Raw genomic sequence first — 68,181 nt, forward strand, 5'->3', positions numbered from 1 at the left:
AAAAGTTCATTTGTGGAATTTCTTTCCTTAATGCGTTTGAGCCAATCAGTTGTGTTTTGACAAGGTAGGGGGGTATACAGAAGATTGCCCTATTTGGTAAAAGACCAAGTCCACATTATGGCAAGAACAGCTCAAAAAGCAAAGAGAAATGACAGTCCATAATTACTTTAAGACATGAAGGTCAGTCAATACGAAATATTTGAAGAACTTTGAAAGTTTCTTCAAGTGCAGTCGCAAAAACCATCAAGCGCTATGATGAAACTGGCTCTCATGAGGATTGGCACAGGAATGTAAGACCCAGAGTTACCTTTGCTGCAGAGGGTAAGTTCATTAGACTTACCACCCTCAGAAATTGCAGCCCAAATAAATGCTTCACACAGTACAAGTCACAGACACATCTCAAAATCAACTGTTCAGAGGAGACTGTGTGAATCAGGCCTTCATAGTCGAATTGCTGCAAAGAAACCACTAATAAAGGACACCAATGAGAAGAGACTTGCCTGGGCCGAGAAACACGAGCAATGGACATTAGACCGGTGGAAATGTGTTGTTTGGTCTGGAGTCCAAATTGGCGATTTTTGGTTCCAATCGCCATGTCTTTGTGAGTCTTTGTGTGGGTGAACAAATGATCTCCGCCTGTGTATTTCCCACCATAAGGCATGGAGGAGGTGTAAGGGTGCTTTGCTGGTAACACTGTCTGTGATTTATTTAGAATTCAAGGCACACTTAACCAACATGGCTACCACAGCATTCTGCAGTGATACGCCATCCCATCTGGTTTGGGCTTAGTGGGACTATCATTTGTTTTTCAACAGGACAATGACCCATCACACCTCCAGGCTGTGTAAGGGCTATTTTACCAAGAAGGAGGGTGATGGAGTGCTGCATCAGATGACCTGGCCTCCACAATCCCCCAACCTCAACCAAATTGAGATGGTTTGGGAGACTGAAGGAAAAGCTGCCAACAAGTGCTCTGCATATGTGGGAAGTCCTTCAAGACTGTTGGAAAAGAATTCCAGGTGAAGCTGGTTGATAGAATGCCAAAAGTGTGCAAAGCTGTCATCAAGTTAAAGGGTGGCTTTTTGAAGAATCTCAAATATGAAATAGATTTTGATTTCTTTAACACCTTTTTGGTTACTACATGATTCCATATGTCTTATTTCATAGTTTTGATGTCTTTACTATTATTCTACAATGTAGAAAATAGTAAAAATTATGAAAAACCCTTGAATGAGTAGGTGTGTCCAAACTTTAGACCGGTAGTGTATATTCTTGTCAGTATATATGTCCAGCATGTCTATGTAGTTTCATATCCTCTCCAAAAGTGTAGTAGTTTGTCCACACATACAGTTCTAATGCATTTATATATTCTACATTTTGGGTAGATTCACACAACCCAACAGTGTGTTTACCAGGACTATACACAGGATACATAGAGACGTGCCTGGGAGAAACAGGAAAGAGATAAGAGAAACACAAATTGGAGGACATCATAAATGCACTTACAATACACTACAATAGTACTATTTGTTGGGATAATACAAATAGGTACGGAGCCTTTTTTCAAGAATACATTTACTGTTTCAGCATAAATGCGTCACTTCAGCAAATGTCCTATTTCGGATGTCAGCAGCAGCATTATAAAGACAACATTAACTCAGTGGTTACATGTCAACTGATTGAAAATAGGCAATATAGATTTTTAATGTAATTATGCCATGTGATCGGCTCTTAGATAATTACCTGTGATGTGTTCATTATTGGAAGATTCATTAGCTGTGGGAAACAGTGAGACATAATAGAAAGGCAGACAGCAAATTATGATGGAAGTCAAACGTTACACCATACAGCACAAGCAAGACCTTGGCACCTTGCTGGTGTTAAAAACATTGAAAAAAATGACTAATTTATTAACTGATTTTCAATTATTAAAAAATAAAGACGTGAAACAAAGACAAAAAGGAGCCTTTAATGCTATGTTACATTATATTGCATGTATTTACTATACCACCCCTTAGTTGTTACATAGGCAAAGGGGAACCACAAGTGATAGGTCAGGAAATGTTACATCAAGATGAAAAAGACATACCTTTAAGGTGGAACTCTGTGGTGAGGATACCGCCACTGGGCTCTGCTTCAGAAGGGAGGCTTCTGGCAGTGCACGGGCCCTTAAAAAGATTAGAAGATAGTGTTTAATGACCTCTTTGCTGATCAGAGCTGTATACAACCAACTCCTGATAAATGTAATGGGTTAGGTGTGTTGTGAATGCACTAAACTGCAATTTGCAGATAAGTAAAAAGTATGCATTTTAATTGGACAGTGAGTGGAAGGCATTGCACTTCAACAGTTTTTAACAGAGTTTGCATTTATGGGTCATTGTATAAATAAAGGTGCCAACGTCAGCGTCAACATTTCAAAATGGTTGGAAATACATTTAAATATGATTTTTTTTGCAGCTTCACATGTGTTGTTACAGGAATAAGAGTCTAGATAAGCAAATGATGCCATAACTCCACCTAGCAACAACAAAATATTCAAAATGTCACATGAAACATGGACACCACATGTTTCTTTGCCTATTAGCCAGGTCTGTTTGTGCTTTAGTCAACTTCTCTATCATTTATAGCCATGCTAAACATTGCTTTAGAATGAAAATGATCAACAGCATTTATGTTTTAGTTAATATAACAATATAATACAATGGGTTCTGTCAACAAAATCATTGACAATAACCAATAATGAAATCATTAAAATCAGTAAACTCTTCAATATTGTGTGTGTGTGTGTGTGTGTGGACGTGTTTTAACTATTTTTGTAGGGACCAGAAGTCCCCACAAGAATAGTAAACTTACAAACATTTGACCAACTGGGGACATTGTTAGTCTCCATAAGGTCAAATGCTATTTATAGGGGGTTTAGGGTTAAGGTTAGAATTAGAATTACATTAAGGGTAGGGTTAGTTTTAGGGTTAGTGTTAGGTTTTTGGGTTAGGGTAAGTGTACTGGTTAGGGTTAGGTTTAGCGGTTAGAGAAAATAGGATTTTGAATGGGACTGAATTGTGTGTCCCCACAAGGTTAGCAGTTCAAGCCTGTCTCTGTGTGTGGTGTGAGTGAATCTGTATCTGAAAACTAACCATCAAATTCTTGCTTCCTCTGTCTTTTTCCAATACTCCTTGCCTCTCCTTGAAAGTGCATTGGAGCCCGAGGGGAGGAACCCTTAGTTCTCTCCCACAATGTACTTTGAGAGGGAGGTGAGGAATGGAGGGAACAAGGGAAGAATCTCAATTGCATTTCCTCACATAATCTCTCCTCACCTCCTTCTCAATACCCATTAGATAAGAAGTTGAGGGGAGGGACCTCTGACCTTCTCATCCAATGGATTTTGAGAAGGAGACGAGGAGCGAGGATGCGATGAATCATGCAATTCAGATTCTCAAGGACAGAGGATGCAAGTAGTTGACAGCTATTCATATTTTTAGACAGTGTCAGACTGACTGAGAGACTGAGCTACCAAAATAACCATGGCTTCCAGAAACAACCCCTAGCCACTCAACATCTGCTCTGTACAACTGTCTGGAAGAGGTTAACCGCTCGACTACCTCCTACTTTGAAAGGACTGGAAGTATTGGCTGTGCACCTGACCAATGACAGACAGTTCAAATTTAACCCCACCCACCCTATATCAAGTTGTTTTTTGGTTTTATATTGTTACGTTCCCCAGTTTCTGTGTTGTTGTGGGTTTGTATGTGTTTATGTGTGTATTTCAGGAAATGGCTTCATAAAGTCCTAAGCAGCTGATTGGTCGGCCCCATTGATGATCGGAGCTCTGACCCCGCCCTCTCATCAGGAGATACAGCTATTTTCAATTATCGACTCCTTCTGCAGCTTTAAAAGCCAGTGTTCCTTTGTTAAGAGGAGAGAGCTTCTTGGTATGTCCTGTGTTGTTCGGCTTTATGAATTTTTGTAAAGCATTTTGTAGCTGGTCCTGCTGATGTTTGTGTATGCCGTAGGACTGTGTTTTTGATTAGTGAAATTGTTCACTTTAAGTTTGTATTGTTCTGTTTAATTTGTTCCCGGGGGGGGGAGGGGAAGGCACCTTGGGAGTGCTTAGGCAAGAGGTCTGTGAGCATACATATACCCGTAATATGTACTATGTGTCACGTCCTGACCGGTATAAGGGTTATTTGTTATTGTAGTTTGGTCAGGACGTGGCAGAGGGTATTTTGTTTGTGGTTTGGGGTGGTGATTTATTTAGTAGGGTGTTGGTTTAGTTAGTTCTGGGTTTTTGGGGTTATGTTCTAGGTTTGTATTTCTGTGGTCTCTAGTCTTTTGTATTTCTATGTCTAGTTTATTGGGGTTGGACTCTCAATTGGAGGCAGGTGTTTTCTAGTTGCCTCTGATTGAGAGTCCTATATATGGGTATGTGTTTGTGGGAGATTGTTTCTTATCTTGCCTGTGTGAGCCTGACAAGACTTTTGTTGTTCGTGAGTTCTTTGTTTTTTTTGTTTTGGTGTTCTCTTTATTTAAAAATAAATACAAGATGAGCATCCACATTCCTGCTGCGTTTTGGTCCTCTATTCCCGACGACAACCGTTACACTATGTCTATGCACACTAGGTAAGACCTGGGCACACATACCCGTACTATGTCTATGCACACTATGTCACGTCCTGACCAGTAAAGGGGTTATTTGTTATATTAGTTTGGTCAGGGGGTATTTGTTTAGTGTTTCGGGGTTTGTAGGGCTATGTGTTTTGTAGAGGGGTGTTTGATTAAAGTGTTCTGGGGTTTTGGTTTATGTTCTATGTTAGTATATTTCTGTTCTAGTCTTTCTAGTTCTGTTTAGTTTATTGATTTGGCTTTCAATTGGCGGCAGCTGTTCCTCGTTGCCTCTGAAGGTCCTATGTATAGGGGTGTTTTGGTAATGGGAATTGTGGGTAGTTATTTCCTGTTTAGTGTATGTAGCACCTGACGGGACTGTTTAGTGTCATTCGTTCGTTTTTGTATACGTGTTTCTTTGTTTTTTCCTTTTATAAGATGAGTATACATTTTCCCGCTGCACCTTGGTCCATTACATACGACACTCGTTACACTAGGTAAGACCTGGGCGGACCATCCCCTGTATTTTGGTTAGTGCACCAGTTGGTGCTAGTTAGGTAAGTTGTGGGTGGGTACGTAAGGTAGGAGAGGGAGCGCTTTAACTTTTACTTTCTTTGCTTTGGTTCCGTCCAGCCCCTTTTCCCCCAAATTACTGTGTGAAGGTAATATATTCTGTCATCCTTACCGCACCTGCAGTCACATACCTCTTTCACTCCACGGGGAGTTGAGTGTAGCAGGGTGTTGCGTTCCCTCCAAGAGGCGTGCGCAACATATACAGAAAATTGAAAAATAAGCCATTATCTTACCTCAGGAATCTTGACTAATTTTGGCTCTTGACAAACTTATCTTGACCGCCTAACATGGACACCAATGTTCTGTCAATCCTCGATCCACATTAATTCCCTCACTTTGGCTGTTCAAAAAACGTGCAGTATCACACAAGCTCTATCACTTGACTGTCATTCATAAAAGCCTTTCCTGAATCAGCTGGTATTGCACAATGTCCCCACAACTAAACAGCTAGACATCAAACAACTATTATGCATGTGTAATATAGGTCGTCTAAAGGAGACCAAAATGCGGCGTGTGAAGTGCTCATATTTACTTTTAATGAAAACACTTTGCAAAATAAAACGACCAACAACAGTCCCGTCAGGTACAAATAACGAAACGGAAAACAACCACCCACAAAACCCCATGAAAAACAGGCTGCCTAAGTATGGCTTCCAATCAGAGACAACAAAACACCTGCCTCTGATTGGAAACCATACCCAGCCACAACATAGAAAATACAACAGAACGACAATCTAGAGAACCCACAGAAAACAAAACCCAAAATACATAGACAAAAACACCCCTGTCACGCCCTGACCAATCTGCGATGGAAAAATGACCTCATACCAAGGTCAGAACGTGATAGCGTGATTATTGAAGAACCCCCTTAATCACAGTATAGATTTTTTTTTATAAGTCATGTTGAAGTTACTCGTTCTGTTAGAAGCATTCAATTTTGCAATCGCATAATTATTTTGGATATGTGTGCCCATGAAAACTGACTCCAACAGCATTATCCAGGAATTTTACGGAATCAAGTTCAATGTGTAATTTAATTCTTAAATGATTATGACAACGACTAATAGTATCATAAATATAAGGAGAGAAAGTTCATGTTTTGTCACATGATATTTGCCAAATCTGTGAAGACGCCAAGCATGGTTTTGATTCAACTCATGAATTAAATTGAATGTATCTATGTTCCCCCTTTATCTTAATGTATTCAAATGAATTTGTTTAGCTAATTATTATTAATGACTTTGTAACAGCTCTAAACAGTTGTCCACAACAAGAAATGCTCACTGGTACCCTAGTTTATAGAAAGACCCTTATCCAGTTTCGACTTCCTGGAGACTACGTAAATGTAACGACTCCGTTAGTTTTGCTTATTTATCACAAATGTCCCATGTTACATATGTAGGATGGTAAAATGTCATACTTACTGGCTGACATGAGAGTTTTTCCCCATCACAAACCCCAACCTCGCAGTGAAGCCAAACAGTGGACACCTTCTCCTGGCGCTGGAAGCGGAATGAGTTGAACTTGAACATGGAGCGGCTGTCTTTGGCGTTCTCGAAAACGGTCACAGTTTTGTCATACGAGCAGCTGTGAATGAGAGACCTCAATTGATTGAATGTTTGATAAAATGTTTGGAAAATATAGGAACAGCTGTATCACCTGTACGAACGTTCAATGCAATTCAGTATGAATTTGTTTATTCCACAAAGTTGGGTTTTGATCAGCAAGCAGTGCGAATTAGGTTGGTTACCACTGAAATACCTGTTGATGATGAGATTCCACCTCTTCTTGTCTATTGAGTAAGGAGTGGGTGTCGCCCAGCAGTTGCTTATCACCACTTTGAATCTGGGGGAGCAAAGAATGTTGGACAATTATATTCAAGAGAGGGGGATCCGGGGGCACGTCCCCTGTTTTGTGTTATCATCCCCTTCTTTTTCTTAATTTCTATCCAGAGAAGTGATCTCTTTAAGGGTGAATGGATGTTGCATGATACAAATACAGTGCCTTCAGAAATTATTCACACCACATTTTGTTGTGTTACAGACTGAATTTAAAATGAATTACATCATTGGCCTACACACAATACCCCATAATGTCAACGTGGAATTATGTTTAGAACTTTTTACAAATCAATTAAATGTGAAAAGTGGAGATGAAGGAAACCACTCAGAGATATTACCATGAGGCCAATTGGCACGTTGTATAAAGGAATGGAGACAGGCGCAGGAATACGTAACAGGGGGTTTTAACCTCTCTTGGGTAGGGGGCCGTATTTTCACATCCGGATGAAAGCGTGCCCAAAGTAAACTGCCTGTTACTCAGGCCCAGATGCTAGGATATGCATATAATTGGTAGATGTGGATAGAAAACACTCTAAAGTTTCTAAAACTGTTAAAATTATGTCTGTGAGTATAATAGAACTGATATGGCAGGCAAAACCCCGAGGACAAACCATCCCCCCCCAAAACAATTCAGCCTACCACTGTTTTCAATGGCTGTCACTTTTATTATAAGGCGTTCTTTGGTATTTTTCTCCGGTAAAGACAATAACGATTCTCCGTCTTAAATTTTATCGTTTATTTACGTATTAGGGTAACTAAGGTTTGATTATAAACATTGTTTGACTTGTTTGGAAAAGTTTATTAGTAACGTTTGGGATTCATTTTGTATACATTTTGATGGAGGGAAACTGGGTGGATTATTGACTGAAGCGCGCCAGCTAAACTGAGTTTTTATGGATACAAAGGACATTATCGAACAAAAGGACCATTTGTGATGTATCTGGGACCTTTTGGAGTGCCATCAGAAGAAGATCATCAAAGGTAAGGCATTTATTATATCACTATTTCTGACTTTCGTGGCGCACCTGCCTGGTTGAAATATGTTTTTCATGCTTTTGTAAGCGGGGCGCTGTCCTCAGATAATCGCATGGTGTGCTTTCGCCATAAAGCCTTTTTGAAATCTGACACAGGGGCTGGATTGACAAGAAGTTAAGCTTTATTTTGATGTATTGCACTTCTGATTTTATGAAAGTTAAATATTTATAATTCTGTAGTTGGAATTTCGCACTCTGCAATTTTACCGGATGTTGGCCAGGTGGGACGCTACCGCCCATAAGAAGTTAATACTCCACCTGAAAATACAACATGCCATGAAAGCCACGGGGACGAAGCCCAAAACAAACACGTCTGCAAAAAAGGTATGTAACCCAAACAAAACAGCAAGGATAAACCACAAATACACGGGACGAGACCTGGAATAACAGGTACACAATACACGCAGCTTGGAAGCCGAGGGCCAACGGACGTGGTAACAATAACCGACAAAACAATGGTGAACAGAGGGCACATATACAACTACTAATCAGGGGGAATGGGAACCAGGTGTGCATAATGAAACAGTTCAGTGACGCCTAGAGGCCGGTGACGTAGACCTCCGGAGCTGGTGCACGGAATGAGCAGCAGTACCGGGGGAATCCTTGACACCAGTGGTGACTTTAAAACAGTTACAAAGTTTAATGAGTGTGATAGGATAAAACAACTACATTGTAGTTACTCCACAATACTAACCTAATTGATGGAGTGTAAAGGAGGAAGCCTGTACTGAATAAAAATATTCATAAACAAGCATCCTGTTTGCAACAAGCCACTAAAGTAATACTGCAAAAAATGTGTCAAAGAAATTAACTTTTTTTCCCCTGAATACAAAGTGTTGTTTGTGGAAAATCCAATACTATAAGGGCACAGGACGAGACCCAGATGCAGACACGGGAGGCAGATGGTACGAGTCTCTGATATTTATTAGTATCCAAGGGGCAGGCCAGATAATGGTCGTGGACAGGCAAAAGATCAAAACAAGGTCAGAGTCCAGGAGGTACAGAGTGGCAGGCAGGCTCTAGGTCAGGGCAGGCAGTATGGTCAGGCAGGCAGGTTCAGAGTCAAGGCAGGCTTGGGTCAAAACCAGGAGGACTAGCAAAAAACAGACAAAAGGAAAAAGCAGGAGCACGGAGTAACACGCTGGTTGACAAAACAAGACGAACTGGCACAGACAGAAAACACAAGTATAAATACCCAGGGGATAATGGGGAAGATGGGTGACACCTGGAGGGGGTAGAGACAAGCACAAGGATAGGTGAAACAGATCAGGGTGTGACAGTACCCCCCTCCCTGTCTAGGGGCGCCACTTGGTGTCCTACCTGGGCGCATACCTGGTTGACCGGGGTGCCGGCGGTGGAAGTTGGTGATGAGGGCTGGGTCCAGGATGTCTCTAGCGGGTACCCAGCACCTCTCCTCCAGGCCACAACCCTCCCAGTCAACCAGGTACTGGAAACCCCTGCCCCGCGGTCAAACACTCAGGAGGCATCTCACCGTGTACGTCGGATGGCCATCGATGACAAGGGGCATAGGGATGGACCTGGAAACAGAAGACAGAGGGCTGTGAGACACGGGCTTAATCCTAGACACATGGAACGTAGGGTAAATATGGAGGGTACAGGGTAACAAAAGACAAACAGCAGTGGAACGATGGACTCCAGAGATGGGGAAAGGGCCAATGAAATGGGGGGAAAGTTTGCGGGACTCCACCCGAAGGGGCAGGTCCCATGTGGATAGACATACCCTCTGTCCAATGCGATAGTGAGGAGCTGGAGTCCGGCGGCGGTCCGCTTGTCGACGATACATGGAGTTGGTCTTGAGAAGTGCCACCCGGGCTCATCTCCAGGTATGCCGACAGCGGCGGATGAACATCTGGGCCGAGGGTATGTTGACTACCTGCTCTTGTTCTGGGAAGAGCAGAGGCTGATACCCCATGGAGCACTCGAAAGGGGAAAGTCCCGTGGCCGAACAGGGAAGAGTGTTCCGGGTATATTCCACCCAGACCAGTTGTCGGCTCCAGGTAGTGGGGTTGGTCGAGATGAGGCATCTTAAGGTTGTTTCCAGGTCTTGGTTTACTCGCTCTGACTGGCCGTTGGATTTGGGATGGAATCCGGAGGACAGGCTGGCCGACGACCCAATAAGGGTGCAGAACGCCTTCCGGAACTGAGACGAGAACTGAGGACCCCGGGTTGGAGACCATGTCCACCGGGAATCCGTGGATCCTGAAGACGTGCTGCACCATGAGCTGGGCCATCTCTTTGGCAGAGAGTAGATTGGGGAGAGGGATGAAATGGGCGGCCTTGGAAAACCGATCCACTACCATCAGAATGATGGTGTTGCCATCAGATAGAGGGAGCCCAGCAACAAAGTGGGGGAGATATGGGACCAGGGACGATGAGGGACAGGTAGTGGCTGAAGTAGGCCGGAAGGGGCTTGCCGCTGAGTCTTATTCTGAGCACAAGCGGTGCACGCGGCGACGAAGGCAGAGGCGTCAGGAACCATTGTGAGCCACCAGAAACGTTGTCGGAGGAAGGCCAGGGTTCGACGGGAACCTGGATGACAGGTAAACCTGGAGGAATGAGCCCATTCCAGGACTGGACTGAATTGGGGACGAACAACCGGTTAGCCGGGCCCCCTCCAGGGGCAGGCTGGGAACGTTGTGCCTTGCAGACCAGGGTCTCAATACCCCAGCCCACAGCAACCGCAAGCACATGAGGAAGGGAGGATGGTCTCTGAGTCTAAGGATGTGGTAGCAGGACTGTACCGGTGAGAGAGGGTGTCAGGTTTAACATTCTTGGACCCTGGGCAATAGGAAATGGTGAAGTTGAACCTGGTGAATAACAGACCCCACCCGGCCTGTCTGGAGTTAAGGCGCTTGGCTGTGCGGAGATATTCCAAATTCTTGTGGTCGGTCCGAACCAAAAACGGATGTTCTGCTCCCTCCAGCCAGCGTCTCCACTCCTCCAGTCGAATCTTGATCGCCAGGAGTTCTCGGTTACCCACGTTATACTTTCTTTCTGCAGAGTCGAGACGATGGGACAGGAAGGCACAGGGATGGAGCTTTTGGTCCTGGACGGATCGCTGGGATAGGATAGCCCCCACTCCAACACCAGAAACATCAACCTCAACCACAAACTGACAGGACAGGTCCGGATGGACGAGGATGGGGCTGTAGTGAACCGATGCTTCAGGTCCACAAAGGCTCTGTCAACCGCTGGGGACCATGTGAATGTTACCTTTGGAGAGGTGAGTGGGGCCCGCCAGGGTGCTGTAGCCTCGAATGAAACGCCAGTAGAAATTGGCAAACCCCAGGAAACATTGTAGCTGCACCCTGGATGAAGGTTGAGACCAATCCACTACTGCTTTCACCTTCGGGTCCATCTGGACATTTCCTTCTGCGATGACATATCCCACAAAGGAGAGGGTAAAACGGTGGAAATTGCACATCTCTGCATTCACAAATAACTGGTTCTCCAGGAGGCACTGAAGGACTTGTCGAACATGTGTTCTTGGGCAGAACTTAAAAAAACAAGATGCTGTTGAGGTTGACAAACACAAAATGATTTAACATGTCCCGGGGCACATTGTTTACCAGGGCCTGGAAGATCGCGGGGGTGTTGGTGAGTCCAAACGGCATGACCAGGTATTCATAATGTCCACATTGAAGGCTGTCTTCCACTCATCCCCTTCGCGTTTCCAAACCAGGTGGTAGGCATTCTGAAGGTCCAGCTAGGAGAAGATGGTAGCCCCCGGAGAGGTTCGAAAGCCGAAGAAGGAGTGGTAGGGGGTAACGATTCTTGATCGTTATGTCATTAAGGCCCCGGTAGTCAATGCACGGACGCAGGGTCTTTTCCTTCTTTTCCACAAAGAAAAACCCTGTGCCGGCAGGGTATGCAGAAGGACGGATGCCTCCAGCAGCCAGAGAGTCCTCAATATACTCCTCCATGGCCTTGGTCTCCGGGCCAGAGAGGGAATATACCCGACCACGAGGTGGTGTGGTGCCTGGGAGAAGGTCAATGGCACAATCGTAGGGATGATGCAGGGGAAGAGAAGTAGCCCGTGCCTTGCTGAAGACCTCCAGGAGGTCATGGTATTCGGCGGGGACGGCAGAGAAATCCGTGGCTTGACTTAACCTCTCTTGGGTAGGGGGCAGTATTTTGAAGTTTGGATGAATGAGGTTCCCAAAGTAAACTGCCTGTTACTCAGGCCCAGAAGATAGGATATGCATGGTAGTATTGGATAGAAAACACTCTAAAGTTTTCAAAACTGTTAAAATAATGTCTGTGAGTGTAACAGAACTGATATGGCAGGCAAAACCTGAGGAAAATCCATCCAGGAAGTGGGATATTTTTGATGTGGGTTCTTTTCTATTGAATGCATATACAGTATGTATTTGGATAGGACCCAAATTGCAGTTCATATGGCTTCCACTAGATGTCAACAGTCTTTAGACATTGTTTCAGGCTTGTATTCTGAAAAGTGAGGAAGAATGAGACCATTCTTTCAGTGGACTCTAGAATGAACCAGAGCTGTTTTGCGGCGCCGTTGCTCGGCGTTCGTTGTTTCCTTTCTATTGAAGACGCTATTGTCCGGTTGAAATATTATAAATTATTTAGACAATAAACAACCTGAGGATTAATTATAAACATTGTTTGACATGTTTCGACAAACTTTACCGGTACTATTAGGATGTATTCGTCTGCATGTCGTGACCGCCTTTGAGCCAGTGGATTATTGAACAAAATGCGCCAACAAAACAGAGTTTTTGGGACATAAAGAGGGACTTTATCGAACAAAACAATCATTTATTGTGTAACACGGACTCTTGTGACTGCAAACATATGAAGATCATCAAAGGTAAGTGATTAATTCTATCGCTATTTCTGACTTTTGTAATTCCTTTACTTGGTTGTAAAATGTTTGTATGCTTTTGTAAGCGAGGCAGCTGTCCTCAGATAATCGTATGGCATGCTTTCACCGTAAAGCCTTTTTGAAATCTGACACAGCGGCTGGATTAACAGGAAGTTAATCTTTAAGCCGCGGTATAACACTTCTATTTTAATGAATGTTTAATTTGACTATTTCTGTATTTTGAATTTGGCGCTCTGCAATTTCACCGGAAGTTGGCCAGGATGTTGGCCAACACCGGATGTTGCCCATAAGAAGTTAAGCCCTGAGGAGGGCATCTCGGGGAAGGCTGCGCTGCTTTGAGGCAATGGGAATGGCAGAATGGACTCCAACCCAGGTTTGAACTTGTGGTTCAGTCAATAACGGGTTTGTGTTTTTGGAGCCAAGAAAATTCCAACACAAGAGGCTCATGGGGAGTTTCAATGAGGAGAAGCTGTATAGCCTCACTGTGATTTCCTGAAACCCGCAGATTAACAGGAAAAGTGCTGTGGGTAACTACCAACGGAGCGGCCGTCCATTTCTCTAGCGTCCATGGGAACAGAGAGGAGTTGAGTGGAGATACCTAATTCAGAAACTAGGGTAGCGTCCATAAAAATCTCATCCGCCCCAGAGTCAATGAGCACCCGGAGAGACTTAGACTGCTCTCCCCACTGCAGTATCACAAAAAAGGGAGTGTTGTTGATGGAAATTAGAGGATTCCCAGTCTGGCTCACCTACTTGTACCTACTAAAGAAATAGGTGTCTTAACCAGGCAGGTGGCTATATAATGTCCCGCAGCCCCACAGCACAGACAACTGTTGGAACTTAGCCTATGTGAAGGTTCCCTAGGCGATAATCTAGCTCTGCCCAGTTGCATAGGTTCCCGTGTGTCTGACTCACCCGTCGCCGATGATTCTCCAGACCAGACCTCCTCTCACTACTGCATTCCCGTAGACGCCCATCAATCCTAAGAGTAAGGGCAATAAGGGAATCGAGGCCCAGCGGTAACTCCCGAGCTGCTAGCTCATCTTTTATTTCCTCAAAGTCCGTGAAGGAAGGTATCGAATTGGGACTCCAGATTCCAGGCACTCTTGGCGGCCAATGTGTGAAAATCTACTGCGTAGTCTGCCACACTACGGGAGTCTTGATGTAATTCAAGTCGTTTTCAGGCTGTCTCTCTCCCAGATACTGGAGAATCAAACACCTTCCTCACCTCTGCCATGAAATCTTCCAGATGATGACAAATGGCAGACTGTTGCTTCCAAACTTCCGTAGCCCAGGAGAGGGCCCTTCCCGTCATTAGCGTAACAATATACGCTATCTTCGACCGGTCCGAAGGGAACGAAGATGTCTGTAGCTCAAAAATAAGGGAGCACTGAGAAAGAAAACCCTGGCAGGTTCCAGGATCCCCAGAATATCGCTCCAGAGGAGGTAAGCAGGGTTCTCGGGGAGCCGGGTTAGACTGTACAAACCCACCACTGATTGTAGACAGGTTACTGGGTGGTTGGGAGGTCTCAGAGGTGGCAGACTTCTTATGAGCTAACTCACTGATTTACTCCATAATAGCCTTGAACCCTTGGTCGTGGGGTTCTGTCAGGGAACGAAGCCCTTCCAAAAGTTCCAGCAGTAGCTCCTCATGCCTCCCAATGGTGGCTACCTGCAGGGAGACAGCGTGGCGGAGCTGGTCCAAGTCTGCTGGGTCTGTCATGGCCAGTTCATACTATAAGGGCACAGGGCGAGACACAGATGCAGACATGGGAGGCAGATGATTTGAATCTCTGATATGTATTAGTATCCAAGGGGCAGGCAAGAGAATGGTCATGGACAGGCAAAAGATCACAACAAGGTCAGAGTCCAGGAGGTCCAGAGTGGCAGGCAGGCTCAAGGTCAGGGCAGGCAGTACGGTCAGGCAGGCAGGTTCAGAGTCAAGGCAGGCTTGGGTCAAAACCGGGAGGACTAGCAAAAAACAGAGAAAAGGAAAAAAGCAGGAGCACAGAGTAACACGCTGGTTGACTTGACAAAACAAGATGAACTGGCACGGACAAACAGAAAACACAAGTATAAATACCCAGGGGATAATGGGGAAGATGGGTGACACCTAGAGGGGTAGAGACAAGTACAAGGACAGGTGAAACAGATCAGGGTGTGACACAATACAACACATTACTGAGTACCTCACTCCATATTTTCAAGCATAGTGGTGGCTGCATCATGTTATGGGTATGCTTGTATTTGTTACGGACTGGGGAATTTTTCAGGATAAGAAAAGAAACGGAATGGAGCTAAGCGCAGGAAAAATCCTAGAGGAAAACCTGGTTCAGTCTGCTTTCCACCAGGCACTGGGAGAAGAATTCACCTTTCCGCAGGACAATAACCTAAAACACAAGGCCAAATATACACTGGAGTTGCTTACCAAGACAACGTTGAATGTTCCTGAGTGGCCTGGTTACAGTTTTGACTTCAATCGACTTGAAAATCTATGGCAGGACTTGAAAATGGCTGTCTAACAATGATCAACAGCCAATTTGACATAGCTTGGATAATTTTTTGAATAATAATGTGCAAATATTGTACAATCCAGGTGTGCAAAGCTCTTAGAGACTTACCCATAAAGACTCTTGGCTTTAATCACTGCCAAAGTTGATTCTAGCATGTATTGACTCAGGGGTGTGAATACCTATGTAAATTAGATACTATATTTCTGTATTTCATTTTCAATAAATTTGCCAACATTACTAAAAACATATTTTAATTTAGTCATTATGGGGTATTGTGTGTAAATGGGTGAGAGAAAATTATTCAATTTAATCCATTTTGAATTCTGGCTGTAACACAACAAAATGTGGAATCAGTCAACGGGTATAAATATTTTCTGAAGGCACTGTCTCCAACACCTACAGATGAAGTCAGAAGTTTACATACACTTAGGTTGGAGTCATTAAAACTTGTTTTATAACCACTCCACAAATTTCTTGTTAACAAACTATAGTTTTGGCAAGTCGGTTAAGAAATCTACTTTGTTTATGACACAAGTAATTTTCCCAACAATTGTTAACAGACAGATTATTTCACTTGTAATTCACTGTATCACAATTCCAGTGGGTAAGAAGTTTACATACACTAAGTTGACTGTGCATTTCAACAGCTTGGAAAATTCCACAAAATGATGTCATTGCTTTAGAAGCTTCTGATAGGCTAATTGACATAATTTGAGTCAATTGGAGGTGTACCTGCGGATGGATTTCAAGGCCTACCTTGAGTCAGGTTTGTAGGCCTTCTTGCGCTCACACGCTTTTTCATTTCTGCCCACCAATTTTCTATAGGACTGAGGTCAGGACTTTGTGATGGCCACTCCAATACATTGACTTTGTTGTCCTTAAGCCATTTTGCCACAGCTTTGGAAGTATGCTTGGGGTCATTGTCCATTTGGAAGACCCATTTGCGACCAAGCTTTAACTTCCTGACTGATGTCTTGAGATGTTGCTTCAATACATCCACCTAATTTTCCTCCCGCATGATGCCATGTATTTTGTGAAGTGCACCAGGCCCTCCTGCAGCAAAGCACCCCCACAACATGATGCTGCCACCCCCGTGCTTCACGGTTGGGATGGTGTTCTTGGGCTTGCAAGCCTCCCCCTTTTTCCTCCAAACATAACGATGGTCATAATGGCCAAACAGTTCTATTTTTGTTTCATCAGACCAGAGGACATTTCTCCAAAAAGTATGATCTTTGTCCCCATGTGCAGTTGCAAACCATAGTCTGGCTTTTTTATGGCTGTTTTGGAGCAGTGGCTTCTTCCTTGCTGAGCGGCTTTTCAGGTTATGTCAATATAGGACTCGTTTTACTGTGGATATAGATACTTTTGTACCTGTTTCCTCCAGCATCTTCACAAGGTACTTTGCTGTTGTTCTGGGATTGATTTGCACTTTTCCCACCAAAGAACGTTCATCTCTAGGAGACAGAACATGTCTCCTTCCTGAGCGGTATGACGGCTGCGTGGTCCCATGGTGTTTATACTTGCGTACTATTGTTTGTACAGATGAACATGGTACCTTCAGGCATTTGGAAATTTCTCCCAAGGATGAACCAGACTTGTGGAGGTCTACAATTGTTTTTCTGAGGTATTGGATGATTCCTTTTGATTTTCCCATGATTTCAAGCAAAGAGGCACTGAGTTTCAAGGTAGGCCTTGAAATACATCCACAGGTACACCTCCAATTGACTCAAATGATGTAAGTTAGCATATCAGAAGCTTCTAAAGCCATGACATAATTTTCTGGAATTTTCCAAGCTGTTTAAAGGCACAGTCAACTTAGTGTATGTAAACTTCTGACCCACTGGAATTGTGATACAGTGAATTACAAGTGAAATAATCTGTCCGTTAACAAAAAAAAAAATTTATTACCTGTGTCATGCGCAAAGTAGATGTCCTAACCGACTTGCCAAAACCTATAATTTGTTAACAAGAAATTTGTGGAGTGGATGAAAAACAACTTTTAATGACTCCAACACCAACCGTATATACTGTATATTTTGAGTACCTGTTGCTGAGTCCTTTGGCTTCAATCCCAATGAACACTTCAGAGCCAATCTCTGATGTATCAATCACATAGGGGGCATCTTTGGCATACAGGAACTTGGAATTCTAAAAACATGAACATAGGTTAGTCAGTTATATTTATTTTCACGTTAAATTGACTTTTACGACTTGAGTGATCCTTACAAGTAATGGACAAATTATTATCTCCATAATATTACAAAACTAATGTTAGCATTACGTTTTACACTCAAGCAGCTAAGAACCTGTTTTGCGGGGCCAGACTAAGCCTAGTCCTGGACTAAAAAGCATGCTTTATGGAGAATCCCCATTTAATGTCCAAGACTAGGCCTAATCTGTGTCCGGGAAGTTGATGAGAACCTAACCTTGAGGTACTCACCGTGAACACGTTCATAGACAACTGTGAACTAAAAGTGCCTAAACTCCCGTTGTTGACAAAAACTGTAGCCACTCTGGAAGAAGCAAAGGGTTTAGTAAAAACGCTGCAAGTCATTGGGTTAGAATGCAAACGCTTTCCAGAAGGTATCAGCGGTGACCTAAATGCCAGGATCAGTGCTTACCTTTGGCTGAAGACGGCGTTGTTGACCAAGTAGGCGGCCCGGTACGTGCAGCTGAACGTGTAGTTGACCGGCTGGTTTCTGACTGTTAGTGAAGTGTCATTGGACACAATGGAGTTGTAGAAGACATACTTGGGGTCTTTACCACCAATATACTGGGAAAAAATAGCAGACATGCCAAAGAATGAGGATGGGTTGTTGATTCTTTAGGCCCATTGCTTTGCATTTAGCTGGAATACCTTGCTCAGACCTGCAACTCTTCATGTCTCAGGCAAGCTTACCCCCTCCATTAAAAGTATGTTCAGTGTCTCACCTCGGCGTGAGTGCCACAGTACGAGTTGTTTTTGGGCGTCAGGTCAGGGATGGTGAAGCGAAAGTACCCTGGGCTGTTGACACCGCTGTAACACAGCCCTCCTAGGGACAGCTGGCCGATCTCCCAGCCGTAGGGACACTCCGGGACGTTAGCAATGATGGCATTGGGGAAACACGACACCATCACATAGTCTGATGAACAACAAGCACAGAGAAAAGCCGATCTTAGAGGATGCTGATAGAACCTGTTCAATAGTGTCATATGGATAGCGATTCCACTCTCTTTAAGGGAAAAAATACTCACCTGCTTTCTGGGGGGCACAAGTCCACGCTACAGGCAGTAGAAGTAGTAGAGCGCTTACAGCAGCCATTGTCAAAGGCTGAAAATAAATATCAGAATTAAATTGTTACACATTGCTATGATAAGTCAATAAGAACTTAAAATCGTATAATCTCCCCATATATAATAAGGTTTATTTGAGCTGGTACACATGCACAGCTAAAAGCTGAATTACACTGTACAAACAAAAAGGAAAGAAAAATAAGAAGATTTTAGGGTGAAATTAAGTTAGGGACTGGAGTGGAGGGATGAAGCATCGTTGGTCTCTGAGCGGAGATCACGATAGCAGCCAGGGGAGTCAGATCCCAAGCCATTGTTTTGTTTAATCATGGTTTAATAACCAGCCACTCCTTCACAACCGCTGCACAGTCACAGACAGACATGACCAATACATAGTTCTAGTATTAATTGGCATGAGCTGATAACATCCGTTCCCATTAGGATTTCTACATGGTCTAAAAATGCTCTCAGGGAGATGTCGGATGTTTTAAAAAAAAAAAACAAGTTAAGAGACTTAAATATGGAATGAAATGACAACACGTTAGGTAAGGCCTAAATAAGGTTAAACCTAAGTGAACCATCTCTTTAACCTTACCATAGAAGATTCATGAAGGGTAGGTGGCTAGTTCTAGTCTGGCTAGTTTTCCGTCAGAGGGTCTTCGTGGTCTGTATAGACTGATTGGGAACTTTAGCCACCACTGACAACAAGACAGCCAAGAGGGTGAATTTTATACCTTTACCGGTAAGAGGAACCCCCCCCCACCCCGCTCACCTCTCCTCTATCTCAAGTCCCCTACTTTGCAATGCCAAATTGGTAACCCCATTGTGGAGCTACTCACAAAAGCTCTCTGTGAAGGAAACGACATTGACTTTCAAATTACTAACTTCTCAGGGGATCACTGCAGCACACTCAACATTGCGTTAGTCTTTAACATTCCTTTTATGTCTTACTCTATTCTGATACTTCTAAATTATATTCGATAATCAAGGATTGAGCATGACTGTGTTGCGTCCAGAGACATATTTGATTCAGTATTGTGTTGATTCTAAGCATGTTCTCAGCTTAAAGATTCTATGCAAGTTAGATGCTCTGAAAGGGAGAGGTTCACTCACTCACGCACGCACGCACGCACACTGTCACTCTTCTTAGCTCTTTGTAGATCACCTAGCATGTTTTTGCGACTGGAAGCGTGGGATGCCAACCTTACATAACATGATGGAATCTGGGGGCTTCTCATTGTTAGCATGGCTAAAGAGCTGTAACTCTACCTGTCCCCTGACCCTTCCTCTGATTTGTATCTTCCATGAATCCCCCTCCAAGAATTCCCCAATGCTCTATTCTGATGCTAATGCTAACGCTATGCAGCCAGCTATGCCTCTTCAATAGCACTGTAATGTTTCCCAAACTGGTATATGAATGACAGGAGTGTCTTGATCCGCTCCTATCATTTTACACTTGATTAGTGGAAATTGCCTATTCTGTCATAACAGACGATAGTTGTTCAGAATAGGATTTTAATTGATATAGCGTTTCATTACCATGGGTAAAAGGGACATTATCTATCACGTAGTCATCTCATTTCAAGTCCACAACACAACACAAGCCATCGGTTGTGTGGATCCAGCTATGTCTCGATCCCACATTATATATAATATACGCCATTTAACAGACCCTTTCATCCAAAGCATACATTGTACAAATGAGTGACCCAGGAATTGAACCCACCACGCTGGTGTTGCAAGCACTGTCCTCTATCAACTGAGCCATACAGGACCTTTTCCAATTAGACATTAGACTGCTTTTGAGGTCTAAAAACATTTGACAAACTTAATGTTATGACCAGGGTTGGGGTTAATTCTACGAATTCCATTTTAATTAAATTCCCTCTCACTCTAAATTCCATTGAATTCAATTCAAATTGCAGGTCAGTCATGTTAGGTAAATTCCAATAATCCAAATCCCAATTCAATATTATCCCCAGGAATTTCACAAATTCAATTACCTCCGCCTTTCAGGCTGATCGTGTCACTGTTCAGACAGCCTAGCTGGAAATATAGAAATTAAAGTTGAAATTATTTAAAACAAATCATGTTTTATACTAAATGCATTAATTCCATTAACTGGGAAATGCATAAATATTGAATTCCAATACCATTCAATTTCAAATGTTTTTACAAATCCAATGCAATTCCAATTCTAACAGTCTGATTTCAATTAAAATTTCATAACTTGAAGATTGTGGTAATAAAAAATGTATTCAACGTCATATTGTCCACTTCATGAGTGAGTTCAAGAATTTAATTGGAATTTCAAACCCTGTAAGGAGCATGGTATGGGCCATCATAATAGCTGACTAAATATGAATGGAGAGAGGGGTCAATTAGGACACTTTCCCCCAGTCACTCTGTCCTCATACATACAAGAAAGGGACACCAGACCAGGGACAAAAGCTGCCTCTATCTCATTGTATCCCACTGGGCTCTGTGAAACCCTATATCTCTGAATGATGTGAAATGTCTGTGAAACAAAGTCGCCCATCTCATCTCCACTTTGGAACACTCATTGGTAGTGTGTCTTATCTTATCAGAGCCTCCATCGCAGTTCAGGGATATCCATACATGCCTGTTTGCAGTGTTGTGCCACTAAGATGGTGTTCTGTTCCCGATACCTTTTAAAGATTCCTCAAATAATGACGATGTCATTATTGTGTGGCGGTCCCTGCTTTTCTCGTGTTTGGTTCCATGAAAGGTACTGATCACTATCAGTCTGTCCGAGTCGGTGACTTGACAGGAATGCTGAAAGGTCTGTACTTTGACATCCTCATGTATACAGTATGTTCCATTAAATCTATGTTCACATAAAATTAACATTATTTTCATGGTCAAAGATAAATGGGTCCATTCCAGAGTCAAAGGTAATTCAGGTCCTGTAACACAGGGCTGTATGGGGAACACACATGTGAAATGTTGGATCTGGATTAAGCAGGCAGCATAAAGTAGAGGCAATTTTCAAACATTTCATTTTAGGACATGGTTGTCTTCATGAAACATTCCAATCAAGTTCCGAACACCAATGGTTAGTTCGTTCTGCAGCCTTTGCTTTGCTTTCCCGTTTGTCAGTTACTCTATTGCCATTCGGCTTTTACTTTATAAACCATTCTAGTTAAAATCACAAACATACTGTACAAAACGCACAGAAAACAAAAAGGGACACAGGAAGTGGCACAGTCTAGCAGGCATGTGGACATTTTGTTTCATTATTCAACTAAGCACAAACGGCAATGTGCTCTCACCAAACAAGCTGCTATGTTAGCTCTGCACTAAGGATCTGCTTGGAACATTAGGGCCGTGCTCCACTGCTCAGGCATTGGATTGCATCAACCAATGGGTGAACTTCTGCCAGTTCATGCTGGGTTCATAGATGAAAAAAGTGTCCCAGCTGTCTCAGTGTCACTGCTTGCGTCGCTGAAATGGTCGCACCCTGCAAAGCGCTGTAGTAGCTCTCCAATGCCTGGCTCAAGCAGCAACGCTGCTCTACAAACTCCAGCTCAGAGTGTTATGCTTGTTAATGCCCTCTACACGGGAGGTGTGAATTGCAGGAAATTACCACGTGCCATGTGCTAAGGTAGAAGTCATTAGCCATAGGTATTAGCCCAACAACGAGAGCATGTTTCAAAGTTCATGTATACTTGTTTTCAGGTATACTTATTTAAAAATTGTATATTATAATTATTTAGCAGATGCTCTTATCCAGAGCGACTTACAGTTAGTTCATTCATCTTAACCTGTTAGGGCTAGGGGGCAGTATTTACACGGCCGGATAAAAAACATACCCGATTTAATCTGGTTATTACTACTGCCCAGAAACTAGAATATGCATATAATTATTGGCTTTGGATAGAAAACACCCTAAAGTTTCTAAAACTGTTTGAATGGTGTCTGTGAGTATAACAGAACTCATATGGCAGGCAAAACCCTGAGAAGATTCTGTACAGGAAGTACCCTCTCTGACCATTCCTTGGGCTTCTTGGCTCTGTTTATTGAAAATTTAGGATCTTTGCTGTAACGTGACACACGGCTCCCATAGGCTCTCAGAACCCGGGAAAAAGCTGAATGATGTAATTCCAGCCCCAGGCTGAAACACATTAGTGCCTTTGGTAAGTGGCCGATCAGAGGACCATCAGACTGAGGCTTGTGCACGAGGGGATCCCATGTTTTTATTTTCTCTCTCTTTGAACGTAAACACGCTTTCCCGGTCGGAATATTATCGCTTTTTTACGAGAAAAATGGCATAAAAATTGATTTTAAACAGCGGTTGACATGCTTCGAAGTACGGTAATGGAATATTTCGAATTTTTTTGTCATGAAACGCGTCGGGTGCGTAACCCTTATTTACCCTTTCGGATAGTGTCTTGAACGCACAAACAAAACGCCGCTATTTGGATATAACTATGGATTATTTGGGACCAAACCATCATTTGTTATTGAAGTAGAAGTCCTGGGAGTGCATTCTGACGAAGAACAGCAAAGGTAATAACATTTTTCTCATAGTAAATCTGACTTTGGTGAGGGCTAAACTTGGTGGGTGTCTAAATAGCTAGCCCTGTGATGCCGGGCTATCTACTTAGAATATTGCAAAATGTGCTTTCACCGAAAAGCTATTTTAAAATCGGACATAGCAAGTGCATAGAGGAGTTCTGTATCTATAATTCTTAAAATAATTGTTATGTTTTTTGTGAACGTTTATCGTGAGTAATTTAGTAAATTCACCGGAAGTTTGCGGGCGGTATGCTAGTTCTGAACGTCACATGCTAATGTAAAAAGCTGGTTTTTGATATAAATATGAACTTGATTGAACAAAACATGCATGTATTGTATAACATAATATCCTAAGATTGTCATCTGGTGAAGATCATCAAAGGTTAGTGCTGCATTTAGCTGTGGTTTGGGTTTATGTGACATTATATGCTAGCTTGAAAAATGGGTGTCTGATTATTTCTGGCTGGGTACTCTGCTGACATAATCTAATGTTTTGCTTTCGTTGTAAAGCCTTTTTGAAATCGGACAGTGTGGTTAGATTAACGCGAGTCTTGTCTTTAAAATGGTGTAAAATAGTCATATGTTTGAGAAATTGAAGTAGTAGCATTTCTAAGGTATTTGAATAACGCGCCACAGGATTCCACTGGCTGTTACGTAGGTGGGACGAAATCGTCCCACTGGCCCTAGAGAAGTTAAGATAACTAGTTGGGACAACCACATATCACAGTCATAGTAATTGTCCTCATTAACTTCTTACATCTAGACGTTCCGCTAGCGGAACACCGCTCCAATATCCAATGATAGGGCGTGGCGCGAAATACAAACTCCTCGAAAATCCGTCATGAATCTCCTTTTCTTCCTGAGTCCAACCTCATCCAACCCTCTGATATATTGCTGGAAATACCAGAAATGTTGAATCTCTGCTTGGTTTTGTGGGGATGCCTGCAGTAACTTCAAAACTGTTCTAGCTGTCGGATTTTGCTCTGCATAAATATTCTCAATAGCCTCTTTCCTCTGGAGAGTTTGTGACAGCACTTCTCTTGCAGCATCCAACATATTATCAAGAGCATACTTTGGCTTCTGAATGAGTTCTTTATGTGCTACCTGTAAAAGCACAGCTCTAGGGTTAGGTACTGTACACACCCCCATGCTGTCCAGGAGATCGATCAACTCGTCTTGATCTTCGCTCTTTAGATCCTCTTTAAGGGCTTTAACAACAAGATCTCTCTCAGAATGACTTAAATATTGTAGGAAGGAATTAAACAAGTGCTCAGTCGACACTAAATGCTCTCCAAAAATGAGTGCCTCAGTAAAGACATATGCAAGTCGGTTAGTGAAATAGCCATTACCTTTCAATCCCTTTGCCAGTACTCTGCCAATAGATTGCCATTCGTCTTTCTGCCATCTCAGGATGAGGGACGGGACCCTCATATCCTCGCCATCAGCCGCAATGTCGAAACATTCAGACCCAAAAATTCAGACTCCCCAAAAAATCCAGAGTTAACATCCCTTGAAACACCTTGCGCATGATCTCCTTTCTCATCAATCAAGGTGAACTTTACAAGGAGATCGACAATTTTGGGATTTTTTTAATAGCGAATTGATCTCTATAAGTAGATTGACTCTATGTATTTTTATTGTGACATGATCTCTGTTGTCTGGAGGGGTTGTGGGCTTGACCCTTGACGTCTGGATGGGTTGTGGCATGAACACCAATGTCTGGAGGGGTTGTGGTGTGACCTCTGATGTCCAGCGGGGTTGTGGAGTGACCTTTGACATCTGAAGGGGTTGTGAAGTGACCTTTGTCTTCTGTAGGGGTTGTGGCTTGACCTCTGTCTCCTGGAGTAGTTGTGGCGTGACCATTCACATCTGGAGGGGTTGTGGCATGAACTCTGACGTCTGGCGGGGATGTGGCCTGACCTCTGACGTCCGGAGGGGTTGTTGAATGACTTCTGACATCTGGGGGGCTTGTGGCATGACCTATGACGTCCGGAGGGGTTGTGGCATGACTTCTTAAGTCTGGAGGGGTTGTGGCGTGACTTCTATCTTCTGCAGGGCATGTGGTGTGACATCTGTTGTCTGGAGAAGGATCAAGTGTAAAAGCGATCAGGTGGCTATGTGTAAATACCAGTGTGTCATCCAGCTGATACGGAAGGAGTTCTCACAGGTGTGGTACAAACTGTATCTCTGATATGTCTGATAGGTCTGAGAGACAGCTAACATCAATCCCTTCAGTGTTGGTTAAAGTGACAGCAACTGTAACTCGTTTTGCATTATGAACAACTTCCTGTTTCAGCTCCTTGGTGATAAGGTAACATCTCAACACCCCACATTTCTTATATTCCGACTGTGGGAAAAACTGTTATTTTGCTTGACACAAAAGTTCCTTTTTACTGAAAGTTTTTGGAACATTGATAACTCTGGTCCCCCCAAAACACAGTTTCCTAACTTGATTACCCTCGTGTATCCACCCAAATTCAATTGATCTTGGTTTTTCTTCAGTAAGCTTGTTGCTCCTCAAGTACGCCCTTGAACTTTTGGAATGCGGCTCTACAGTGTCCTCTGATGCTGTGGCTTTTTTAGCCCCTTTAAATCCCAGTTCACTATCTTTCTCAGTTTTTCAAAAAGGACAGTTTTTTGGCATCTCACACTGTGGACTCAATCCAAAAACGCCTTGTGGCAATCCTGTCCCCATAGTTCGGCAGATAAACTGACAACCACTGTCCTCCTTCTCCCCAAGTTTGTTGTGTCTATCTGCAGAGACAGAAAGATAGGGATATACTGTTGTTTACTGGTTGAATAATTATAATCATGATTTCTATCTGATGATACGTCTGAGTCACGAGACCTATTCTGATATGCACTCTAGCTACACTCCTAACTCCAAAATTAACCCCAACATCCTTATGGTTTGCCTTACAATGCTGTCAGATAAAGCAAGATTGATAATGATTCCAATAAACACTACAACATGGGCTGCAAACGTGAGCTCTGATAACTGAAATGACTGTTCATTTGGGAACAGGAGATGGGACAGGAGGGAAAATACCTCATAGTCAGGGCTTTTCTTTTAAAAAACCTTTTCTGTACGCTATTCTTGCTTGAATTTGGACCTTTGATGTTTGGATGGGTTGTGGCGTGAAGGTTGTTCCTTGCCAGTATCTGCTTTCCCACTTTGTGAAAATGACACTATAAAAATGGCTAGTCCTAAAATATACAGTAGCCTAACTTTAAGGAATAAGATTCAACAATGTTTGACAGAGCTCCAGAGTTCCTCTCTGGAAGATTGGCCAGATGGAAGCCACTCCTCAGTAAAAGGCACATGACAGCCCTCTTGTGGTTTGCAAAGAGGCACCTAAATGACTCAGACCATGAGAAACAAGATGCCCTGGTCTAATGAAACTAATATTGAACTCTTTGGCCTGAATTCCAAGCGTCACGTCTGGAGGAAACCTGGCACCATCTCTACAGTGAAGCATGGTGGTGGCAGCATCATGCTGTGGGGATGTTTTTCAGCAGCAGGGACTGGGAGACTAGTCAGGATCGAGGGAAATATGAACGTAGCAAAGTACAGAGAGATCCTTGATGAAAATGTGCTCCAGAGCACTCAGGACCTCAGACTGGGGCAAAGGTTCACTTTCCAACAGGACAATGACCCTATGCACACAGCCCAGACACCGCGGGAGTGGCTTCGGTATAAGTCTCTGAATGTCCTTGAGTGGCCCAGCCACAGCCCGGACTTGAACCCCATTGAAAAATACAGCATTTGTGCTCCATCAGTTGCAATCATCGGTGGACACAATAATTGCTGCTACAGTGCCTTGCAAAAGTATTTATCCCCCTTGGCGTTTTTCCTATTTTGTTGCATTACAATCTATAATTGAAACATATTTTTATTTGGATTTCATGTAATGGACATACACAATATAGTCCAAATTGGTGAAATGAAATGAAAGAAATAACTTGTTTAAAAATATATATACACTGCTCAAAAAAATAAAGGGAACACTTAAACAACACAATGTAACTCCAAGTCAATCACACTTCTGTGAAATCAAACTGTCCACTTAGGAAGCAACACTGATTGACAATAAATTTCACATGCTGTTGTGCAAATGGAATAGACAACAGGTGGAAATTATAGGCAATTAGCAAGACATCCCCAATAAAGGAGTGGTTCTGCAGGTGGGGACCACAGACCACTTCTCAGTTCCTATGCTTCCTGGCTGATGTTTTGGTCACTTTTGAATGCTGGCGGTGCTTTCACTCTAGTGGTAGCATGAGACGGAGTCTACAACCCACACAAGTGGCTCAGGTAGTGCAGCTCATCCAGGATGGCACATCAATGCGAGCTGTGGCAAGAAGGTTTGCTGTGTCTGTCAGCGTAGTGTCCAGAGCATGGAGGCGCTACCAGGAGACAGGCCAGTACATCAGGAGATGTGGAGGAGGCCGTAGGAGGGCAACAACCCAGCAGCAGGACCGCTACCTCTGCCTTTGTGCAAGGAGGAGCAGGAGAAGCACTGCCAGAGCCCTGCAAAATGACCTCCAGCAGGCCACAAATGTGCATGTGTCTGCTCAAATGGTCAGAAACAGACTCAATGAGGGTGGTATGAGGGCCCGACGTCCACAGGTGGGGGTTGTGCTTACAGCCCAACACCGTGCAGGACGTTTGGCATTTGCCAGAGAACACCAAGATTGGCAAATTCGCCACTGGCGCCTTGTGCTCTTCACAGATGAAGCAGGTTCACACTGAGCACATGTGACAGACGTGACAGAGTCTGGAGACGCCGTGGAGAACGTTCTGCTGCCTGCAACATCCTCCAGCATGACCGGTTTGGCGGTGGGTCAGTCATGGTGTGGGGTGGCATTTCTTTGGGGGGCCGCACAGCCCTCCATGTGCTCGCCAGAGGTAGCCTGACTGCCATTAGGTACCGAGATGAGATCCTCAGACCCCTTGTGAGACCATATGCTGGTGCGGTTGGCCCTGGGTTCCTCCTAATGCAAGACAATGCTAGACCTCATGTAGCTGGAGTGTGTCCACAGTTCCTGCAAGAGGAAGGCATTGATGCTATGGACTGGCCCGCCCGTTCCCCAGACCTGAATCCAATTGAGCACATCTGGGACATCATGTCTCACTCCATCCACCAACGCCACGTTGCACCACAGACTGTCCAGGAGTTGGCGGATGCTTTAGTCCAGGTCTGGGAGGAGATCCCTCAGGAGACCATCCGCCACCTCATCAGGAGCATGCCCAGGCGTTGTAGGGAGGTCATACAGGCACGTGGAGGCCACACACACTACTGAGCCTCATTTTGACTTGTTTTAAGGACATTACATCAAAGTTGGATTAGCCTGTAGTGTGGTTTTCCACTTTAATTTTGAGTGTGACTCCAAATCCAGACCTAAATTGGATTTCCATTGATTATTTTTGTGTGATTTTGTTGTCAGCACATTCAACTATGTAAAGAAAAAAATATTTTATAAGATTATTTCTTTCATTCAAATCTAGGATGTGTTGTTTAAGTGTTCCCTTTATTCTTTTGAGCAGTATATTTAAATTGAAAAGTGTTGCGTGCATATGTATTCACCCCTCGCTATGAAGCCCCTAAATAAGATCTGGTGCAACCAATTACCTTCAGAAGTCACATAATTAGTTAAATAAAGTCCACCTGCGTGCAATCCAAGTGTCACATGATCTCAGTATATATACACCTGTTCTGAAAGGCCCCATAGTCTGCAACACCACTAAGCAAGGGGCACCACCAAGCAAGTGGCACCATGACGACCAAGGAGCTCTCCAAACAGGTCAGGGACAAAGTTGTGGAGAAGTACAGATCAGGGTTGGGTTATAAAAAAAAATCAAAATCTTTGAACATTCCACGGAGCACCTTTAAATCCATTATTAAAAAATTGAAAGAATATGGCACCACAACAAACCTGCCAAGAGAGGGCCACCCACCAAAACTCACAGACCAGGCAAGGAGGGCATTAATCAGAGAGTCAACAAAGAGACCAAAGATAACCCTGAAGGAGCTGCAAAGCTCCACAGTGGACATTGGAGTATCTGTCCATAGGACCACTTTAAGCTGTACACTCCACAGAGCTTGGCTTTATGGAAGAGTGGCCAGAAATAAGCCATTGCTTAAAGAAAAAAATAAGCAAACACATTTGGTGTTCGCCAAAAGGCATGTGGGAGTCTCCCCAAACATATGGAAGAAGGTACTCTGGTTCGTGGAGACTAAAATGTTTTGGCCATCAAGGAAAACGCTATGTCTGGCACAAACCCAACACCTCTCATCAATCTCTCATCAAAGAACACCATCCCCACATTGAAAATGTTAATGTCTTGGAATGGCCTAGTCAAAGCCCAGACCTCAATCCAATTGCGAATCTGTGGTATGACTTAAAGATTGCGGTACACCAGTGGAACCCATCCAACTTAAGGAGCTGGAGCAGTTTTGCCTTGATGAATGGACAAAAATCCAAGTGGCTAGATGTGCCAAGCTTATAGAGACATACTCCAAGAGACTTGCAGCTGTAATTGCTGCAAAAGGTGGCTCTACAAAGTATTGACTTTTTGGGGGTGTAGTTATGCACGCTCAAGTTTTCTTTTTTTTTTGTCTTATTTCATGTTTATTTCACAATAAAAAATATGTTGCATCTTCAAAGTTGTTGGCATGTTGTATAAATCAAATGATACAAAACCCCCCCCCCAAAAAAAATCAATTTTAATTCCAGGTTGTAAGGCAACAAAATAGGAAAAATGCCAAGGGGGGTGAATACTTTCACAAGCCACTGTATAGTCTACATGCAAATGCCATGGCTAAAGTGCGTGCATTGAATAAAATAAGAATATATTTAATAGGGAGATCATAGAGAAGTATGATTAATACATCTAACCCTATCTAGAACCTTAAAGGGTTCTTCGGCTGTCCCCATAGGAGAACACTTTGAATTACCCTTTTGGTTCCAGGTAGACATAAACCATTGAAAAACACTACATCCAGATGACAGTTATGCTGCGTTGTGTCTTTCCTGAGGTTGCATGGTCACAACACACTTTCTGTTCAGAGGCTGTCAATGAACAGCAAGCAGTACGTTAGTCTACAACTTCTACAATTAACAAGCTCAAACCAATTTGGCAAACCAAATAGATCACAAACCCGGGACCGACATTGAGCGCACCTTTCTCCATGACTGACTGTTGCAATAATCCAAGATTGGGTGCATTTCCCCCTTTCAGGTGGCTAATGAACACACCCTGGCTTTACTGATTTTTGTTTGCTGGATTTATGGCCTGCCTTTATACATGATTGACTAACAGTACCGTGATGAAGAGGCATGCAAAATCTCTCAAATTCACATGTCTGAATTTGCATGATTGTATCATGACCATGCAGGTCTTGTTCAGTTATGATATATATTGTTTGGCTACTTAATAGTTAGTTATAGGCCCTATTGGCATTGGGCTTTTAGCGCTAGCCCTGGACCTATGAATTTACCAGCTAATCTTAATATCATCCACTTGGATGAGTCCGATTGTCCGATCAATAGCCTATTGAAATGTTAGGCTATAGCCTAATAGTGTTCTTTATCGTAATAATGATATATTTCTCTTAAGAACAATATTTTTTATTTGTAATGATGATATATTTATTGTAATAATAATATTTTATTGTAATAAATATAAATAAACTGTCACAACGTCCACAGAAGGTGGCGCCCCTCCCCGGTCGGGCGGTGCTCGGCGGTCGTCGTCGCCGGCCTATTAGCTGCCACCGATCTATGTTTCAGTGTCTGTTAGTCATGTCTGTTTTTTGGTTGCACCTGTGTCTTGTTTGTCATTAGTTGGGGGGTATTTAGTTTGTCTGTGTTTAGTTAGGATTCGTGCGGGATTGTTCTAAGTTACGTGTGGTAGGGGGTTGTATTGATTTAACGTAGTTGCTTTTGCTACGTATTCGTTTAGGCATTAGGGTTGCCGGGCTGCGCCCCGTCTGACTTTCAAAGTGGAGCTGTCACTCGTCATTTGACGTTTGTGCACCCTGCCTTATATGTGGATTTTGCCCCTTGGCAGTATTAAATACGTTTTGCTCGAACGGAACTCAGTCTCCTGTGCCTGACTCATCCTACAGTGAATTATCTGCCCGTGACATATACAATATTTTATTGTTAACAAATCTCACAAGTATCCGAGACTGTATGCTCCCAGCTACTATCCAATCAAATTAACATTGACATTATCACACCCCTGTTAAGTGACAATTGGCTTAAAAAGCCAAACGTAACACAATATCTGCCAATACAGTTCCAGCAATATCGCCCTTGTCTCTGTGTGGTGTGCCATCTATCCTTTCATGTAGCCAGTTAGATGGTAGACAGAAAGACTACCTGGCAGAATTATATAATGATTATTTGTATCAATCAGTATGCCGCAGGAAGTAGGGGTGCTAAGGGTGCTGCAGCATCCTCTGAAAAATCAGAATAAAACAATTTAAAAAAAATGAAAATTGAAACAAAGTGTGCACTGGGCCTTTACTAGTCCTGTATTAGCAGACTGATATATAAACACACCAATGACCTGGGGAAGAGTTGCAGGGGAGATGAGAAGAAAAGAGTATGCCTATTTGAAAGATAGAAAAAACATAGTAGGTCAGGACATGTTTTTTTTTTTAAGTAGAAAAGGCTGGAGAACCCTGCCCTAGACCATTACTTTACTTACATTTGCTCTCCACTAGAAAGCGGCAAAGTCTCTCTTTCTGTTCCTATCTGTTGTCAGACCAGTGTTGATGATCCTCAGTCATCCATTTAACTGTACCACTAACAACATACAAATATCTCAACGCTGGACGCAGTAAACTTTACAAAGGACATAATAGAAATATAAACCTCCCAAACGAGCCCCTTATGATGTAAGTATTAAAAACAGCAAAGGATCATCATAGGCTGCTTATGTACTCTACATAATGGCATTGTAGCAGGTTGTGAAAGGTTATGTCTTGTCAACTTTAATGGATATGTGTACTCTGATGGTGTCCTAATAGGGATGGTGTTAATGTAAGAGCTGTGTAGTGTGACAAACAGTGAAAAAGAAAACAAATCACCCATACAAAATAACAGCTTTTATTTTAGCGTTTATTTCATCAGATGACATTGTCTGACATGACCAGACGACATGAACTCGATTTTAATAACGATTTACTTTGACAAGAAAACTATGATGGTAATTGGCCTCGCTAAACAGTGCATTTGTTAAAATATACAAAACGACAACAAATGTAAGAAAAATTTACATTATAGTATATACAGTCATATCGGTATACACACGATACTGACATAATAAATAACTGGTTAATTGATCAAAGTGTTCATCAAGGCTTTGGGGCTTGACAGGTCCAACTTGTAGTGTCAGGGTGGTAGACAAACTCCTTCCTGGGGAAACAAGGAAAAATGTGGTCAGAATCTGTCTAACGTCATGCCATAAATGATATAGATCATGGGTTTTATTAGTACTGTATGACTATTGATGTTGTCATGATTTAGATAGACCTCTGCCGCACAGGAGGCTACTGAGGGGAGAACAGTTCATAACAATGTCTGGAACGGAGCAAATGGAATGGCATCAAACACCTGGAAACCATGTGTTTGGTGTATTTGATATCATTCCACTCATTCCGCTCCAGTCATTACCACAAGCCCGTTCTCCCCATTTAAGGTACCAGCAGCCTCCTGTGCTCTGCTGTCATTCTTAAGTCTTTTATTGTATACTCACTCTCGCCATTTGGGCTCAACAGCGCCACGACACAGCAGGCCTTCATCACATGGGCAGATCTGGTTGATGCTGAACGTTAGGCCGCCTTCGGGAACGAAGCAGCTCTCATCTCGCAACAGACGCCGCTTACACAACTGCTCACTGTGATGACGGGCACAGCACACAGACTCGCCGCAGTCCCTGTCTACTTTACACCTAGCACCTAGACAAGACAGAGCCAAAAGTGAATCATTTCATGAAAGTGAATAATAATTAAATTAATGAATTAGTTAATGAATTAATGAATTATACAAATCACTACTTTATCAATTAGTGAGTAAACATCCTGTCACCCTGTGGTCATCATGAAACATTTCTCTCGTGTATTATTATTATTATTATTTTAAATGTAGACAGGTCCCTCCCTTAGTGCCAGCACTCAGTATAGCAAAAAATGAGGTACATTTACTTCAATAAACTGTACTGTGTCCACCACAAATGTTCAAGTGAGTCCTATGCCCTTGTCACTTAGCCTACCCTCTTGTCCCTCAGAAATGCGACGGTGGCACTTCCCAAACATGCAGCTGAGTCCTCGGACACACTGGGCATCCCTCCTGCAGTACTGGCCCTCCCCACGGAGAGGAAAACACAGGCCAAAGTGACGGTCACAGGAGAAGCTTCGACCACAGGCGCGGTCATGGTCACACACACCCTGAAAAACAGAGCAAGAGCTTAGAAACTGTGATAATGATGACACACACCCATAAGCAAAGCATTGCGTTCACATCTGGTATAACATATACTCTCTTGAAACAAATATTCAAATAATGGTAGTTGTCATGTTTTATGGGAAATAAAGTGAAAATAAGTTGTGTTATTAAAGACTAAGCGAGACGCCGTTGCAGTGAGCAGCACCGCAGCTATTGAGATGAGCCCGATGCAAGACCGCTCTCACTCAATCACACAGAGTAACTGCGCAGGTGCGCTTCACGCTGATAAAACGTGTTAGTAACGGGAGCAAAACAGCGGAGAAGTTTAGCCTCAGGCTTCAACGCTCTTAGATGTTACGGAAATTGACCCGATATCGTGTTTACTTCATGCACGCAACTTCATTGAGTCTACATTTAGGTTTGCTCAACTGGATTTGAGCTAGTTGAAAGGAATGAAGAAAACCAAGAAAGGAAACCAAGGAAGATCAACGATGATACACTGAGAACCATCTAAGTAAATAAACCATTCACAGTGTTGCTGCCCATTTACTGCTGCTGTGATTGAGAGCTATTATCAGTTGAAGACTGGTGCTCTAAGGTCCTAATTTTTTCTACCACTTACAGCACAATACAAACAGAGAAAGCTACTGGAATAGAGTAGCATCGTCACTAACATGCTAATGTACCATTTACAACTCTGGAGTATTGACAATGGTTCAGCTACTACTGAATACATCCAGCCTTTATGCTTGACTGAGCTACTTCCTGAATCTTGATGTGTGTGTTTTTTTTAGCTGCAGAACAGATAGAGAAAATGTATCGATGACTTTTAACAAATTGCATTCTTTGACCAGATTGACCATGTGAAAATGCCACAAAAGCAGATACACGTGTGTCAATTCAAGCTCAGGTAAAATAGCAAGAGATTACCACTTGAGCAATTAGCAAATTCAGAAACATTTCAGAACTCCTTCAATAGGACAAAACCGGTTTAAGCAAACAAGATGCTTTCAAACACATAAAAATGATGATCTGTGTCTTACCGTGGATCCTTTGGTGTTGACTGGAGGGGTGCTGTCCATGAGAGCCATGGGTCCTTTCTTGGGGGGACTGTGGGGCATGTTGAGCATCCAGGCCCAGATACGGCCCTGGGCCAAGGGCATACACAGCCAGAGAGACAGGAGCCACAGAATCCTGGTTGACATCATCTCCACAAAACATGCAATTAGGTCGAAAAAGAGAGAATGATAGAGGAAGAGAGAAAAAAGGAGCTTGTCCGAATGGAGTTGAAGAAATATTGCGACAGAGAGTGAAGAGAGTTTCCAAAATGGAGGGTCTCAGCCAGTATAGATGTCCTGTCTCAGCCAGTCTAGACCTCAGCCAGTCTAGGCAGGTGTGTTTGATATCAAGCTCCTCTTGTGCCCCATGGCTTATAAAGGCCCTGGAGAACCCTCTCTCTCCCCCCTGCTATGCTGTTTGTTCAAGCCACAATGTGGGAGGAGACAATTAGTGGTTAATGGCTTAACTAAATTGACTGAGACACCCCCTACGACCAGAAAATGATGGCAGAATTATCAGCTGCGAAGGCAGAAAGGGGGAGAGGAGGGGTGTTGGTCCAGGGGTGGGGTAATGGGCTTGATGGATTGACAACATTGACAACAGGGGCCACACAATGCAGCAAGACAGGCACCTTCAAGGCTTATCTCACTCAGACAAACAAGGTGGGGAGTGTGAAGACAAAAGCAGACAGAAACGACATGTCACAGATTCATGGTCTGGGTCGTTGAGTGGCAGCCCCACAGGGCCAACGCAGTTGACCCCAGCTAGTGGCCCTCTGTGCTGGACAAAAACAAGCCCCCCCCCCCAAGGGCCCCATGCTGGGAGTAATTTGTTTCAGTGCACACTGCAGACGACCCCCAGATCTCATTAAACGTAATTATCATCAGGGAGGGGGAATACAAACTCTGGCGGGACGGCTTGCTTTCTCAAGCGGCCATTTAATAGATTTTGTTCCTCTTGTGTCTTCCTCCTAACTTTGTACACATTTCCAGAGTGAGGACACTAATCATACTAATTTGGTTATTGTATATGATCAAACTTCAAAACAATATTGTTAATTCAAATTATCCCCCGAAATTAAGCAACTGACAAACAAAGACAAAAAGAGGTCTCCTGATGAAGACCAAAGAGTAGAGATGTTGTGTTACAAAAGGACACAATTGTGGGTACTACTAATTGCCTTAAAGATGATGGGCAGTTGTGGTTGCCTTGCACGACAGAGGCAAAACTCTCATGTATAATAACCACAAATGTCAAAATCATCAAAAATATTTTCTAATACTTGTTTTGTTTCAATAGCTCAACCAGGCACACCTTAAAATACTTATAGGTATTTGACATAAAAAATATTTCACCCAGATCTGATAAAAACATTTTTTTGTAGCTCGGGAGAGCCATGACAATGAAGTGTGACATATTTGATTCACTATCTTTTAGCAATTCTGGGCAGATAAAGATGTTGTGTGTCCAACCTTAAGCCCTCTGTTTGGAAAAAGTCTGACATTTAATATATGTGTATTTTGAATTTATAAAAGTATTTTCTTTGTCTATTTACAACCTTTTTTCCTATCTTACAGATTCCCTTTCTTGACTTTTGATGCAGGAATCTTCAGACCAAAGTAGGTCTAATTTACAATGTGCTTTGCAGCATGGCTACCTGGAGTGAGATGCTGTCTGTTTCTTTAACATCTGGACTTTTTTTGAGTCACGTCTTTTTTTTTTTTTTTTCAGTTTTATGCTAGGGCCCAACTCTGGTTACCTAAGCTAACAGATGCAGATGTTGCTGACTATATTATCTGCTCTGTGGGTGACAGTATCAATCTATGTGTTACTCACATATCTGTCACAACTTTAATTACGTATTTGGATAGACTGGAATACAGAGTTTGGCAAAAATTTGACTAACATGATTACTATACTCAATATTTATTATACCCTTTACAGCATAGAGCAGAGATCTTTCCTTTCACCATGACTCCCCTTACTCTCCCTGTCCCGTTCTTTCTTTCCCTACCCTCTTGTCTTTCCCCATCATTCCATCTTCTAGAGACAGTGCAGTCGATCTCGCCTCATCTGTTCTGGTTTTGGAGGTGGCAGTTAATGAGGGACACTCAGCATGCCTGTGTTTGGCTATTTAGCACTTAATGGATAACATCACTAAATCCCCAGCCGTTGGTGCACCAGAGCTTACTCCTGGCCCCAGAGGCCCGGGAGGAGACTTTATGTGGATCTCTAACTCCCACCTCATTTAGGGAGTCAATTATACTGAACAAAAATACACTGAACAAAAATATAAACGCAACATGTAAAGTACTGGTCCCATGTTTCATGAGCTGAAATAAAAGATCCCAAAAATGTTCCATACCCACAAAAAGCTTATTTCTCTCAAATTTTGTGTACAAATGTAATTGCATATGTCATGTTTCAGCATGATAATGCACGGCCCCATGTCGCTATTCCTGGAATCTGAAAATGTCCCAGTTCTTCCATGGCCTGCATACTCAGCAGACGTGTCACCCATTGAGCATGTTTGGGATGCTCTGGATCGACATGTACACCAATATGCAGCAACTTCACACAGCCATTGAAGAGGAGTGGGACAACATTCCACAGGCCACAAACAACAGCCTGATCAATTTGATTCGAAGGAGATGCTGCATGTGGCAAATAGTGGTCACACCAGATACTGACTGGTTTTTGGATCCACACCCCTACTTTTTTTTTAAAGGTATCTGACCAACATATGCATATCTGTATTCTCAGTCATGTGAAATCCATAGATCAGGGCCTAATGAATTTATTTCAATTGACTGATGTCCTTATATGAACAGTAACTCAGTAAAATAGTTTAAATTGTTGCATGTTGCGTTTATATTTTGTTCGGTATAAATAAAAACAAGCAAAATCAAGTATGAAAACGAACTGAAAGGAAACTGAATTTCAAATAAAAATGAAAAAATGAATAGAAATAAAAACGAATAGAAAATCACAAAACAAAAGTAACCTTGGTGTCAGCATAACCACCCATTGATTCAATGGCTGATCTTTAGGCCTTGGACAGGTTGCATGTTGTTTCTCTGTTTCTAATGGTTGTCAGTTTCATCTTCATCATAGACTACCATTGCACAGTTGTCTCCCTTCAAACTTTCCTTGTCAGTTCATTTGATAGGCTAGGCCTACGTTGTTTTAGCTTCATCCTAGGCCTAATGCAGCTTTTTGATAGACTACAGCCAGGATTTGATGGTAGGCCTACACTCTAAAGGGGTTGTCTTGAATTTGACAGTATCTTCCAGGCAGCTCGCTGGCGGGTGAAATGCTGTAGTTCATACTACAGTACACCTACTGTAATATAAATAGTACCAAAGCAAGTACCGTGTAATGACACAGTACAATACTGTAAAATTGACTGTATTATACTGTAAAAAAGTTCATGCTACCGTAATAGGAATTAATTAATGAATGAGGGATTGGTGCAAGCAGGTTGACTGCTAAGTAAAGTGTTTACACATTACAGAATTTAAATTAATATTTGGTGTTTTATATCACTTGCACTTCTAGAGGCTTTAACAAAGGCTTCCAAACTGGCAGCAACTACAGGGCAAAACAGACCAGGACAAGGCAAAATGCTCAACAAGTTAAGGTTTAAGACTTGCTGCCACTCCAATATGTCCCCTATACACTTTACATTTCATGGGGCACTATAACCACATAGGAGTTAAATTAGTACAGCATTCACACTCATTCGTGCAATAGCCTCTTACAAGATATGCCTCAAATATGTTAATGAGCCAGAAACAACAATAACATGCACCCACTAGTGGTCAAAAGGTTTCTGGAGCTCCAAAGATACGGTACTATGAGGTGGAATTACAGTAACATTCGAAATACAGCAATTTTCACACAATGCACCATCATTTACAGCATTCCGCAGTAACACGTTTCAGAGCTTTTTGGTGTTGATAATACCAAAAATGACCTTAGAAATTACAGTTTTCCGTTACTGTGTAGGCTTTAAATACGATTTTGGGAAAGGAGAAATGTGATTTGCTTATGTGTCTGAGATGTTCTGGTGGCTTCGATTGACAGGTCCTTTAATGTGTGTGTGGTGGTGGTGGGGGGGGGGGACTCCATGTCTTTAATCAGATAGAAAGAAGGACTGGTAAAACTGAAATGAGCATAACAAAAATTATCATGATGATCAGCATATGTGTGAAGGTTAGGAATGACGACAGATGCCAGTTTTGCGTTTCCTCTCTCATTAAATGGGATGTAACTGAAGAAAAGGTTGTTCCTTTCATAATTGAATCATCTTAGAATATTTTCAGTAGCTTAAGCTATATGTTTTCATTCTCTTTATAGCATAGCCTACTCTCTAGCCACTTTAAACAACTCATTGCCAGTGCCACTGCCTTCTCGAAAGCAAGAGAATTACCACAGAAGCAGGCATTTGTGACATTACGCGAATCATTTTTAAAAAGTTGGGGAAAAACACATCGGACTTGGTGTGAATGGTTTTGCACTTCGAAATCAGAACTCAGATTTTTTTTTAAACAACCCAGTCGGTGGGAAAAGGCTTTTACTCTGGTACCAGGGAGTTGATTTCTCATCCTTGGTGGTTACCAGGTTTGTCATTACCCTCCAAACATTAAACACTTTTATTACAATACTGTTGTTGTAGGTTTATTGTAATACTTTTATAATATTGTATGACTTTATTTATTGATTTAATGATTCAGTTGGCAAGTGAAAAGTAACCTCCCACTGAGAACACACTGGTTGAATCAATGTTGTTTCCACATCATTTCAATGAAATTACACTGAACCAATGTGGAATACATGTTGAATTAACATCTGTGCCCAGTGGGCTACTCTTGAAATGTGGACTGCGTACAATCAGTCAAATGTGAACACAATTTGAGACACCTTGTCATTTTGGAGACGTGTAGGAATCAAATCCATTTTTATTTGTCTCATGCACCGAATACAACGGGTGTGGACTTTACTGTGAAATGCTTGCTTAGGAGCCCTTCCCTACGATGCAGAGTAAAACAATTAATAATAGTAACACAAAAGGAATACAATATACAAGAATTAAGCTATATACAGGGAGTACCAGTAACAGATCAATGTGCAGGGGTATGAGGTATTTTAGGTAGATATGTACATAAAGGCAGGGTAAAGTGACTAGACATCAGAATAGATAATAATAAGAGTAAGAATAAAGGACAGAGTAGCAGCAGCATATGTTGAGTGTGAAAGTGTGTGTATGTGTGTGTTCGTGCGTATGTAGTGGTTGATAAACAATTGTAAATAACTTTAGCGAAACAATTCACTTATTTACAGTTAGTTACTGTAGCTGCTGCATCAGTCTTTGCTCTAAACATAATGCTGCCTCCCACAAATGTAGGTTGTCTGCACTTACAAACATCAAAATAGAAATGTCAAAATGTTAACATTTTGAAGTTTGCAACAGCTCTACTTTCCAAGCATTTGGGCTGCAAGACTTATAGCCTATAGACACATTTTCAGTTGAGGTCATATTTATTTTTATGTTGCAGCCTTTCTCTATGTAGCTCATATCTGAAAGTGTTTTCTGTCTCTGCTTCTGGCAGTCAAGCATTTATCAAAACACATTGACGTAGCTTCCCTCTATCCCTTCTCTTCCTCTCTCACTATCTCTATCTCTATATCTCTCTATCTCTAATGAGTTGGTCATATCGGTCAATATTTAGAAAGGTCTGGGCCTGATCTTATCAGTGGGCTGTTTTGCACACAAACAAGGGTGCCTCAACAATGGAATTACTAGCCTTACTACGACTCCCACTCCCCTCCTCTGTCACGTCTCTCCACGCACACAAATCTGATATAGCCACCCTCACCAGCTATAGTATGTCTACACACACACACACACACACACACACACACACACACACACACACACACACACCTGTTGAGTTATTCCCAATCTCCAGCCAGATAACTGTCTCCAAACATTCTCGGCGTCATCTCCCCCCACCTTTCTCCTCCCTCCCCAGCGTTAATGACCATGTTAATGGGGTTCGTAATGAACGTGGTTGCTGTCACAATCAACACTGGGGTCGCACTCCCAATTAGGCAATAACAAATAGAGCCAGGCAGGATGATTTGTCCATTGTAATGCACCATGACCCCTGGGGGGAGAACTAAATGGCAAGGGCATGTGTGTATTCAGCATAGAAATGAATGGTAAATAATGTATTGTGTCATTTTGGAGTCACTTTTATTGTAATTAAGAATAGAATATGTTTCTAAACACTTCTACATTAATCTGGATGCTACCATGACTTCGGCTAGTTCCTGAATAAATAGTGAATAATGATGAGTGAGAAAGTTACAGACGCACAAGGGGGGGGGGGGGGGGGTTATGATATTTGTGCGTCTGTAACTGTCTCACTCATCATTATACACGATTCATTCAGGACTATCTGTAATCATGAATGTATAAGTGTTTAGAAACATATTCTATTCTTATTTACAATGAAAGTGACTCCAAAAGTTCACAAAACATTATTTACCATTCATTTCTATTGGACACAAAATAATCTGAAACACAACCAAAGCAAACACCAAATGCATCCAACAAGTTTGTAGATTCACAAGCTTGATGTAATCATTGCGTGCTATGAATATGGGACCAAATACTAAACCTTTGACTACTTTAATACACAGTGAATTTGTCCCAATACCTTTGGTCCTCTAAAATGGGGGGAACTATGTACAAAAAGTGTTGTAATTTCTAAAAGGTTCACCCGAAATGGGTGAAAATACCCTTTTGGAGCTCACTATATACAGTACCAGTCAAAGGTTTGGACAAACCTAGTCATTCAAGGGTTTTTATTTTATTTTTTACTATTTTCTACATTGTAGAATAACAGTGAAGACATCAAAATTATGAAATAACAAGTAGTAACCAAAAAAGTGTTAAACAAATCAAAATATATTTTATATTTGAGATTCTTCAAAGTAGCCATCTGTCACAACTTCCGCCGAAGCCGGTCCCTCTCCTTGTTCGGGCGGAGTTCGGCGGTCGACGTCACCAACCTTCTAGCCATCGCTGATCCATTTTTCATTTTCCATTGGTTTTGTCTTGTCTTACATCACACCTGGTTCCACTCTCATCAATTACATGTTGTGTATTTAACCTTCTGTTTCTCCTCATGTCCTTGTCGGTGATTGTTTGTATGTGATGTGCAAGTTATGTTCTGGTGTGCGACGGGTTTTGTACCCACTTTTATTATTTTGTCGATTTTGGTTTTGTGAGCACTTATTAAACAACTCCGTTTATACCAAGTTCGTTCTCCTGTGCCTGACTTCCCTGCCACCAGCACGCACCCATTACACCACCCTTTGCCTTGATACCAGCTTTGCACACGCTTGGCATTCTCTCAACCAGCTTCATGAGGTAGTCACCTGGAAAGCATTTTAATTAACAGGTGTGCCTTGTTAAAAGTTAATTTGTGGAATTTCTTTCCTTAATGTGTTTGAGCCAATCAGTTGTGTTGTGACAAGGTAGGAGTGGTATACAGAAGATATTTGGTGAAAGACCAAGTCCATATTATGGCAAGAACAGCTCAAATAAATAAAGAAAAATGACAGTCCATTACTTTAAGACATGAAGGTCAGTCAATGCGGAACATTTCAAGAACTTTGACAGTTTATTCAAGTGCAGTCGCAAAAGCCATCAAGCCCTATGATGAAACTGGCTCTCATGAGGACCGCCACAGGAAAGGAAGACCCAGAGTTACTTCTGCTATAGAGGATAAGTTCATTAGAGTTGACTGCACCTCAGATTGCAGCCCAAATAAATGCTTCAGAGTTCAAGTAACAGACACATCTCAACATCAACTGTTCAGAGGAGACTGTGTGAATCAGGCCTTCATGGTCAAATTGCTGCAAAGCAACCACTACTAAAGGACACTAAAAATATACTTGCTTGGGCCAAGAAACACTAGCAATGGACATTAAACCGGTGAAAATCTGTCCTTTGGTCTGAGTCCAAATGTGAGATTTTTGGTTCCAACCGCCATGTCTTTGTGTGAAGCAGAGTAGGCGAACGGATGATCTCCGCATGTGTGGTTCCCACCATGAAGCATGGAAGAGGACGTGTGATGGTGTGGGGGTGCTTTGCTGGTGACACTATCAGTGATTTATTTAGAATTCAGAGCATTCTGCTGCGGTCTGGTTTGCGCTTAGTGGGACTATCATTTGTTTTTCAACAGGACAATGACACAACACACCTCCAGGCTGTGTAAGGGCCATTTAACCAAGAAGGAGAGTGATGGAGTTATGCAACAGATGACCTGGCCTCCACAATCACTCGACCTCAACCCAATTGAGATGGTTTGGGATGAGTTGGTACCATTGGAAAGAAAACACTTTGACGTTTGTAGAAATGTTAAAATAATGTAGGAGACTATAACACAATAGATATGGTAGGAGAAAATCCAAAGAGAGAGAGACCATCCTCTTAGAAAGGCAAGTAAAAGGTCATATTGAAAATTAGCTCCCTGGATGCAATTCCTATGGCTTCCACATTGTGTCAGCGGTCTATGTTCAAGGTTTTAAGCTTGTAACTTCAAAAACAAATAAGAAATATCAGTTTTAGTACAGGGACACAGTCTTGGAAATTCGTGTTTGCGCGCGCCATTAAGACAGTATGCACCTGCTAAAATCGGTTTCCTATTGAACATACTTGTTTTCGTAAGAAATATTATAGTTTGATTACATTTTAGGGTATCTGAGGAGTTAATAGAAATGTTTTTTGACTTATTGAAACAAAGTTTAGGGGTAGATTTTAGATTAAAAACAATTTAAGCTTTCAGCAGATATAAGAGACTTATATGTACCTAAATGTTTAATATCCATCATTTTTATGATTATTTATTTGAATTGCGCACCCTGCAGTTTCAGTGGAAGTTGTCCCGCTAGCGGGACGCCTATCCCTAATTAATGCCTAGCTCAGAAGACGAGCTTTCCAAGAATAGTTTATATATTATAGAGATCAGTCCTTTCTGGAGACCAAATCATTTATTTATAAATCCCATCATTGCATGGTTTGGTAGTTGAATATTCCAAGGGACTCCATAGGCCAGCATAGATGACCTGAATTGTAAATATAAAAAAAGGAGCTACCTGGTAATGTCCTGTGTGGCACAGTTGGTAGAGTATGACTGTCAGAATGTCGGTGTTGTGGGTTCAAGTCCCATGGGGGGGGCAATAAGAAAATGGTTACCCTCACTTCTGTAAGTCCCTCTGGATAAGAGTGTCTGCTAAATTACTGTAACGTGCTGTATTTGTGCCTTTTGAAATGTTCTCAAACCTATACTGGCAAGAGTACGGATTTCACATTTGGACCATTGGGGGGGATGCAGAAGTCTGCCCTCCAGATTGCAATGCATTATTGTGACATTTTGGAATATGGGTGTAACAGGGTTATATTGGTGATTCCCCTTGCCATTTTATTGTTTTTTGTTTTAGTTTGGACTTGCCTTCACCTACTCAACATGGAATCTTATTGGCTGGTTTGCGTGGCTTGCTAATGAGGGATGATGTTTCAGTTAGAATCGTCCCAGTGAACAAGCACCAAACCAGCAGTAAGTTGTTGGTTGCAAAGCACTGTACGTCAAAGGGATTTTTATACTCCCAAGTGATGATTTGAATGTACAATTTATATCAATTTGTTTGCAAACGTTATTCGAACATCACACATAAGATGCAACGTTTTTTTGTGCATATTTGTTGTGCATTTTGTTGTAGAGAATTCCAGCTAATACTAGCTAGCAACTTACTGTGTCTGGTGGGGGGGTTTGTATATTTTGTACAGTGCGTGAGTGCAGAGTTGTATGGTGAGCCATGCATTGCATGACGTGCAATTTTGTACTGTTTTTATCACAATAAATCTCCATGACTGGTGTTACAAGTTGGAGTTCGTGTCGATGATTGATTGTACACAACGCAAGAAGAGTACTGTTACATGGGCATGCTATTGTGATTCCCAGCTAAATTATTTTTCAATTTTGGCCAGAAAAAAATTGTGTGAGCAATAATGGGAACAAAGTTACTTTATATTGTTTATGGGATATATCAGTGAAGACCACCCCTTCCAGGGCAATAGGAGACACCATATTTCTCTCTATACTCAGCCAGGAGTTGGACGAATCATGTTTAAACCCATGAGACGAAATGCTAGTGCCTGGAAATACAATTTATAGTTTAGCAAGGATAGTCCTTCTACGTCTTTCCCTCTTTGCAAGTTTATTAATTTGGCATATAGTATTTTAATCATATTAATGCAATTGGAGCCAAGTCCCATATGTTCGAAAACCGACCAAAGATATGACCATTCTAGTCTATCAAAAGCTTTTTTTGAAAATTGTTTAATATCTGCGTTTATTAAAGATGGTGAGATCACTGGGTGGCGTACTTAAAATAAAAGCAAAAATTGTGCTGTATTTACATCCCTTCCAAATGAACATTTGTGATTGACTGTATTAATCATTTCATATTTGAAACAGTGGACCTAATTGGTTCCAAAATGCTAAATAGACCTTAGGGGGAATACCGTCCCAACCAGGTAATTTGCCTTTATTCATGTAATCTAATGCCCTTTTGAGGTCAAGGAGAGAGATTTGGGCTCCCAGCAAACCAGCTTCCTCAGTTAAGAGAAGATGAGATCTTATATCTTTTAAAAAGGACTTGATCAGGTTTCGTGTGGATTTACAATCAGAGGTGTACAATTCTAGGTGTCACGCCTACTCCCGTTCCCTCTCCCTGGCACTTGACGTCGCCGGTCTACTAACCACCGGTCCTGGCAACCCACATTATGCACACCTAGCAACCATCATTACGCACACCTGTTCCCCATCGTTATGCACACCTGGACTTCATCATTACCTTGATTACTTCCCCTTTATTTAGCCCTCAGAAGCCTCAGTCTTCAGGCAGTATTGGTTTCGTTCACATTCAGTACGCTGCTCCTGTTTTTGTTCATCTGCTTATTCTCATTATTAAACTAACCTTGTGCACCTGCTTCCTGACTGATAGCATATACGTTACAGAATACTGCAGAATAACGGAAGCAGCAGAAGATAACACCATATTCCGGACGGTCGAGGAACAGGGTCATCTACTCCACTGCCTCGACACCACCAATGAGGTTCTCCATACCTCTGACGGAGGGCCTCCTACCATGGGTCATCACAGTGAGCCAGTCCCTCTGCCTACCCAGCTGTCTGCCCAGGTCAGCGATGCCCAACTGTCCCTTCCGGAGAAGTATGACGGTACTCCATCGCAATGCCGTGGCTTCCTACTCCAGTGCTCCCTCTATTTCGCCTATCAGACGGGAGCACCCACCACCGAGAGGTCCAAGGTTGCCACAGTCATTTCCCTGCTGACCGGACAGGTGTTGGAGTGGGCTACGGACATCTGGGAGAGAGGAGAGGAGGAGCTGGGTTCCTATGAGAGGTTCACGGCTCTGTTAAGGGCAGTCTTTGACGATCCTCCAGAGGGCAGAGAGGGAGGTGAGCGACTTTTCCAACTCCAGCAGGGTGCCCAGACCGCTGCGGAATACGCCCTCACCTTTCAGACTGTGGCAGCCTCCAGCGGATGGAATGAGCTTCCCACTCTATTCCGCAGTGGACTGTGCGAGGAGGTCCAGACGGCGTTGGCATGTCAGGATGACAACATATCCTTCGACACTCTCAGCGCGATGGCCATCCGTCTGGATGACCTACTTCGGGAGAGCTGGTGTCCACCTTGCCACTCGCCTCCCTCCTTCGGCTGTCCTGAGGCAGAGTCTGAACCCATGGAGGAAGGGGCCACACACCTCTTCATGGCACAGCAGGGTCACCGGAGACAGCTGGGGCTCTGTCCCTATTGCGGCCAGGAGGGGCACCAGCTTCAGCAGTGTCTGGTTTGTCCCAACCCGGGGTCCACTAGAGCAGAGGGGCGGCCCGTGACCTTCTGTCTCCCAGGGTAGGAGTGAGTATTCCATTATCATTGTTTTCCACCAAACCATTTCTGGTTCCCATTTCACTGGCTGGATGTCCCTCAAGTGTTGCTTCTACAGTGAGGGAAAAAATTATTTGATCCCCTGCTGATTTTGTACGTTAGCTCGGTACCTGTATAAAAGACACCTGGGAGCCAGAAATCTTTCTGATTGAGAGGGGGTCAAATACTTATTTCCCTCATTAAAATGCAAATCATTTAATACAATTTTTGACATGCGTTTTTCTGGATTTTTTTGTTGTTATTCTGTCTCTCACTGTTCAAATAAACCTACCATTAAAATTATAGACTGATCATTTCTTTGTCAGTGGGCAAACGTACAAAATCAGCAGGGGATCAAATACTTTTTTCCCTCACTGTATAGCTCTAGTGGACTCCGGCGCCGCTGGGATCTTCATCGATCAGGCCCTCACCTTCTCCCTGAACTGAACTTCACACCCGCTCTTCTTTCCTTTTCCTGTCCAAGCCCTGGATACAAGACCATTGGGATCTGGCACAGTTCTAGCACCACTCACCCTCACCGTGGGACCCATGCACCAGGAAAGCCTTCCCTTCCTCATCACCACCTCACCTGTACACAAAATCATCCTTGGCCTCCCGTGGCTCCAACTTCATAACCCCAACATCACCTGGTCAAGGATGAGAATCACCGCCTGGGGACCAGGATACCCGAGGACCTGCTTTCCCACACCCTGTGCTTTGACGTTGGTGGAGGATCCTGTGAGTGCCATCCAGCCTATCAATCCGTCCTCCTGAATCATTGGATTTGTGTGTTGGGACGTAGATGTGGACATCCACCAGGCTCTGGAGAGGGAATCCGCTCCTGCTACTTGCCCTCCAGAGTGAATCTACGTCCCCACTGGGGTGAGAGATTGGCTGTTGACCTGGGCACACAAATCCCTCGCCGCTGGAAACCCAGGTATCACCTGCACCATCCAATCCCTCTCCGATAAATACTGGTGGCCTACCTTGGCGCAGGACATTGCACACTATGTAAACTTATGCACCGTATGTATCCAATCCAAATCTCCACGGCACACTCCAGCAGGGAAACTACTTCCCTTTCCCGTGCCTCAGCAGCCTAGGTCACATCTGTCCATGGACTTTGTAACTGATCTCCCCTTTTCTGATGGTTTTACCACTATTATGGTTGTTGTTGACAGATTCTCCAAATCCTACCATTTTATCCCTCTCTCTGGATGACCTGAAATATTCTGCTTTTACAAAATGTGATGCTGTTTTAAAATGAAACACAATACCTTGCTCTTGTTAAAGCTTTTAGAATTGATTTGATTTACTGCTCACTAGGTTGCTGAGGCAGTATTCCAGCAACTCTTCCACCAAGAACTCACTTCGTCACTCCTCTATGGGGCTAACTCCCTTCCAGTGCGTCCTGGGACACCAGCTGGCCCTGGCTCCATGGACTCCAAGCCAGACCGAGAGGTCCCGACACACAGAGGAGGTGTGGCACGCCACCCACTAGAGGCTCCAGGGCACTGTCCACCGTCAGAAGGATCAGGTGGACTGCTACCGCAGTGAGGCACCCCATGTTCCATCCTGGTAACAGCATCTGGCTCTCCGCCAGGAACCTCCCACTCCACCTGCCCTGCCAGAAACTGAGCCCCCGGTTTGTGGGGCCCTTCAAGGTCCTCCTGAGGGTTGATGAGGTAGCTTACCGTTTACAACTCCCCACCAACTACCAGATCGCACCCTCTTTTCATGTTTCCTTCCTCAGGCCGGTGGTTCCTGGTCCCCTTGCTGATGCGACACCCCTCCACCTCCCCTGGACTACAATGGGTCCCCTGCCTACGCTGTCAGGTCCCTTCAGTACCTGGTGGACTGGGAGGGGTACAGCCCAGAGGAGTGCTGTTGTGTTCCGGCAGCCGGCATCCTGGACCCCAATATTGTCCGGGATTTCCATCTCCGCCGTCCGTACCGGCCCGCTCCTCGCCCTCGGGGCCATCCCCCTGGCCGGTGTTACGCATCGGGGCCGGGGACTACCAATATAACACCATATTCCGGACGGTCGAGGAACAGGGTCATCTACTCCACCGCCTCGGGGGGGGGGGGGGGGGCTACTGTCGCACCTACTCCCGCTTCCACTCTCTGGTGCTCGACTAACCACCGGGCCTAGCAACCCGCATTATGCACACATGGCAACCATCATCACGCATACCTGCTCCAGATCATTATGCATACCTGGACTTCATCATTGCCTTGATTACTTCCCCTTATTTAGCCCTCAGTAGCCTCAGTCTTCAGACAGTATATATGGCTACTTGCTAAAATATCAAGACAGCTGGAACGGTTTAATTCCACAAGAGAATCGTTTATTTTTTTAATATAATTGCTATCTTTAGAATTGATAAGCCCATGGATGAAAAATGAAAAGCAGGACCCACAGGAAGCAGGACCAACAGGGAAACCAATCAATCAAATGTATTTATAAAGCCCTTTTTACATCAGCCGATGTCACAAAGTTCCCACCCATTGGTTGCTACCCACCCAGAAGACCCTCTCTATAAACCGTTCCCCCTTCCCCCAGGGACAGACCATTTATAATGAGTTTCTGGAGACTGAATGTGTACTTCAGTCTAGAGTGTAGCAATGAACAGTCGTTCGTTAATTATTTTCTATATTATATAAAAACATATGAGTAACACTTTACTTACAGCCCACCAGTATAAAGTTTTATTAGCCTACTTGTTACATGCATGTATGAGCCTTAATAATGTCTTATTATAAAGCTTATAATATGGTATTGTATGTCTCTCTATGTATGACATTTAGGACTCAAGGTGTGTGCTATTTAATCAGGATCATTTTGAGATGATCAAAAGACATAAGGGTGTCATAGCTGCTTATGACAAGTCTTATAATGGATAATTACAGCATCATGTTCTCTCTAGGGGAAAGCTGATTTATTTGTCCCTAGTTAGGCCTGATGATTATTTTGACAATAGGTTCATTATTTTGAGAGCGTGAAGACACAAGACTGTTACATTCTTCAAGGCATAGGTTGCAGGACTCAGTTTAACAACATCTTGCAAATGTCCTCGATCACCAACAGCTGTATGCAGAGCGGGGAACACAGTCAAATGGGCTTAGCTGTTTTGGCTTAGGATATAAATATTTTGCTGGTGAATCTGAATAACTCACGTCAACAAGGGCTATCCAATATTCTCTCCAGATATTATGGTGAGAAAGATTTTTTTTTAAAATACATTTGTGTTAAACCATTAATGTCCAAGGCAGAATTCCTTCTGTAGTGAATTTGCTTATTGTACAAAATGTAGTTCATGGACATCAGTTAATACATGATGAGTTTAACATGTCAGTTGCTGTCAAGCACCTAATGTTTTACACAATTATGGGGTTGTGATGATGAGTTCATCAAATAATGTGTTGATGGTGGCAGTAAGAATGCTAGCTTTCTAGGAGCTCCATACTAACTGACTGTATGACAATAAAGCTGTCAACAGTCTTCAGCCATTAACAGGTGGAAATATTACTGACATGACTATGACAGTTGTGATAATTCCAGTACAGAGATATGCAGGGGATCAACATTCTTCTATTTCGCTTCGCATGCTAACATTATAGGAGTTTTTATTTTATTTTTTACCCCTTTTTCTACCCAATTTCGTGGTATCCAATTGATAGTTACAGTCTTGTCCCATCGCTGCAACTCCCGTATGGACTCGGGAGAGGCGAAGGTCGAGAGCCGCGCACCCTCTGAAACACAACCCAGCCAAGCCGTACTGCTTCTTGATACAATGCACGCGTAACCCAGAAGCCAGCCGCACCAATGTGTCAGAGGAAACGCTGTGCACTTGGCGACCTTGTCAGCGTGCGTTGCACCCGGCCCGCCACAAGAGTCACTAGTGTGCGATGGGACAAGAACATCCCTGCCGGCCAAACCCTCCCCTAACCCGGAAGACGCTGGGCCAATTGTGCACTGCCCCATGGGTCTCCCGGTCGAGATGCAGGGCCTTAGACCACTGCGCCACTCTGGAGGTGTATAGTAGAGGTTTAAACCAATTAGAAGCAATGTACTGACTACGCTAGACCTTCTCCAGTAGGTTGCACTGTGCATGCTAACATGGTAGTAGCATAGCAGAGGTTCAAACCACTAAGAAGCAAGTTGCTAAACAAACTATACTGTCTCTGGCTGGTTGCACTGTGCATGCTAACATGCGAGTAGCATAGCAAAGTTTCAGACCAATCAGAAGAAATGTGCTAACCACCCTAGACTGTCTACAGCTGTGCAACATGTTTCCTTTGTAAACACTAAATAGACTTGGGCTGATGTGCTGGTAAACTGTCTGGTGTGTTGTAGTCATGTCTGGGCCTTCTGCTCTCTACACAGATGCTGATTCATAAGCATTCACAGAAGGCTATACTTAGTGGCAGACCTGGATTCAAACATGATTTGCTTTCTTAAAATACTTTCTATGCGCTTGATTGAACTAACCTACTGAAATGGAACTAATGGAATAGTCCCAAAAGTGCAAACAATACCCATCTGGCACTTAATGCAGGCTCAACCAAACACTCAATGCATTTCAAATAAATACTATTTGAACCGAAGTGTGCTTTTTTTGTGCTATGTAGAACCTTTTGCAGAGGGTTCTACCTAGAACCCTTTTATTATCTAAAGGTTATTCCTAGAACCCTCTATGAAGGGCTCTACCAAGAACTTAAGGTTACTTGCATTACCCCAGTTCTGAGTGAGGTATCTCACAATATGGAACATGCGCCTTATGCCAAAGCAAGAAGAGGAACGCTGTGAGATGCTGTACCTCACTAATATTATCAGAGAACCGAGGTTATGCAAGTAACCTTAAGTTCTCTTTCAATTAATGATCTAACAGTGGGGAAGCTAGGCATCTGTCAACTGCTATAGCAAGAAAGCTACACATGGGGATGGATGGTGTCTCCATTCGTGCGTCAATGGCTGGTTTTGAGAGATCGTCAACAACTCCCATGAACAACGACGCCTGGGCTATAGCTATTGATAGCAGCAGACAGGGTGCCTGCTGCATCTAACAGTCTGGGAGCTAAATAAAGGTTAGTTAAATACAATTCAAAATTACAATTCTTTGTCTGTAATAATTTGGTCAGATATACTTGGATGTGTAGTGTCAGTGTTTGTTGCTGGCATGTCATGCCTATGTTTTCTAATCTTGCAAATGAAAAAATCATTAAAGTAGTTGGCAATATCAGTCGGTTTGGTAATGAATGAACCATCTGATTCAATGAATGATGGAGCTGAATTTGCCTTTTTTTCCAAAATGCCATTGAATGTGCTCCAAAGCTTTTTACTATCAATCTTTGTCATTTATCTTTGTTTCATAGTGTAGTTTATTTTTATTTTTATTCAGTTTAGTCACGTAATTGATCAATTTGCAGTACGTTTGCCATTCGGCTGTGCTGCCAGACTTATTTGCCATTCCTTTTGCCTCATCCCTATCAACCATACCAGTTTTCTATTCCTCATCAATCCACGAGGATTTAACTGTTTTTACAGTCATTTTCATAATGGGTGCATGCTTATTAGTAACGGGGATAAGCAATTTCATATATGTGTCAAGTGCAACGTCTGTTTGCGCCTCATTACACACCACGGACCAACAAATATTATTTACATCAACAACATAGGAATCACGACAAAACTTTGTAAGACCTCTTATACACTATATTAGTCCCAGCCTTTGGAACTTTGTTTTTCCTAGATTTAGTAGAGGTTTAGGGTTTTGTGAATGATTTTTCCCAAATACAATGCTTTTTGTTTTTGAAATAGTTAGGACTAACTTATTCCTTGCCACTCATTCTAAAACTAACTGCACCTCTTTGTAAAGTGTTGCAGTCATTTCAGTCGCTGTAGTAGCTGACGTGTATACTGTTGAGTAATCTGCATACATACTGTAGACACACTCGCTTTACTCAAAGCCAGTAGCATGTCGTTAGTAAAGAATGAAAAAAGCAAGGGGCCTAGACGGCTGCTCTGGGGAATTTCTGATTCTACCTGGATTATGTTGGAGAGGCTTCCATTAAAGAACACCCCCTGTGTTCTGTTAGACAGGTTACTCTTTATCCACAATATAGCAGGGGGTGTAAAGCCATAAAACATATGTTTTTCCAGCAGCAGACTATGATCAATAATGTTAAAAGCCCCACAAAACAGCCCCCACAATCTTTTTATCATGAATTTCTCTCAGCCAATCATCAATTTGTGTAAATGCTGTGCTTGTTGAGTATCCTTCCCTATAAGCGTGCTGAAAGTGTATTGTCAATTTGTTTACTGTAAAATAGCATTGTATCTGGTCAAACACCATTTTTTTTACAAAACTTTACTAAGTGTTGGTATGATGGCATCGCTGTGAGAGGGAGTGTTTTCTGGCTTGTCCAAGCAACTTTGAGAGTTAGGTGGTTAACAGTCTAATATTGGCTATCGATGTAGCAAGAAACGAACTAAAACTTGTTTTACATATGGCAAGTTTAGAGTTCGTTTTTGTCAAGTTGTACGGGAAGAACACGACAGAAAGGCAACAGAAGACGGAATATCGAAGCTTCACAGAAGACAGCAGGCATGCTAGCTACGACAAGAGCCAGAGCAGCATTGATACACAAGATGCTACGAGCTCAAGCGAGAGAAAGAACAAGACGGACCAGGACGAGATCCTTGCAACCTCTTTTTTTATATATTTTTTATGTAAGTATTTAGTATTTTCTTGTTTATGTGTTTTGTTTTGTTAGACATGTTTGATGTAGGGATGTAAGTTGTTGATAATTTTGTATGAAAAAAAGAGGAGTGTTTCTGTCTGTAATAAAGCCCTTTTGTAGTGGAAAAACAAATTCTGATTGGCTGGGCTTGGCTACCACGTGGGTGGGCCTGGCTCCCAACTGTGTGGGCCTATGCCCTCCCAGGCCCAACCATAGCTGCGCCCCAGCCCAGTCATCTGAAATCCATAGATTAGAGCCTAATTTATTTATTTAAATTGACTGATTTCCTTATATATGAGTAAAATTGTTGATATTGTTGCATTTTGTGTTTATATTTTTTAATATTTTTTTGGTTCAGCATAACATTCAAAATGGGTGAACCTTTCCTTTTAAGCAGGAAAACAGGGATTCAAGTGGTGCTGAGGAGAGTTTAAAGAGAGCTTGTGATCTCCGTATGGAAGAAAATTAGGGCAGGACAGTGGCACTTTATAAAGAGTAGTGTTCCCCACTAGTCACCATGCTTCCTGTCTGTCTACAACAGACGTTGTGTGATTGGTGCTTCCTGTGGTCTCTCCCTGAAGAGGCGTGTCCCATATGTGAGATACCGAAACAAGCATTTGAAAGAGAGCCCTTTCATCTTTGAACAGTTCTTCCTAAAACTCTCTATGAATGGTTCCACCAGCCTTATTAGTCTTTAAAATGAAACACTTTATGACAATACCGACACACCTTGATCTGTTTCACCTGTCTTTGTGCTTGTCTCCACCCACCACCAGGTGTCTCCCATCTCCCCTCATTGTCCTCTGTGTATTTATACCTGTGTTCTCTGTTTATCTGTTGCCAGCTCGTTTTGTTCGTCAAGCCTACCAGCGTTTTCCCCCTTGTTCCTGTCTTTTCTATTGTTCCTGGTTTTAGTTTTGCCGGTTTTGATCATTTTGCCGGCCCTGACCCTGAGCCTGCCTGCCGCCCTGTCCCTTGCACCACCACACTGGATTATTGACCTCTGCCTGCCCTGAGACTGCCTGCCGTTCTGTACCTTTTGGACTCTGATCTGGATTACTGATCTCTGCCTGCACTTGACCTGTTGTTTTGCCTGCCCCCTGTTCTAGTAATAAACGTTTGTTACTTCGACACTGTCTGCATCTGGGTTTTCTTTAAAACGTGATAGTAGGTGAGGTAGGTGAGGAAGGAAGATGGCGGACTGAACGTAGTTATGTAGAGCACCTCAAGATAAAAACATAATATTCAATATCGGTAAGTTAGACTAAAATATTAGCACTTTACAATCTGGTGGGTGATAACCTTCAATCTGGATAATAACACAAAACAAATCTTAAGACTAGAGACATTTATCGACAAATATTACGAAAATAAGCAACACCCAAACATGACGGAGAGAAAGACAGGGGAACCGATTTCAAAACGAAAACGTGTCTCTTCTACAGACACAGACGATTTAATATTTTCACCACCGGGAATGGTAAAGGTCGAAACCGATCTGTTAAAATCAATAAATTACAAACTGGGTATACTTGAATAAGTTAGTAAGGATATAAAAGAGTTGAAGGCAAGCCTCGAGATGAGTGATGAAAAAGCTGCGACATTGGAGAAGGAAACACATTCTGAGAGAAGCCTTACTGGACATACAAACTAGAACCATGAGAGAGAATCTGGTACTTACAGGTATCCAGGAGAAAGAAGGGGAAGTTCCTGAATCTGTAGTTAGAGAGTTCCTCCTTACAGCATTTCAAATCCCACGCGAAGCTATCGACAAAATCCAACTTGAACGTGTACACCGCTTCGGACAGAGAGGCCAATGGTATGAACGCCCAATCGTTGCCAAATTTGCTTCATTTAAAGATAGAATAATGGCTAAAAGCCTGGGTAAAAGACTTGTTGGGACCAAAATTGGCATGAATGATCAGTTTTCAATGAAATTGCAGAATGGCGTAAAGTTCAGTATCCAATTTTCAAAGAAAATAGATTTAAGGGAAACGAGTAGCTCTCGTCGTCGATAAACTATATATTGATAACCAGTTGTTCAGAGACACAAAGACTACTCAATGGTTATTTAAAAAAATTACAAAATTCTCATAGATGAGGAAAATAATGAAACACAATTCTAGCCCGGTTATGGATTGTAACAATAAAATAAACAAAAAAATAGGTTTTGTATATATCTTCACATATAACTAATTAGAACACACAAGCACTAATTCAACATGGTGAAGATAAAAACTAAGTAAACAGAAGGCACAGTATGTGTGGATGGTGGGTGTGTGTTTATCTTTTTATTTTATTTGTTATGATTGGGAAAGTTGAGTGAGTGAGTAATGAAATGGTTGCATATCCCAGAACCAATGTATTGCTGTGAGCGGGGGTATGAGAGGGCTTTCAATGTTGTTCAGATGATGGATATACTTTTATAATGAATTATACGTCTTATTTATTTATTTATTTATTGTCCTATCATGGTGGGACAGTTTTAAAATAAATTATACATTTAATTGATTTATTGTCCTATCATGGGGAACTACATTTTTAAATAAATTATATCTATTTATTATTGATCCTAATTTAATGGTACAGTCAACAACCCTATACCCTACACACCCACCTGAATGACCCAGATACTAAGGAGAAGTCCCTAACTGTTTTATGTGCCTGCTGTAAGCAGTCTCTATGCAGCCAAAATGCGGTCAGAGACCAAGAGCAGCACTGCCCCCTCAAGATTCTGAGCCCACTTGGCAGGGTTGGTCCTGCAAAGCCAAAGCCCCCTAAAGGGAGAGCATATTACACAAGGAAATTCTCAAAGCTGCTAATGAGAACCTTGACGACCTTGTACCTAGCCGGTGGGGATTCCGGTGGGGAGCCCCCACCCAGGCAGTGGCAGTGTTGGCAACACTAGCTGCAGTAACCCATGGGGAGGGGGTCACACTCGGATATTCAGAGAGGGTGTATATAATTGTGACCCTGGTGGCACAAAATCAAAGTCTGACTGCATGGAGATGCTTGGGAATATGGTCAATACGGGTGAGTGGGCCCACTCCAGGCTTTCCTGCCACCCGGGCTCCTGTCGAACCCTGGCCTTTGTGCGACAATGCTTTTGGTAGCCTTGCATAGTCCATGGTCTCCGCGTTCATCACCGCCTGTACGGTCTGTGCGCAGAACAAGACTCCTTGGCAAGCTCCGGCTGGTCTTCAACCATTGCCTGTCCCTCACCGTCCCTGGTCTCACATATCCCTGGACTTCGTCACGGGTCGTCCCCCGTCTGAAGTTAACACCGCCATCCTGACAGCAGTGGACCGGTTTTCCAAAGCCGCCCACTTCATTCCTCTCCCCAAGCTACCCTCTGCCAAAGAGACGGCCCAGCTCATGGTGCAGCACATCTTCCATGGACTCCCGGTGGACATGGTCACCGACCGGGGTCCTCAGTTCTCGTCCCAGTTCTGGAAGGCGTTCTGAATGCTCATTGGGTCGTCGGGCCAGCCTGTCCTCCGGGTTCTACCCCCAGTCCAACGGCCAGTCGGAGCGAACCAACCAAGATTTGGAAACGACTCTTCGCTGCCTGGTCTCCGCTAACCCCACCACCTGGAGCCAGCAACTAGCGTGGGTCAAATACGCCTGCAACACTCTTCCTTGCTCTACAACGGATCTCTCGCCCTTTGATTTTTCCCTGGGCTATCAGCCGCTGCTCTTCCCTGAGCAAGAGGAAGATGTTGGCATACCTTCGGCCCAGATGTTTGTCCACCGCTGCCGTCGTACCTGGAAGAGAGCCCGGTCGGCCCTTCTCAAGACCACCTCCAGGTATCGATGACAAGCGGACCGCTACCGGACCCCGGCTCCCCGGTATCGTCTTGGGCATAAGGTATGGCTGTCCACCCAGGATTTGCCCCTTCGGGTGGAGTCCCGCAAACTTTCCCCCCGGTTAATTGTCCCTTTCCCCTCTGTGTCATTAGCCCCTTTGCTGTTCATCTTCTGTTGCCCCGTACCCTCTGTATACAAGCTTGGCACACTGTATTTGGGGAGTTTCTCCCATTCTTCTCTGCAGATCCTCTCAAGCTTTGTCAGGTTGGATGGGTAGCATCGCTGCAGAGCTATTTTCAGGTCTCTCCAAGTCCGGGCTCTGGCTGGGCCACTCAAGGACATTCAGAGACTTGTCCCAAAGCCACTCCTGCATTGTCTTTTCTGTGTGCTTAGGGTCATTGTCCTGTTGGAAGGTAAACCTAGGCCCCAGTCTGAGGTCCTGAGCGCTCTGGATCACGTTTTCATCAAGGATCTCTCTGTACTTTGTTCTGTTCATCTTTCCCTCAATCCTGACTAGTCACCCAGTCCCTGCAGCTGAAAAACATCCCCACAACAAGATGCTGCCACCACCATGCTTCACCGTTGGGATGGTGCCAGGTTTCTTCCAAACATGACACTTGGCATTCAGGCCAAAGAGTTAAATCTTGGTTTCATCAGACCAGATAATCTTGTTTCTCATGGTCTGAGAGTCTTTAGGTGCGTTTTGGCAAACTCCAAGTAGGCTGTCATGTGCCTTTTTACTTAGGACTGGCTTCCATCTGACCACTATACCATAAAGGCCTGATTAGTGGAGTGCTGCAGAGATGGGAGAACCTTCCAGAAGGACAACCATCTCCACAGAGGAACTCTGGAGCTCTGTCAGAGTGACCATCGGGTTCTTGGTCACCTCCCTGACCAAGGCACTTCTCTTGAGTATTCAAGGCACTTGAGTACTCAGTTTGGTCGGGCGGCCAGCTTTAGGAAGAGTCTTAGTGGTTCCAAACTTCTTCCATCTAAAAATGATGGAGGCCTCTGTATTCTTGGGAACCTTCAATGCTGCAGACACTTTTTTTGTACCCTTCTCCAGATCTGTGCCTCGACACAATCCTGTCTAGGAGATCTATGGACAATTCGTTCGACTTCATGGCTTGGTTTTTGCTCTGACATGCACTGTCAACTGTGGGACCTTATATAGACAAGTGTGTGCCTTTCCAAATCATGTCCAATCAATTGAATTTACCACAGGTGGACTCCAATCAAGTTGTAGAAACATCTCAAGGATGATCAATGGAAACAGGATGCACCTGAGCTCAATTTTGAGTCTCAGAGCAAAGTGTCTGAATACTTATGTAAATAAGGTATGTTTTCATTTTTTATACATTTGCAAAAAAAATCTAAAAACCCGTTTTAGCTTTGGCATTATGGGTATTGTGTGTAGATTTATGAGGATGTTTTATTTATTTTTTATTCATTTTAGAATAAAGCTGTAATGTAACAAAATGTGGAAAAAGTTAAAGCGTCTGAATACTTTCCGAGTGCACTGTATCTTTTTAAAATGATCAGATTACTTTAACATCAGGGTGAACTGAGGTAAACACTAATGCTCAGACACTATTTATATTCATTTTTGTAAAAAAAAAATAGTTTGGATTTGCAAAATGTAAGGGATTTGTCTAAACTTGCAACCTAAATTCAATGACATGGTGACATTTTTTGTTGATTTCACATTGAATTCACAGTAGTGAAGAGTTTTTCACACCCGTATTGTACAATATTAGCCCATTATTCTTTTCAAAATTCTTCTAGCCCTTTCAAGTTTGTTGATCATTGCTAGACAGCCAGTTTCACGGTTTGCCATATGTTTTCAAGACGATTTAAGTAAACTGTAAGTAGGCCACACAGGAGCATTCAATGTCATTTTAGTAAGCAACTCCAGTGTAGATTTGGCCTTGTGTTTTAGGTTATTGTCCTGCTGAAAGGGGAATTTGTCTCCCAGTGTCTGTTGGAAAACAGACTGAACTAGGTTTTCTAGGATTTGCCTGTGCTTGCAGCTGTATCATCTTAAAAAAACTCCATAGTCCTTGCCAATAACAAGGATACCCATAACATGATGCAGCCACCACCATGCTTGACAATATGAAGAGTGGTACTCAGTGGTGTGTTGTGTTGGATTTGCCCCAAACACAACACTTTGTATTCAGGACAATAAGTTAATTTCTTTGCCACATTTCTTTATGTATTACTTAAGTGCCTTCTTTCAAACAGGATGCATGTTTTGGAATATTTTATTCTGTGCAGGCTTCGTTCTTTTCACTCTGCCTGTAACGACGGTCGTAGGAAGAAGGGGACCAAAGCGCAGCGTGGTAAGTGTTCATATTTTATTTACTATGAAACAAATGAACAAAAGAAAGAAAAAAACGAAAAGCCAAACAGTTCCGTCAGGTACAGAATCACTAAACAGAAAACAACTACCCACGAACACAGGTGGGAAAAGGCTGCCTAAGTATGATTCCCAATCAGAGACAACGATAGACAGCTGCCTCTGATTAGGAACCATACTCGGCCAAAACAATGAAATACATCACATAGAATGCCCACCCCACACCCTGACCTAACAAAATAGAGAAATAAAACGTCTCTCTTAGGTCAGGGCGTGACACTGCCATTTAGGTTAGTATTGTGGAGTAACTACAATGTTCTTGTCCATCCGCAGTTTTCACATATCACAACCATTAAACTCTGTAACTGTTTTAAAATCACCATTGGCCTCATTGTGAAATCCCTGAACAGTTTCCTTCTTCTCCAGCAAATGAGTTAGGAAGGACACCTGTATCTTTGTAGTGACTGGGTGTATTGATGCACCATCCAAAGCCTAATTAATATATTTACCATGCTCAAAGGGATATTCAGCGTCTGCTTTTTTCTATACACTTACCAGTCAGTGCCCTTCTTTGAAAGGCATTGAAAAACCTCCCTGTTATTTGTGGTTGAATCTGTGTTTGAAATTCACTCATTGATTGAGGGACCCCTTCACAAAGGGGTTGGATACTTATTGACTCAAGACATTTTAGCTTACATGTTATATTATTGAAAAAAAATTCTACCTACAAAATTCCACTTTGACATTATGACATATTGTGTGTAGATGAGTGACACAAAATGTCAATGAAATACATTTTAAATTCAGGCTGTAACACAACAAAATGTGGAAAAAGTCAAGGGGTGTGAATACTTTCTGAAGGCACTGTAGTTATCTTTGTTAGCTTTACAGGAAAAATATAAACATATAATTGTTGGACACTTACCCAATTCACCCTGTGATGGACACCGTATGTCATTTTACAACTTGCAACGTCTTTAAAGGTGTCTTTATCACTGGCCAGACACATGGTCTTTGTCAATTGTCTGTTTGCTTGCTTTGTAGAAATCTGTCTGTGGTTGGGTGTTACTGTTAAGAGACTTGTATGAGGTCATTAGTTTCCAGGGTTTGACCATGCTATGGTTATAAAGGAGGGAGGTGGGATGTCGTGTTGTCAATTATTGTTTGTCATGTCTACCTTTTTTCATTTTCAACATCTATCTAAGCAACACGTAGGGTAAAATTGACGTTTGAATGGACTGCTTTTAAATTTTGTAGGCTACTGTACTGTATGTGTTGTGCTATCTGTGTTGACCATTACATACATCCTGTATCTTGTATCAGTTTGGACATCCTGTATCTTTTATCAGTCATCACCACACAAGAAGTCCCCTCACGTAAGAAACAGGATTCTGATATCAATCTGGGGGCCACTGGAAAGCATCTAGCAGGCCTTATGTGGCTCCCGGGCCTTGAATATCAGACCGCTGCTCTAGGTAATGCTGCGCCAACTCTCTCAACTCCTCTTCAGATCGACCTTCTGTATTTTCTATTGCAATGGTGTTGGAGTATGTAGAGTGATCACATTTTTGGTGATCCATTTTTTATTGTAATTTCCAATTTTAATAAAAAATCTAAAATGTACCTGTCCCCCACCCACCCCTAGCAAAAACGGAGCTGCACTGCAGCACAGATCTGAAAGACTTAACAAGAAAAAAGGCTGCAATATCACAGCGAGGGGCACATTCAGCAAATTCCAACCTTTTCTTACCCTTACTACATACCTACATTTAACTGTTTCATAATCTTGTTCCACCTTTCTTTTTCTTTCTCTTAATCGTTGTTCTCTTTTTTTTCTGTTAAGTAGTCAGATGTCCAGATTGGATTTCTGGTATTGCTTAAATCATGTTGTCTCTAACATGTCTCCAATTGGAACAAGGGAGAGGAGTGTGATTCCTGCTATAATGGGAAACAGCCCTATCTATCTGGTGCCAGGTATAAGAGAGGAGCAAGGAAAGAAAAAAAGAGGGGAAAAATGAAGAGAGGATCTGGAGCAAGGGTCAGCGTGGCCACTGCTCACCTAGAAAGAATGAGGTCATTTGGTGAGCCATGTTGCTGTCACACACACAGACACACAGGCACACACACAGGCACACACAGGCACACACACACACACACACACACACACACACACACACACACACACACACACACACAGACACACAGGCACACACACAGGCACACACACAGGCGCACACACACACACACACACACACACACATACACATACACATACACATACACACACACACACACACACACACACACACACACACACACACACACACACACACACACACACACACACACACAGCAGCCATGAATACCCGCTGATACAGTACGTATCAGGGTTGGGCCTCATAAATTCCAATTAAATTCTTGAATTGAAGTAGTGAACAGGATATATAATTGTAATTCAATGAAATTCAAATGCCACTTCTATTCTATATTAGGTGTAGTTTATACAAATACACAAATTGTACATAAAACATCAAACATGATGTTATACCGTGGGCATACATATAAATTATTGTTAAAACAATTCATTTTCAGAAAAAACTCTTAAAATGAATGCTCAAGGAAAACAATCTGTATTCCACGTTATTATATTGCAGTAATCACTTAAATTTAGTTCAATATAGGGAAAATACTACATTTCTCAGAATGCATTAGTTTAACCCTCAAGTTGACCATGAGGCCTTTAAAAAGAAGCCAAACAAATTAAATGGTTGGTGGAAATATAATTGGCTATTCTAAGAGAAAAGTGTTACATTCTTTGGTTTCTGATAGTGACCTGACAGATTCAACGAAACTCTCATGTTCTATGACTGAGTGGAATTTCTTTGAATTGCACTGAATGAAATTGAACTTCCCGTCACTCAAATTCGAATTCTACATCCTGTGGGGTGTGGCCAATTCTAATTTCAATTTCAACTCATGAGTTGAATAGGAGTCAATTCCAAAATTCCCAATTGAGCCCAACTTAATGCAGTTCTTTCTGTACATCATAACAATCTTTACACATAGTTTTTATTTTGCCTTTATTTAACTAGGCAAGTCAGTTAAGAACAAATTCTTATTTTCAATGACGGCCTAGGAACAATGGAATAGCCTTGTTCAGGGGCAGAACGACAGATTTTTACCTTGTCAGCTCAGGGATTCGATCTTGCAACCTTTCGGTTACTAGTCCAAAACTCTAACCACTAGGCTAGCTGCCGCCCAGAGTGACTTGAGTCATAAAGTAGCGTCATATACACAAAGAGATTTTATGCTATGCTATGGTGTAAGGCTTAAGCTATAAAGGATATCAGGTAATAAAGGATATCAAGTGGTAATTGTATTGATAAAGAGACCATTATGTTATCTTCAGGAGTCGTAGGTTCAAATCTCACTTCTGACACACAAAGGAGACGGGTCATCATTATATTAGCTTTAGTAAAACTAATACAGATGTGAGTAACGGGCAAAATAGCCAGGCTAAGTAATGTGGATTTGGGCCTGAGTGCACTGCTCGCAACACGCACCAAGGGGGAAAACAGTCTACGACGGAGGGGAGAAGAACCACAAGGCTGTCCAAATTCACCCCAAAATCGTTAAAACATTTTTATTGTCTTGTTAGACCTATAAAAAGGGGCTATAACTTTTCCCCATGCTCTGAAGTCATTGTGCGAGCATCTGCTTAAAAGCTGGAAAAACAAATTATTCATAACTTTGTGAAATCCCCCCATTTCTGTGTTTCACTGACCCAATGAATGCTAAATATGTTTTAGGTTATGTCCACCCATCCCCCCCTCACCATTTTATCCTAGCACATTACTCTTTCTCTCCGTCACCACTATTATATCATACTGTCGGCCCAAATCCCCTACTGTATTACCCTCTATTGCAGGTATTCCCGTCGGGGGTACGCCAAATAATTATTATTATTATAAAAATAAAATAATCTTCACATTTTTAAACAGTAAATTTATATTTTCCAACGGGGCTATACATTTGGGTGGGGTTTTTTCTCGCCTGAGTAGCCTTGCTGCACTGCCAAAAATAAAATTAAACCATCTAGTGTTCAGTGAAATAACAACACAATGTCAAATACAGGTAGCCTAGTCAAATAATTAACATCCAATCACATTAACCGTTACTCTCTCGCGGGAAACCTTCACTCTTGCGCAGACATTTAGAAAAAATGACAATTTGAAAAATAAGCCACTGGAGTTTTTGGAGCGAAAATAAGGACAACTTTGAAATAGTAAGACATATAAAAGCAACAGATACCATTAATAAGAAGGAACTAGAAGTGTCTTATATGGTGAGCTACAGAGTGGCTAGGACAGGCAAGCCCATATTATTGTGGAGGACTTCATTCTTCCTGCTACCGCAGATATGGCTGGGACAATGCTGGGGGAAAAGGCCCCCAAAACTATACAGACAATGTCTTCATCAAACAACACTGTCTCACGACGCATCAGTGACATGGCAGGAGATGTTTTTAAACAATTACTGCTTCGTATACAAGCCAGTGAATTATATGCATTACAACTGGATGAGTCAACATACGTGGCGGACCTGGCACAGCTCCTGGTATATGTCCGTTATGTTTATGGGGGGTCAATTAAGGAAGACATCCTCTTCTGCAAACCACTGGAAACCAGGACAACAAGAGAGAGGATATTTTTAAAGTACTGGACAGCTTTGTGACATCAAATGGACTTTGGTGGTCAAGATATGTTGGTATCTGTACTGATGGCTCAAAAGCCATGACAGGGAGACATAGTGGAGTGGTAATGCGAGTGCAAGCAGTTGCTCCCGACGCCACTTGGGTACACTGCAGCACCCACCAAGCGGCTCTTGCTGCCAAGGGAATGCCTGACAGCTTGAAAGACGTTTTGGACACTACAGTGAAAATGGTTAACTTTGTTAAAGCAAGGCCCCTGAACTCTCGTATATTTTCTGCATTATGCAATGATATGGGCAGCGACCATGTAACACTTTTACAACATACAGAAGTGCGCTGGTTATCAAGGGGCAAAGTATTGACACATTTTTTTTTATTTATTGAGAGATGAGCTTAAAGTTCTTTACAGACCATCATTTTCCCTTGTCTGACCGCTTGCATGATGACGAGTTTCTCACACGACTGGCCTATCTGGGTGATGTTTTTTCTCGCCTGAATGATCTGAATCTAGGATTACAGGGACTCTCCGCAGCTATATTCAATGTGCTGGACAAAATTGAGGCTATGATTAAGAAGTTGTAGCTCTTCTCTGTTTGCATTAACAAGGACAACACACACGTCTTTCCATCATTGTATGATTTTTTGTGTGCAAATGAATTCAAGCTTACGGACAATGTCAAATGTGATATAGCGAAGCACCTGAGTGAGCTGGGTGCTCAATTACGCAGGTACTTTTCCAAAACGGACGACACAAACAACTGGATTCATTATCCCTTTCATGCCCTGCCTCCAGTCCACTTACCGATATGTGAACAAGAGAGCCTCACCGAAATTGCAACAAGCGGTTCTGTGAAAATTGAATTTAATCAGAAGCCACTGCCAGATTTCTGGATAGGGCTGCGTTCAGAGTTTCTTGCCTTGGAAAATCGCGCTGTTAAGACACTGATGCCCTTTGCAACCACGTACCTATGTGAGAGTGGATTCTCGGCCCTCGCTAGCATGAAAACTAAATACAGGCACAGACTGTGTGTGGAAAATGGTTTAAGACTGAGACTCTCTCCAATACAAACCAACATTGCAGAGTGATGTGCATCCTTCCGGCACACCCTTCTCATTAACCTGTGGTGAGTTAGTCATAATTTTTGATGAACAAATAAGGTTTTATATGTAAGATGGCTAAATAAAGAACCAAATTATTGATTATTATAGTATTATTATTTGTGCCCTGGTCCTATACGAGCTCTTTGTCACTTCCCACGAGTCGAGTTGTGACAAAAACTCACACTCATTCTTATGTTTAAATGTATTGTATAGTGTGTGTGTGGCAGGCTTACAATGATGGCAAAAAACAACATCTGAGAGTGCGCTGACCCTGGTGCTAGAGGGGATACGCAGCTGGAGGTTGAATGTTTGAAGGGGTACGGGACTATAAAAGTTTGGGAAGCATTGATCTACTTCAATTAAGCTGTATCCATGACCTGTCAAACAACCTCCTTGCCCCTGCACACCCCAGCCTCCTCAACCTTCAGATAAGCCCTGTTATGGAGAGGTCTCTCTCTCTCTCTCTCTCTCCTCTCCTCTCTCTCTCTCTCTCTCTCTCTCTCTCTCACACTCTCTCCGTCTGTCTGACTGTAAAACTCTAATCTCCCTGCCTGCCTTGCCCGCCTGCCTGTCTGTCTGTCAGAGGTGGACGCCCATAATTTAGATCAGCAGCATGGCAGCAATGCATCCTGGGGGAATGGAGAGGTCCATCACAGTGGCAGACTCTTTTCATAGTGTCTCCAGCCATGGAAAATGGACAAAGAGGAATAACGTATGGATACCCACCATGACTGACAAGGCCTATCAATCAAAAGAGGTAATGAAGAGACAAGAATGAAACTCTGGACAGTTTGTTATAGGGATGGGCTGGTGGCCCACGCACCAGAACCGTCCCAACCTCCCCCTTTTTTTCTCGTTCAGGTGTACTTTTTACCGTATTTTATCTCTACCAACATATTTTCCACAAATAGTCTATCCATAATAGATTACAATTTATAGTGGCACCAAGTTTCATTGTTATTAGCTTCTCATAAGCGCTCTGTTTCAGCCGATTTATGGATTGTACATTGGGATAGAGGAAGAGCACAATTGTCTCACTTGGGATGAGTTGTCTGAAAGGTCAACATTTCTGCAGTGAATCTCATTCCAAAAATGCCCTAGTTTTTATCCCCTCACTGTATGTGCTACACTGAACGCTGGGGAATTCAGCATTGAGATACGCGCACTTAAATGGAACTTAATTCCTTTTGTTATGCACTTTCTTCTCTGTGCATATTCTGACCTTGAACTAAAGCATGGGGGAACGCAAGTGCCAACCTGGTCCACATCTGGGGTTGATATCACTGAAATGGAGGTGTGGTAGAGGTGTGTCTACAGATAAGATCATTCAGATTTTGGCTTAATGCTGCTTTATAACCAAGTAGGAAGGTGGTAATTACCAATTGTTAGGTTGTAAATACCAGTTGGATAAATTCACTTGCTTTGAAGTCATTGACAAAAGCTTATTGGCTAATGGCCAACAAGCTGCGTCAACCATAAACTAAATGTTCAGCTATAGTATCACGCTTGTAAACAAATTATAGTGTTCAAAAACAATATTAATAGATTGCCTTTATATATAATGTTTTTTGTTGCCTTTAACTCCCGGAAATGCTGTTGTTGAGATAATTTCCTTAGTAGGCGCCGTCAGAGGTCAGCATGCGGGAGCAGTCCGAGCTCAGGGATGATAGACGAGTCTCAAACTAGTAATTACCAGTTGGAGGGGCGTTCAAGTGGATTTTTCCCAGTCATATGTGATAAATATTACCTTCCCACTTGGTTATGAACGCATCATAATTCCCTGATAATTCCACCACCTTTACGTGTGAGAAAACCTAGAATAAACCTAGAAAATCTCTGAAGTTGGAGACTTATATCTCCCTCACTAACTTTAAGCATTAGCTATCTGAGCAGCTTACCGATCGCTGCAGCTGTACATAGCCCATCTGTAAAGAGCCCACCCAACATCCCCATATTGTTTTTATTTACTTTTTTGCTCTTTTGCACACGAGTATTTCTACTTGCACATCTACATATCTATCACTTCAGTGTTAATTTTCTAAATTGTAATTACTTCGTTACTATGGCCTATTTATTGCCTTACCTCCTTACTCCATTTGCACACACTGCATATGGATTTTTTTATTGTGTTATTGACTGTACTTTTGTTTATTCCATGTGTAACTGTGTTGTTTTTTGTTGCACTGCTTTGCTTTATTTTGGCCAGATCGCAGTTGTAAATGAGAACTGGCCTACCTGGTTAAATAAAGGTGTAATAAAAAAAAAATACAAAAATAAGTTAAAATGGGAAATTACAAGATTGTAAAATGTTGTTGACCTCTAAAACATAATTTAGGAAAAATTAAATGACTAAGATGCCTTTTTACAAAAACAGTGTCTGCATCCTGGAAAATCTTTAAAAGCTTTGTTTTTAGTTTCTGGTCTATTGCCATTGCCATCCATTGTCATTTTAATTAATTATATTAGTGTAAGAGTCATGAAACTTTCACAGAACATGGAGGGGACATATAACATACACATGCATTGTAACGATGTGCGCTGAGAGTCGGGAAGCAAGTTCAGGGAGTGAGTGTTTTAATAAAATAAACGGAACATAATACAAATGAACCTCGAACAACGCACAAACATGAAACAGAAATGGAAACAATGACACCTGGGGAAGGAACCAAAAGGAGT

General features: G+C 42.6%; 2 protein-coding genes across 2 annotated transcripts; both read right to left on the minus strand.

The window, feature by feature from the left end:
* Positions 1–1,216: 1,216 nt before the first annotated feature.
* On the minus strand, positions 1,217–55,324 carry tectb (tectorin beta). Its single transcript, XM_045702579.2, has 11 exons — positions 55,209–55,324; positions 18,665–18,740; positions 18,362–18,552; positions 18,052–18,203; positions 17,871–17,943; positions 17,475–17,578; positions 6,934–7,017; positions 6,597–6,759; positions 2,090–2,168; positions 1,744–1,776; positions 1,217–1,444 (listed from the first exon to the last, which is right to left on the minus strand). Exons 2-11 carry the CDS (start codon positions 18,729–18,731, stop codon positions 1,371–1,373), a joined length of 1,020 nt encoding a protein of 339 aa, XP_045558535.1. The 5' UTR covers positions 18,732–18,740; positions 55,209–55,324; the 3' UTR covers positions 1,217–1,370.
* Positions 32,344–38,616, minus strand: LOC106579120 (dickkopf-related protein 3). The gene is made up of 4 exons (XM_014158689.3): positions 34,741–38,616; positions 33,525–33,699; positions 33,009–33,210; positions 32,344–32,668 (listed from the first exon to the last, which is right to left on the minus strand). The coding sequence occupies exons 1-4, from the start codon at positions 34,903–34,905 to the stop codon at positions 32,608–32,610; spliced, it is 603 nt and encodes a 200-aa protein (XP_014014164.1). The 5' UTR covers positions 34,906–38,616; the 3' UTR covers positions 32,344–32,607.
* Positions 55,325–68,181: the final 12,857 nt, after the last annotated feature.

The sequence above is a fragment of the Salmo salar genome, chromosome 19 (assembly GCF_965601325.2).
Source record: "Salmo salar chromosome 19, fSalSal1, whole genome shotgun sequence".
In the NCBI taxonomy this organism is placed as follows: Eukaryota; Metazoa; Chordata; class Actinopteri; order Salmoniformes; family Salmonidae; genus Salmo; species Salmo salar.

What these genes read in the sequence shown, in the direction of transcription:
- tectb (XM_045702579.2), bottom strand. Translation starts at nt 18,731, where the DNA reads ATGGCTGCTGTAAGCGCTCTACTACTTCTACTGCCTGTAGCGTGGACT. An exon ending in ACTGTGGCACTCACGCCGAG is followed by an intron (nt 18,204 to 18,361) that starts GTGAGACACTGA and finishes ATTTTTTCCCAG; the next exon opens with TATATTGGTGGTAAAGACCC. An exon ending in AACGCCGTCTTCAGCCAAAG is followed by an intron (nt 17,944 to 18,051) that starts GTAAGCACTGAT and finishes TGCTTCTTCCAG; the next exon opens with AGTGGCTACAGTTTTTGTCA.
- LOC106579120 (XM_014158689.3), bottom strand. Translation starts at nt 34,905, where the DNA reads ATGATGTCAACCAGGATTCTGTGGCTCCTGTCTCTCTGGCTGTGTATG. An exon ending in TCAACACCAAAGGATCCACG is followed by an intron (nt 33,700 to 34,740) that starts GTAAGACACAGA and finishes TCTGTTTTTCAG; the next exon opens with GGTGTGTGTGACCATGACCG. An exon ending in CATTTCTGAGGGACAAGAGG is followed by an intron (nt 33,211 to 33,524) that starts GTAGGCTAAGTG and finishes TGTCTTGTCTAG; the next exon opens with GTGCTAGGTGTAAAGTAGAC.